Source organism: Perca flavescens, chromosome 19 (assembly GCF_004354835.1).
Source record: "Perca flavescens isolate YP-PL-M2 chromosome 19, PFLA_1.0, whole genome shotgun sequence".
In the NCBI taxonomy this organism is placed as follows: domain Eukaryota; kingdom Metazoa; phylum Chordata; class Actinopteri; order Perciformes; family Percidae; genus Perca; species Perca flavescens.
Genome location: NC_041349.1, coordinates 18,735,734 through 18,806,472, shown reverse-complemented (window position 1 = coordinate 18,806,472; position 70,739 = coordinate 18,735,734). Strand labels below are relative to the sequence as shown.

The window sequence follows — 70,739 nt, the reverse complement described above, 5'->3', positions numbered from 1 at the left end:
AGGTTGAGTGATTGGGATCCATTTGATCTACAACAGACTTTTTGTAGATGCAAACACCAACATACAGTATTCAAATGTAATTTTTTTTTTACTTTTTTTTTAACTGGTATGACTATTATCATACCTGAAGACAGCATTTTACATGTGTAATTCAACTCTGCAGAGTGGAAGTTTCTTTTTTGTGTGTGAGAGAGAGAGAAATGTGTAAAAAGAGAGAAATAGGGTGGCATCGATTTTGCTCTTCAAAACAGCATGTCACTCCATTACTTTCCTCAGTTATTTGGATGAAATGTAAAACAGCAAATATTGCTGGTGTGCATGTTTTAAGTACAGTATATACTGTAAACAGCATGTGTGTGTGTCATGGTGTTGCTGCCCAGAGCTGTGCCATGCTTGATTAGTCCTAATCTAGCTGGGAGTCAGGTTGCTGTGTCGGCGGCGTGTCTGTATGGAAGGCATGCAGGCTGCGGATCATAGAGATTGACCCTCTGCCTCTCAGGTTAACAGAAGCCCTGTATGTATGTGTGTGTGTGTGTGTGTGTGTGTGTGTGTGTGTGTGTGTGTGTGTGTGTGTGTGTGTGTGTGTGTGTGTGTGTGTGTGTGTGTGTGTGTGTGTGTGTGTGTGTGTGTGAGAGAGAGAGAGAGAGAGAGAGAGAGAGGGCAAAACCTGCTGAACTTGGACTTGATGTGAGGAAGAGATGTAAAACTTTGAGAGTAAAGTGAAATTAGAAGTGTGTGTGTTTGAGAAAAAGGAAATGAGAGGATAAAAATAAGCGTGTGTGTGTTTGAAAGAGGTCTAGTTGAACTTTGGCTCTGGCTGCAGTGGAGGAGGAGTCACCTCTCGTAAAATGTAACCTCAGCAGGTTGTAAACATAATACCACACACTCACAAACACACACTGCTGCCTCCCATGCCAGAGAAGAACAAGAAGCTAATCTTATATGCCACCAAAACAGTGGGCCTTCCCTTGTGCACAGCGCCTCCGAAAAGTGTGTGTTGTTGTTTTGAACGTGACGTGCTCCCCCTGCAGCAGAACGAGCCGCAGGCTTAAGTTGTCTGTTAGTGTCTGTGTAAGTGTGTGTGTTTGGGGAGTTTTAGGATCAAACCCTCATGTCGACAGAGGCTGCACCGAGGAGACGACCGCTGACAGGTGCTTCCTGCAGCAACGCAGCAGGTGCTTCGTGTTCACACACACACACACACACACACTCACAAACACACACACACACACACGCGCACACACAGGCCTCCTAGACATGATTGTGCATGAGCTGACATGCACACACACTTTGTCTGGCCCTCGGCCCTCTCATTTACTCAAACACAAGTGTGCGGATGTGAGCCGTAACCCTACTCTACTGTACAAGTTAACTGTTATAGCCGCTGGTTCGCTGCTATTGTCATGAGTTTGGTTGTTTTTTCTTGCACATCTTATCTCTTTGTCTCATCGGTCAGCTCTGTTATTAAAATGAGTCATTTTGAGTCTCAATTGGTTGAACTTTTACGAGTTTTTGTCACTATCATATCAGGTTTCCCAACATGCTTTCTTTATCTACAACTAGTGTTAATGCTAACCTTACCCTAACAATATGCAATGTTAACTGCCACATTCACTCTTGAGAAAGTGAAGGATTCCGAAGCATTTTGTTGCTGATCTTAAACTTAAGACATATTTTCACATTTTAAGTTATGGGGAACTTGTTAACAAACAGTAACGCAGCAATGTTAGCATTCATTTAGAGCTGGTTTCTGGCCAACTAACAAATGTAAATCTGTAAATGTAAATATTTATCTCTTTAGCTGTTAAATGCTCCACTATGATTACCGGCTCGTCGCTAACTGTGTCTGTCTGTTGTTTGGTGCTGGACAGGTACTAGCGTACACTAGCTTTATCAGATCTCTTTTTCCACTGGAAATGGCGATGAGAGCAATCAGAGTGAACCAAAACAATGAGCTGAATCATAATCAAAATCATAATCAAAATCCTGATAAACAGAGTCTTTTCAGTGTAGTTTGTATAGGGACCCGTGTGGATTGTGTGGGCCCCAAGAAGCTGCTGGAAGAAGCTTGTGAAGATATTTGGACCTCATGAGTATAAACCCCCCCACAGACACTCCGTGTACTGTATGTTCAGTTCCACTTCATCAGTCAGCGAGTCTATTTTTCTCTTTTTATTTTCAATCGCAGGCTTCAACAGCCAATCACTGACACGGAAGGCCGTTACCAAAACATGGCTGCTCAACAAATAGGAGCTCTTCCATCTGTCTTAATATCCCCCACCACCACCACCATAATTTCCCCTGGGCTATGACGCCATTTCTCCCAAATGGAAACAGAAGTCATGACGACAGGTCGGACCGATGCTTTTTAGATCCATATCTGGGCTCCTAACAGTCTATCTGAGGATTCCTATATGGTTAGAAAATGAGGCTGAGGTTAGTTTGGTCTCTGTGTCAGCTGTCCAATGAAGGAGCAGATTGTAGATAGTGTCAATTTCCCCAAATAATGTACAGTGTGAATGCAAGGTAGGTGTGTGTGTGTGTGTGTGTGTGTGTGTGTGTGTGTGTGTGTGTGTGTGCGTTTGTGTGTGTGCGTGCATGCATGCATGTTTGAGTCAGTGAACTGGAACTTAATTACTATATTATTATTATATTTTATCCCAACTACTGAAAACATGTGAAGAGGGCAAAAACAGAAATAGGCAAAACTGTATAAGAAAATAATTTGAGTTGTGGACATAATACATATTGTCCCAAATTATTTTTTTTTATTAATTTGACTCCAATATTAGTTCACAAATTACAGGCAAAATATCCAGTGTTTAAATTGATAGGCTACACCGTGACTACACTCAAATTAAATTGTAAATAAATTGGTTCCGTTTTGTCAGTTTTTAAGCTATTTCATTTGGACATTTGTACAATTTAATACATTTAATATTATTTTATTTTATTCTATTGTATTTGTGGCAAAACAGTTATCAACAAAAAAAAAAACAACAACATGGCCACTCTCCTTTATTTTTATTTATTTAAAAAAGAAACAATGTGCGACAATCAATGTCTAAATAAGACTTGGTGCACATTCTGTATCTTATGTTTGTTTTTATTTAGTTTACCCTTGTTTGTAGTGTTTCAAGAATAAATATGATTCAAACTATTTAAAAAAAGTCTTTATAAGACAAAAATACTGCATGGCATTTCATTCAAAGTTTAGTCAGACTTAAATTTTCGAAATTTCTACAACTAATATTTCATAGCACCAATTTTGTTTATTTTTTCATCATCTGTGAGTTTTGCTGCAGAAAGTTGACCTTTACCCTCCGAAGGAAAAAACTATTTAAAAAAAAAGTCTGACAAGAGCACTTTTCTTCTCCTTGGTCTCTTTGTGGTTTCTGTTTCTCAACCAGGACCTTGAGAAGAGCACACCGGTTCGGGTGTAGTTGGTGAGGGGGTCGCCTCTGTGGCTTTAACCTCTGCGTCTGTGTGAGAGTGTGTGTGTGGCACCACTGACGTTGGAGTATCCTCCACTTTCACAGAGTGTGTGTCCACACTGTGAGGCTCGGTGTGTTTCTCAGTTAGCAGGTGAGGGGGGATGTACCCAGACTGGGGCTTTCTCTGAGGGGGCTGCTGATGGTTGTTGGGGGATTTTGGTGGGCAGCGGCCCCTCTTGTCCTGGCCCCGGAAGCCCCTCAGTTTGGGGCTCCAGTGTTCCCGCCACTGGAGGGCCAGAGTGGAGCGGTCCGCCACCAGCCGCCTCTCCTCTGGGCCCCAGCCCCGCTCCCCCTCCTCTGCACCAATCAGGAGGAAGGTCCGGCCCACGTGGAGGGCGGGGCAGCCGCAGCCAAGGTCGCGGTCGGGGACCCAGAGGGACTGGGTGCCTCTGCGGACGTGCGAGTTGGACCCCGTGCGGAAGACAGTTTGGACTAAGATGGAGAACTGCCACCAGGGACCTGAACGCTCCATCCCTCTCACCTGCACCTTCAACACTGAGAAAGACAGAGATGCAATATACATAATATTTTTGAAATTACATTTTTCTATCATTATCATAAAAAAAGTATATTTTAGTGTCACGTATTTGGTTTCATTCATCAGATTTACAGTAGGTTAGATTTTATTTCAATTTTGTTTCAGAGGGGGGAAAAAATGAAAAGTTTAAGAACATTCTTTTTCTTTTTTGACAAGGTAATAAATAAATAAAAAAAACATGACACTAACCGAAATCCTTGAGACAATAAGTCTCCAAGTTCATCCTGACTTTAACCTGAGAAGGCTGGCAGTATGAAACACACTCCTCCGCTATCAAAGGGGAGAGAAAGAGACAGAGGGAGGGGGAATGCATCAAATGAGAGGGTATCATTTCATAGCAAGCATATCAGCACGTCTTTTCCCCTAATTACAATATGGCTGCTTCTATTTGTCATCACAGTATCCTGTGACTAACAGATGACCTCAACTGCAGCAGGTGGGACATTCCTCAAGCCGCCACTAGGAGGGAGTGGTTAGCTTCTCCATGAAGAGTTAGAGCACGAGATGGATGATACGTTGGTATGTTGGACATGATGTGGCATCAACAGGGTTAAAATGATAGTTTAGAGCGTGAATTATTATTATGGCAAAGGCATTATTTCCTTTAAGTGGAATTTGTTGAGTCTCCCAACACATCTGATTTATTACGAATGCACATTTTATTATAGCAACTTTTCAAACTAATTGTTACGAGGTGATTTATAAAACGATCAAAAGAGATACATTGCAGATGAACCCAAAGTTTGACTAAAATGAACAATACAAATCCAGAATAAAATAAAACTGCATTTTCAGTCTGTAGATCTCCTCACCTATGCTGTACTGAGGTTGATACACTGGGGTTGGAGCGACCTCTTGAATTCCTGCAAGCATAAACACAGCTTCAGACAGGTGACAGGAACAGATACACAGAGAAGCTTCAGCATAACCGCATGATCTGTCAGGTTGTTGCAGACCGAGTGTGTGGTTTGTGTGCTATGCTCGGGGCATTGGGGTGTGTGTGGTCCTTTTATGGCCTAGAAACACTCTCTGGTGCTCACGTGAACACACACGCACAGATACTAAACTTTACTTTTGGTAATTTATAAGGTCAAACCATCACTTCTTGTATGGTTTTGTCTCAAACATTAAATAGAGTGTAATAAAGTTGACTGTGTGTCCGTGACTGTGTGTAACTGGCCTGTACATTACATTACATTACCCAGACCTCTTGTAAAAGTGTGTGTGACAGTGCTGCCATATCTTACCAAGTTCGCACTCTGTCCCCCCCGTCCATGTCCTGTCCTCTCTGACACAACTGGGCCAGTGACACCCTACACCCCCACTTTTAAAAGACAAAAAGGTGCTGTGTGTTTGTATGTACAGTATATGTGAGGGGGTCAAAGTTAGGTAAATGCAGTATACCTGAGTGAGCAGTACTGGGTGTCGTTTGACATTTTTTAAATATGTTTTTGGATATCTGGCTGCGAGGATTTTTTCTTTTTAATAAAATAAGGCAAATTCTTCAAACACAAATGGTTGAACACAAACTTTACCTTCACAAATATATTGTATAAAAACGGGAAATTAAACCATTAAATATCTGAGTGAAGAATAAGTATACAAAACAACATGAATACACATGTGACCATCACCTATCTAATACCGTACCTAAAATGCACTCTGACTTTGGAGGATCTAAAACTGCTCATATTATGCTCATTTTCAGGTTCATAATTGTATTTAGAGGTTGTACCAGAATAGGTTTACATGGTTTAATTTTCAAAAAACACCATATGTTTGTTGTACTGCACATTGCTGCAGCTCATCTTATCACCCCACTCTCTGTTTTAGCTACAGAGTGAGACATCTCACTTCTGTTCCATCTTTGTTGGGAGTCGCACATGCGCAGTAGCTAGGTAAGGACTACTAGCCAGTCAGAAGCAGAGTATGAGGGTGTGCCACGCTAGCAGCTAGGTGAGCATTATAACGTGTTACTAATGGCGCTTACCCACTGCTAGGAGCAGCTCTACTCGGCTCGGCTTGACTCGACTCGGCCGTGTTGCCCCGTCCTCCTTTTTCCATTGCAGATTTAGTACTGACTCATGCCTGAAGAACGCTGCAGGAAACTGCCGTGACCTAACGCGACACACACAGAACGTCGAAGGTGTGTTGTTGTTGCCACAGCCAGAAGACAAATTTTGTTTCAAAAGAAGCTGGAGGCAGCAAAAAAAAAACACCGCTGGCTAAACAATTTTTTGCTCAGACGGGGTCTCAGGACACCCCTGTCTGTCGCTAGCAATGATGACGCAGTGATTAGTGACGATTCTCTCCGACCAATCGGTAGCTTGCAGGTTTTCACGTCACCTTTTGGCAGGTACCAGGGACTTTTTTTTCATAATGGAAAACCAAAAAAGGCGAGTAGAGTTGAGGCGAGTTGAGCAAGTAGCATGTAATGGAATAATGCCAAAAGTGACGCACGTTTGTCACGGAAGTAAAGGCTGGACTACAATAGAGCTGTTTGGAGCAGTTTGTGAACAGTGTTTTCTGTTGGAGATGGTAAGTCCCTTTGGGTGGACTTTGGGCTTTTTCACTTTGTAAACCTATTACATGTACAAAAAAAGATATATAACACAATAAAGGAAAGGGAAAAGACAAAAAGTGTAATATGAGCACTTTAAGAGTAAATTCAGTATGCTGTACCAACAAAATGTGTACATTTAGTTTTCTTTTTCTTTGTTTAACAAAACAAACTTAATTTTGATTATTTAATAGGAATTAATTATTTGTCCAACAAATAATGCGTTTTGCCATTGTGAGGGAGGACAGCAGAGACACATACTTAATAGTGTAAGCTTCCTGTGCTGTTCAAGGTGTGGATACAAAGGTTCAGTGGGAGCTAACTTTAAGTTTAGCCTGGCTGCTGCATGCCTTTTGGTCTGTCTGATGAGAGGCGGGGTGTTAGAGTTAGAGGTGGTAGTAGGGGGTATGAGATGCTATACATAGCCTGAGATGGTCTGGCAGTAAAAACAAACAAGGTTTTCTTTCACTCAGTCCTTTCACTGGAAGAGTTACGAGTCTGGGCCCTGTGATGGGGGCGTTTTGAGCTGCACAACAGGTGTGAACCTCGTCGCTGCTGGCTCCCTATGTCACCTGATTGGGGCTTACAGTTCACAGCGTCAGTGCCTGTGTAGTTGTCAGCACTCGTGCGGTTTGCCGGGGAAGTGCACGTGGATTAGCGCTCATGGCTAAGGTTCGGTGCTGGCCAGGCACAGAGATATGAGAAGCAACAATCCAATTGATCTGACGCTGATCCCACATCAGTTGGAGATTAGGTTTCTCTGTAGCGGTCAGCTCATGTTAACGCTGCTATGGAAACCCTCTCTAGGGATGATGAAAAGGGGACACGCTGGGAGATTGGGCCAAATTAGTCTGGACAGCAGCGGCCCCTTTTATATTGAGCTACTACTTGATAAAGGTTTAGCGAGCTTGATAGGAGGTTTAATCTATTAAGGCCGCAAGCAAATGAGGTTGAAGGAGAAAATTCACTTTGTCGTGACTGACAAACTAATAAAAGTCTGTGATTTATTTGAGCAGGGTGGCATGCATCGAATGCAGAGAGAACATTTTGCATTTAATAAGTTAAGACTCACAATCCATACTAAACAATTCATCGGACATCTGATCTGAGATTCCTATGATGATATGTTTTCTGCTCCCTTCAAAACAAAGGTTTGGTTATAAGATTAGGCAACGGCAACTGAAACGACTTCAACAGGGTTAGGGAAAGACCACTAGGGGGGGGGGGGACCTCCTGTCCAAAGGTTTTTTTCGGCACTAAATCATAATGTTACTTCTGCCTTTGGTTCTCAAAGACAACTTCCATTTTTTGCACACCAATAACCTTGTTAATGGGTGGTTTTAAATGTTTGAACAAATAACTAGTCAAAGCTGTAATTTTTCTGACTGTGAAAAGGCTGTATTTCTCCCTTTTCACTAGCCTCTGTTCCCAAAATTAACAATGTTTTGTGTCTGCTTAATCCTTAATTTCAGTATCATTTTGTAGTTCATTTGCTACTTTATTATTTGACATAGGCCTGTTTGGTTTATGGGTTCATAGTATTTTGCTATGGTTCTGCCTGTGATGTGGGGGGTAGATCAGCTGCTCACCAGCTTAATCAAGGAGAGGGTATGCAGGTTTGCCTGATTGGGTCTTGAGGTGCTGGGCACTCCTAAGGTGTAGAACAATAGGTAAGATAGTTCTGCAGTGAATGCCATTTTTATAATACTTGGGGTGCCTATTGTTGTGGGTGCACATATACGTATAAATAGCAACGTCAGCAGTAACTGATCTATCTAATTGTAATGGTATTTTCAGAAACAAAGTGTTAATGTTGCTTTCTCAGGTTAGTTCATCCTATAATCACCTGTGCATGTGGTAGATTCCAGTTAGTGGAGGCTGAGTTAAAAAAGCTTCAGGAGAAGGGGAGAGAGGGGAAAGGACTTGGCAGCTTGCTGTTTTGGTTGTTTTTATTTTGATTTAGTTTAAATTAGTTTTTGTATTTCTTGGGGTTCAGTTTGAGCCCTGTGCTAGTATGTTAAACACCACATTTCTTGCACGTATCCAGCTTCCTGTTGGCTTCTTAAAAATCCCTTTTTAGAAAGTTTCGGGTGCCTCACCACTTCATCGGCCTTGAAGTGATGGTGGGGCTGGGGGTGTTACACTGACATAGAGCTCCATTTAATGGTACATAACTGATTCTGATTATGAATAAACATTAATACCGGACTTACGTATGCAGGGCCGCAGAGGGGACTTGCCCTGTTTGTAACCCGGGGCACAGCGGTTACACCTGAGGCCGGTCACCCCTTCTCGACACAGGCACTGACCTGATGTCTGGTTACACCAGCGACCCACTGCTCCCAAAGGATGGCACTGACACGCTGAAAAAAGAGAAGAAGAAGATTAGAGAAGTGATATGGATTTGTTTTGTGGCCTGGAGGTTAAAGCAGCAAGTTGGGGGCAACTTGGGGGGCATCCAAACAAACTGAAGATCCAACAGAAATATTATCACCTAAGAGCTAATGTGGACGTGTTAGACATGCCAAACAGAGGTATACTTTCACATCAGCAAACATTAGCATTTATTTGAAGTTGTGTCTCTGTCCATCACCTGTATATCCAATATCCACCCTCCTTGGAGCTCTGTTTTGTTCTCCTCCTCTCGCTCTTTAGGGAAATATCTGTCTCTTTAGGTCCACTGTGTTCATTAGCTAATCACTAGTCTTGCTTTGCCAGACATTCCTCCACAACACTGGTCTGGCTAGTCCACACAGCATTCTGGGATGGAAGAAAAATGTGCTCTGGCTAAGCGCTGCACGGAGCCCCGGTGCCACTGGAAAATAGCCTCTGGAAGGAACTTGTTTTGGTGAAACGTGTAGCCTGCTTTCAGAGGTTGTTTTAGTCGTGCAACAGAAAACTCAGATTCAACAGTCTCGCTAGCTGTCTGGAGTTAACCTGCAGAGATCTGAGGAGCAGTTAAACATAGTCCTCATGAATCCACCGGAGTTTAGAATTCCAACACAAAGGAAGCGTTAGGCAACGGAAATCCGGTCAAAAAAAAAGGACATATGGCGGAATTTCCAATGGCAACGGGGCAATCCCGGGAAGTGGAAGGTCATGGATATAGACTAGCTAATCACTAACTTGACCTGTCTGCTGTTTGGTGCTGGGCAGATAGCATACAGTGGTTTATTCTGAAAACAGCAGCCTGCGGAAATTGACACTGATGAGAGTGAACCAACACGTAAAGCTGCGGGCCATATAACCAAAACAATGAGCTTAAAGACACTCCATAGATCTCAGGGGAGTTTGGTGATCATTCTCACTTCGATCGACCCCCTTCACATAACAGTCTTGTGGTTGGTTCAGATGCCCAGTGAAGGTTTTCAGTGGCCAAGACTGGTTGCACTGGGGAGCTTCCTCACGCGAATATGTTTCATTTGTATGAATATGAAATAAGAATGGAAACAAGTAAGCGGATTTGGTTGAGTTGCCCTGGCTTTGTAAATAGACTGCATCAGGTTGTAACAACAAGAAAGCATGTTCTATTACGATATACTGTACAAACTTGTGTCAAAGTCTGTGACTACTACACAAAGAACAACAGGATTAAGAAGCCCATCCATCAGTGACGGTACCCAGGTTTAATCCTGCTTGACAGCATCCGTCCTGAGGGAATGTCCTTGAGCAAAGACCTCTACTAACACCATAAAGGCTATTTTTTGGGTCTTGTTGGGTAAACAAAGACAAATTCCTCCATAGAGCTATCAACATGATGGTGGGGGTGGTTTGGTTATAGTATATTTGTCAAATGTTCTCGGGGATTGAACAATATGATCCTGGAGTTATTTCCATGATTATCGCTAGGTGCTTTTAGCCCACAAAGATGGATACCAATCCTGTATCTAAATTAAATTATTTTCTGATTCAGGTCCCTTAATATTGGCTGATGCGATGCTTTATAATGATTACTGCCGGGATTTGCCACAGTTTATATTGCAAAGCTTTTTATTTCCCACTACTATTACGGGATAAGACCCAGTGAGAGAAGACAGATAGAGAGAGGAAGCCACACTTCAGCAGCTCTGTTCCCCCTCTAGGAATATTTACACAAATCCTTACAATGAGTCCAAACAACCTGACTGGACAAAATGAGTAATTGAGCTCTGAAGGGTAACTCGGTGAAATATAGCATCAATAAATTAAAGCTGAGATGTATGGCTGTGTGGTGGAGGATATGAATTTGCAGTTTGCTATTGTTTCATGCCTGAAAAGTGATAAGATATGGGGATATTTAATCATAGCTCATATTTTTCATCCCTGCAGGTGTGTCAAGCTCAAAGAGAGCCCATTAACTTTGGATATATTAGGCCTGTGGTCAAGCTTTCACATAAGCATGCCAGAGTGTCACAGTCACTTAGGACATGTGACTAGTCAAAGGTCAGGGGTCACGGCAGATGCCAGTCAGTGGTAACGATGGGGGATACAGGTGGCAGCTCTGTGGGGTTTGTAAGTGTTTTTGTGTGCATATCGCTAACACGAATAGCTGTCGCTCTCACAACCCCATAAACACTTCTGTACGCTCGGACAGAGACAGAGTGGGCATGTAAACACACGCAGACACACATGCACTCAGACAGTCAGACATAAACACCGTCTCTCACACTATGACTTGCTTTTCATCGTCCAGGAATGCAGTTAGTTATTTGAGTTATTCACCTATGCATATGCACAAATACACAAACAAGAATACACATCATCCTTCCCCTTAACCCTGTAAACACACACAGACACAGACACACACACACACACACACACACACACACACACACACACACACGGTGACTAACGTTGGCAGGCCTTGCGGTGGTTCTGCGGCTTGCTGTTGTCCCGGGTGTATCCGTTCTGGCAGTACTGGCAGTGGCGTCCGGCCGTGTGGTGGCGACACTTCTGACACACACCTCCACTCCGCCGGCCCGACTGCTGAAACACCTCCATGCTGAAGCGGCACTTGTTTGAGTGGCCGTTACACTCACAGGCTTGACAAGGGACAGAAAAAGTAAATAGCCTACCAATGAAGGAAATCACAAGATATCACATCCAATGTTTTGGATTGGGTTAACGTTCAGGTTCAGGGGTTGGGAAAAAACAAGAGAAATGCTTATGTGGTGGCATCATTGGTTAGTAATGTAGATGCACCAACACTGTCCTATCTTTGGAGCTGATGTCTTTTTATTCTTTTTTTTTTTTTTCATCCTGTATTTTTTGGGCATTTTGTGCTTTCATTAGAGAGTCGACAGCAGTAAAATGACAAGAGGAAATAAAGGGAGAGAGAGATGGGGATTTGACATGCAACAGAAGCCTCTGGCCAGACTTGAACCATGAGGGTCGGGGCAGAAAGCCAGCGTCTTAGAAAGACATTGGTGTTTGCCACTCAGGGCAGGTCTAACGAAATATATGGCAAATATGGGATCTGTTTTTTGATACTATTTGAACACATTTCCCCCATAATTGAATTCAGCAATAGGATGCAGGACTCACCAACACAGGGGTTTGGGTGCGTGGGTGTAGCTCGATGCCACGGTCTGTCACAGTAGAAATCCTCACACACATCACAGTCTGGCCCGGCTGTGTGATGCTCACATATGCACACTGCCTTGCCTGTATCATCACGGCGACACCTGGAAGCGTGTCCGTTACATTTACACCTGCCACCAACTTGTAGGTCCGAGAGGGCCAGAGGAGCTCGGACAGCAGAGGGTGGGGCCACCTGCAGATTCCTGTAGCTTTGTTTTGTATTGAGATTATTGTTTCTCCTCTTCCTCAATTCCCGCCCCTTGTTGTTCCTGCTCCGCCCCTCGACTGTCCAATTACAACCTCCATTGGGGCAAGGAAGCCAATGATTGTTTTCCTTCTTGCGGCCCCGCCCTCTGGCTTTCCCGCCTTTCTTTGGGGAAGCGAGTGTGTCCGTGCTAAAACTATCCCCCCTTTCTTTGCTAGTCACATTGTGTCCATCTTCGTCTTGTCCTGACCCTTTATAATGACCCTTCCTTCTATGTTTGTCCACTTTCTCCCCTTTGTTCTTCCCCCTTATCTCTGAGTTTTTTGTCTCAGTCTCAAAAAAAGCCAGTGTATTATCTGTGTTTAACTTGTCGCCCTGATCTCCAGTGTGCCCCTTGGAGCCTGATCTCCACCTCAGAAGCCCAGTCCCTTCTGCACCATCCCGCCATCGTGCTTCCTCTTTCTTGTCCGAGTTGCCTACCTTGGCCTCTATGGACACCTGGTGGAAGACCACACGGATGTCCGTGGCCGTCACCCAGTCCTGGAGGGTGTGGCTGTGGTCAAAATCAGGAGAGGATGGTCGACCGTCCAGGGTGGAGAAGGCCAACACCATGCCGCCCCTCTGCTTTTGTAGGGGGCGAGGGTCTGAGCACAGGGGCTCTGTCTCTTGGTGCCTTGTCTGGGCCACCGTCTGGGAGGGCAACCCAAAGTTTCCTTGGCAGTCGCTGGAGTAGTGCTGCATCGGCCTCCAGGTGCGCCCAAAGTCCATCGACTTGAGAATGGAGATGGAGATTGGGTCCGACGGCTCCCCCTGTTGGCAAAACTGCAAACTTATGTAGGTGATCTCAAAGCGGCGGCCCAGGGCTAGCGTGAGGACCCATTCTCCGGCGTCAGGACCTTTGTGAGCCATCCAGCATGTGAGGTTGTGAGGGTTGTGCAGGTCCGTCAAGGTGGTGATGTTGCTGTCATAATCAGGCCCTTGTAGGGAGGGGCTAGCATTGGCTGGGATGCCATAGGCCGCGTTAATAAACTCCGACAGGCAGTGTCGCGGGCGGCCGTCCAGGTAGTAGCAGGGGTCATGAGGCGATGTCCAGCTCAACGGGGTGTGGGAAAGGGAAGAGGAGACGAGGGATGGAGGAAGGAAAAAGAGGAGTAGAAGGAAAACAGGGAAAAGAGAGGTGGACGGGGGAAGGGAAAAGCGCAGGAACATCATGTCATCGAGCCTGTGGAAGAAAAAAAGGTTTTTAAGAGAAAACCATTGGAGCTAGATCATAAAATGAAAAAAAAGCACACAAACTGATTGATTTATATGAGTTGCATTTGAAGCCAAAGCAGGAAATATAAGATAGACCACCTGTGCCTTTATTGAAAACACACAATACCAGCTCACTGCATCACTTAAACGGCATCTTATTGGCTTTCGGAAGATACCAGTAAAGATCTCATCCCGTAAAAATGTAATCCCTGATCTTCACAGTAGTGTCAGCCACTGGTTTGAACCCATGGCCTTGACAGCCTTTACGAACATATTTGTCTTAAAACTCCCCTCAACTCCGAGAGGAGTGGATGAGTGCGGGTGAAGAAGGTGCACACCCAGTGGGTCTGTCTGAAATGACAAAAAACATGCCCAACAGCTGGGGCTAAACCCGGAGCTGGACCACATCCATCACGTTTATGGCTCTCCTTTTCAAATCACTTTACCGTCGGTCAGTGCTGCAGGCGAGCCAGGGGCCTGAGCATGAGCGGTGTGAAGTGTTATCGAGCAGAAAAAGAGGGGATGAGAAAAAAGAATAAAATGAGAGGAGGGAAGGAGAGGAGTTAGGAGATTAGTCTTGAGGATGGTAGGAAATGATTTATGTGTGTTCGGCTTGAGCCCCTGCATGGAAACTTCCGTGGTAAAGACAAACACAGACTTGTGTACGTCCACTGCATGAACAAATCCCTTCCCGTCTCTTACAACTGCTGATGAGTGTAATTTATTCCTCTGTCAAGATTTGATACCCGAGAGCGTTAATTTTGGCATGTGGACAAAACGAACAATGCATGAGCTTTGTCTGGAAGCAGTGATTTATGGTTTTTTACCGCTCACATGAAGCCCAGAAGCACAATCCCAACAAGCCCTTTTTTTATTAGTTTCTTGCTAAGAAAGTTCAACACTTGCCACTTTTACTTTTAGGTCATTCTTGTTTCTTCTTAAGAGGACTGTCATTTTCTCATCAATAACCACAATACTTCCACTTTTTCAAACAACTTTCCCTCTACCCTTCTTTGTCCCTGTCCATCTATCACCTGCCCCCTTCATTCTGTTCTGGGAATATTCTTAACTGCTGCAAGATTAATGATGTCCTAACAAGCGTTTGACACTGACAGCAAAGTCAGCAGGGCTGCATAAACCAAACCCGTAGGAGAAGACGGGGCTGAGAGCCTCTCCGGCCTCGTCATCCCGCTCAATTAGCCAACGACCGAAATAAGAGGCCTCCCACAGGGACCACACAGCTCTGAGGGGCCTGCAAGGAGGCCGTGGCACTCCCTCGGCCGCCTCGGACAAACTGCTCTGCTCCCGACCTTCCTAAAGCAGAGACCTGCTAGAAAGTGGATCGACCAAACCTGGTTGTGGACAAATGCCAAGATCAGGCGTAACGGGCGATTCTGTTTTTGTGGTGTTGCTACAGGAAACGCTACAAGCAAACAGCGCAGTGATGAGCGGTCTAACTGTGACCCTGGTGCCACCGAGCTGCATTCCTGGGGTCCAGAATGCCTCGGCTGGTCATTCCTGACGTGTCGAGACATGCCCCACGGGAACCTGAACGCCCTGATAAAAAGCAGGACTTGAGGATAAGTTGATCGGATGATTAATTAGGTCTCTGGTTTCATTCGGTGTCAGTGCTCTGGCTGTATAAGAAGGGAAGACGATGTCAGAGGGATTATGAGCAGGGTAAAGGTTATTAGAGGATTCAGGCAAGTGGTGGAAGAATTCGCTCCCAATGAGGAATGACGAGTGAGCGTAGGCGGGTTGTGACGAGTGAAACATACACGGCTAGAGGAGAAAGGGGGCGGTTGTTTAACATTCCCATGACATGCACTTGCTCTTGTCTTTGTCACATTACATGACTAATTAAACATCGGCCCATTACAACCACTTTGATAAATGGATGCTCATCCGAGAGAGGCCCCTGAGGTTTTTAATGCGCCCCTCTAGGCCAAATCCAGACTCTCTCTTCCGAAACCAGATCGTCTGTCTGGCATCGCCACCGTAACCCACTGGATATGGTTTCAACGGTTTTTCTCTGCTGCTTTTCATAAATTCACACAGCCGGGGTGTCGGAAGAACGTGTTGTAAAGTGCCGTTTGATAAGGAGAAAGTGCAATCGTAACTATTTCCCACCAATTCTTTTTGTCAATGCACTAAAAATAGCACGTGTTTGAAAGAGGCCAGCACCCCCCTTTTACTTCTCCGTAATAAACAGCAAGTTGAGATCTAACTTACAAAAATAACCCTTAAAGAATACAAATATGGTTCCATTTTGAAAACATTAAGTTTTGAAGTAACTTGGCAGCAATCTCTGCCTTTCAAAAAGCTTATACAGCCAAATATTGGTAAGATGAGATCAACATCTCCGGCGGGTGATCTTTAGAAGCAGCTATGCTTGGCCGGCAGTGGGCTGGAAAAATACTTGCTGACAACCTGGGGGCATGTTTACAGCATAGTCGAACAGAGGAGAGTGAGGAAAGTGACGCTCATGTTCGTGCTCTTCAGTCCCTATTTCCTAATGCCATTTTACTTCTATTCTTTATTATGCAGAAATTAGTCTGATGAAATGTCAAGAAGAGAAACAAACATTCATTTATGGATTAGAAGCTGAAATAACGAGGCTTTGTGCATATTTATTGGTTCTTCTTTTCTTTTCTTTTTTTAAATCGCCGCCCTTGATGGAAGTTGGAATGTTTTATTGTCTTATAACTTTGAATCAAATTTGATTTAATGTGGCTTTTTTTGACACTGATAAACACAAAAATGTCAAATTGAAATCAGACCTTAATTAATTTCAAATATAAAATTCAAAATACTTGTTTGCATAAGCATTCACCCTCTCAGAGTCAGTAGGGTTGTCAGAGGGAAATGTGATTCCATTGGGAACAATAATCTGAGATCAGAGAAGACACAAGAGGAAGCATACAGGAGATCTTTAAATGTATGAGTTTGTATAGCTACAGTATATCTCCGTGGTCTCCTACCTCTCAAGTCCATTCGTTTTTTGATAATTGCTTGTCCATGTCTATATTTTATGTATTTATGTAATGCATATCTTCTGTTGTCGTCTTAATGGCTGTTCTAAGATGAAAGGGCAAGGAACATGAGAAAGTGAGAGTAAAATATGATCCTCAGGGAGTAGAAACGTGGGAATTTATCAGTGTTTCAACCAATAAATGTACGCTTTTAGAGCTTGATTCACTTCATTCATTGTGGTTTAGCAGGAAATTTGGACTGTAAGTTCTGAAAATGAAGCGTAGGAACCTCTGCTGTGTGTGGTATTCTCTCTTGCTACCTGTTAACTCTCTTTGGCCTGTTCACACTTTGGAGCTGTGGGCCTGTCTGGGTCTGGAGCTGTCGTGGTGAGCAGATGAGCTGGATTTGGCCTGTCTCACACGTTTTAACATTCCTCGTCATGGGCGAGCAGCACTTGCCAGAAAGACGGAGGGAAATATGTTCAATTTAAAATCGCGTTGCTACTTAGTGATGAGTTTCAAAAGACTAAACAAGGGGTTTATACAGTTGTAATACAGTTTTATATCAGGCCAATAGTCACTGGGAAGGTTTCCCAGGGTTCGACATTCTCTGCTTTAAGACAAAGAGCCTTTAAATAAATATGATCAATTATATAAGCTCTCTCTCTTATAGCTGACATGTTTGAAGCTGAACCAAGGCACCTGTTGGTGCATGTTACCAAACTGACACCTTTGTTAATTTGCAATTGTCCTCAGCCGGTCAGAAATACAACACTGGGCTTTCGGGTGAGAAGAGAGAGGCTACGTATGCGGTCTGTATTCTCAAACTGCATTCCTGCCTGCACAGTTGAAGCCCATCTGTGTGTTATTCCACACGGAGCAGATTCCACAAGTTCTGTTTTAGGTGTAATAATCTAATTTTAGTGGGGCAGCCCAGGAGGTGAAAGAAACAGACAGCACAAAATGGATTATCACTGCTTGTATCTTTAGCTAAAGGCCTCTGTCCTTCACGTTTGCACCTCCAACAAACTGCCAATCTGGTGCATGTTCGGGGGCCCCTAGAGGCCAACTGCACCTTCATATACACACACACACACACACACACACACACACACACACACACACACACACACACACACACACACACTACAAGGGCGTCTCTGCCTCTGCATTGACCCACAAGCCCTTTTTTCTTCATTTTTGAATAAAAAAACAGACGTTACCCACTTGATATTTAAAAGTTTCCTGTCAATCCCCCCCCCCCCCCCTTTACAGCCTTATTCAAGACAGTCTCCAGCAGCTCCAGCTTCACATGTTGATATTGAAAAACAGATGGAAATGAAATCATTGTGATTTCATGTTGCAGTCACGCCAAACACAACCTCGGGCATGATGGAAATAAAAGTACAGTAAGGCCTCTGGCTGTAATTGTGTGTCAATTAAATCCCCAAAATGTCATACAGGGGGTTAATAAAGAGGAAAAGAAACACGAAATACTCCACGGCTGCACCCTTTATGAGCACGAATAACAAATAAAAGCAGCCATGATTTTGTGTTGGCTAATTTGAATGATTATAAAAAGGAAAACGTGTTTTAAAAGAAATCTTAAATAATAAAACCACCGCCCACACCTAAGGCCCCGACTGTAAAACGGCATGACTTTCAAATGTAGGCACATGCCCTCAACTAAAAGGAGCAATTATATGTCTATTAAAGCAAACACGATATATTTTCTCTTGGAATACATGTGCTACAAATGGATTTTAAGGAAACTAATCAACTAGGACCTTAAACAAGAAAAACAGCCCGCAGTCTCACGCAGTTCGCGGGAGTTGCATTTAATAGACCCGAGAATAATGATTCACTTGCCCACGGTTCATTAAACATAAATGTTTATCATATTTAGGCTGATTACTTTGGCAAGAGCTAACAGTGAAGCCCGGAGCCTAATTGCCTCCATTCGGCACAGCTAATTGCACTTGTTAAGCAGAAATTGGCTACAGTCAATTAGCTTTATCTCACAGAAAGGAACAATAATATTTACAGTGTTAGGCTATCACAGTTCGATCTAACGACTTCATTCAGATGTTTTATAAAAAAGAAATCTTGATAATTAGTCTTGTATGTGTTTTGCATTAAGGACTTTTTTTCTAATTTAAGTCCAGTCCAACTAAAACAAAATCGCGATCTTGCCGTGTTTATGTTCATATTTTATGTGGTCATGTTTTATGTTTTATTCAATCCGCAACACAATGGCACAAATCTACCATACATGCTTAAATTGCTTAAAGTTATATCATAATAGTGGTAGGATCGTCCCAGCTGCAACATGCAGTAACAATTTGTGTAAAGAGATTGAATTAAAATAATGGAGTTATAAGGTAATGCAGTCCTAGTTTTTAAACTTTGGATTTATGCTTACATGAGTTGTATGGAAACAGTTTATTAAACATAGCAAATATATCCATTTGGCCTGTAGACTAATATGTGGATGTGCTAAAACCAGTCAAATAAAGTAGAATGCATGTACATATCTAAATATTTATGTTTCAAAAAAATATATGCCTATAGTAAAAAAGGCAGATGCACGCATATCGGCTGAATTTCTATGGGAAAAGTTGAGCAGCGATGCCAGAAAAAATAACGGGCTACTTTGTCCGTTTGGTAATTTATTTAGACAAGAAAACACAACGCAGTGATAAATGTTCCTTTTCAAAGGCACATTTTGCATATAATTATATGTATGTGAATGTCTGCCTTTTCTTTGCCCCCAGTGACAAAAAATACGAGCTCACACTTGCCGTTCATCTCATCTCTTTACGCGCGACTCCACCGTCAGATACAACTCCACAAACCCTCAAGCATCCAGAGTCCGGAGCCAATGCTCTTTTTGAAAGAAGAAGAAATAAATCGGTGCTTACCATGTGCGTCCCAGTGTTCTCCTTCTCCTCACTTCTCCGGTTCATTAAGAGAAGCGCAGCAGCAAGTGTCCGGACATCCAGCTCCGGCGCGTTGGTCGGCAAAGGAGCAGAGCAGGAGGCAACCGCACCGAGAGGGGGCAACACACCGGGCACTGGAGGGGGGGGGGGGGGGGTGGGGAGATACATTAACGGGATCAGCTGGGAGCTGCGTCTCTCTATATAGTAACTGAAGTGAGCCAAGGGCTCCCACCTCCAGGAGTCCCATCCTGCTTCACACAGACAGCTCATCTCTGCCAAACTCACATGGCAAAATATAGCCTATCAAATTCAAACAAGGAGGTTATTGACTTTTAAACTGAGTCTAATAGGCTGAAATACTTAATATATAACTTCATCTTTAAGGTTAAAATGTTTTACATAACGTTTTCTTTGGATCGTCTAAGTGTCTTCTAACTGTAGGCTGTGTCATCCTGACTTGCCCTCATTTTTGACAATCTTATTTTTCCCAAAGTCTAATGCATGAGTCAACGATTTAGATTATATTGTGTAACTCTGTTGACTTTTTACAAAGTACCTAAGTATTTATTCAAGCACCACAACTAAATACACATTTGAATCTTATTTGAGTGTCAACCATTTTATGCTACTTTATACTTAAACTTTTATTTCACTGGAGAAAAATGTTGCACTTTTTACTACTAACTAACTTTGTTATGATTTAACATACAAAACATGATCCACTTGTAAAGACATGTTATAATTATAACAATATTAATAAAGCATTATAATAAGCATTGACTGATTTTATTTTTGATATTATTTTTGCTGCTAATACTTCTGTACTTTTATGTAATATTTTCAATACAGCACTTGAAATAATCAACTACAACATTAAACTGCTGCTTTCGTGTATGCATTATTATTAGTAGTAATAATATTAATAATAATAATAATAATAATATAATTGCCCAATGTATCACTAAGAAAGGGGACTATTTTGCATGCTGAATACATCTGTTTTGATACTAATATAGCACATATATAATATATACATTTTGAGCATTGTTTCTGCTTTTATTTAAAGCCCATGAAAATGTCTTTTTAAATAATAAGTATTTCTCAAATTAAAATATTTGACTAAAAGAGCAACAATAAAAGTTCAAGTTTGGAGAAAAAAAGTCTTTATGTATCATTTAGTAGCCGAACAACTACTTAATCAGGACTGTGGTAACAACTGTAACCACATTCCTATTCAAATGTTGCTGAATCCTGATTGGTGAATTTAGGTATGTGACATCAACTTGTTCCGACAAAGCCCCACCCACGTAAAATCAGTCAAGGTAACTATGAATACAAAAGTAGAAATCTCACAGTTGGAATAAAACTGTTACTCTAACTTTGGCAGAAAATCTTGTGCTCCTATAGGATCCTGTTGCTCATGATAAGACGTTACAGTAATTGAAGAAATTGATTTTTTCAGGGCCTTTAAGTATGATTGAAAACTTATTCCACCACTGGCAACACATATATGTTATGAGTATCAAAATTTATCTGAAAATAAACTATTTTACGGTATTTGAAGTAAAAAAATAATAATCTGAAAATCTTACAAACCAATGTAGTTGTAGTTGTTTTCCGATCAACACTCTTGTCTACCCTCAAGAGTGTTGATCTGATTTTTAAAAGAAAATTTGAATTTTAAGGACGGAATTCCACATTTCATGGCTTGGTAGAGACATTTTTTGTACCTTGTGGAGATCTCCCACCTTCTGGTTTATTACCACTGGCGGGAAAATTGAGGACAAAGAGGAAAGCCAGTTGTAATAGTCTTATCTCTTATCGTCCAGGCAAAGATCTCACTCTCCAGTTTGCTCCAATTATCCCTCAGTGGAATAAGAAAAAATGGTTGAAGTTAATTGGCTGGAGGGGATCGTTCTCAGATGTGAACCAAAACTGATACAGATGGAAATATAAGAAAGAGAATCGAGGAGGAGGGTGGTAGGAGGGAAGACGCTTGATTGGAGGGGAGGAAACTTTCCCATAGAAAGCCATAAAACTGATTGATGACTTCCCTCGAGGAATGTTTCCCCAGGTGTGCTTTGTTCATATGTGTGTGTTTGAGTGTGTGTCTAGTAGTTACAGTGCAGTTTAGAAATGCTATCCTTGGACGCAAGACAAGTGCAATAAAGAAAATTGAGGGGTGAAATAGCACGTTTATGCTTCAGTATTGCACTTTGGCAGCATGAACACAGACACAAGAGATTTCAGACAGCTGAGGTGGAGGTGGAACTAAATTGGTACAATTTAAGGAATGATTTAAATGACTTAAATTGATAACAGAAAACAAAGCTAAAAATGATATAATAAAATGTTTAACTGCTTAATAAAACACCTCAGGTGGTCCTTGACAGGTGCCTTGTGCTGCCAAAGTTTGCACCCTGCAGCTAAGAGTGTGCTAAGAGACTCAAATCATAATAAACAAAATACCAATGGAGGTGTAATTATGAAAGTCAACATTAAGCCACCATGACAAAATGAGAGCAGATTTCACAATACGTGGGCGTTTGATGGATTAGCTGTTCTTTAAATATTTAAAGTGCAACAATACGGTATTGTGCTTTGGTTCAATGATAAAATGTGAACATGAAAATGCAATATATAAAAAAATAGTTATTTGCATCCACACTTTACAGTTATTTCTCAAAATAATGAAGCAAAGACCAACCATAAAAAAACCTTTAATGCATTTTTTGGTAACTAAAGTGATGTTTTGAAATATGTTTGTGGCACATTTACAAGTAGAAAAACTATGAAAGCGAAATATTTATTGTGAAGGTCCGGGAGTTAAAATAATCTACCATGGTCTAATAAAACTGCATTTAGAACTGAGATTAGCTAAATCTGGTTTTTATCTCAACATAATGAATCGCAAAACAGTTAATTAATATGGAAGAATATTAATAATCTAAAGGAAGGTCCTACATTTTCAACTCAGAGCACCAGAAATATTAACTGAAGACAATGGGTGTACCCCAAGGATCAGTATTAGGCCCCATACCATATAGTCTATTACTGATCTCCCACAACAATGGGGATGTATGCCATTGACACTGTTGTACACATGTGCAAAAACCTTCTACAAATACTAAAAGTATGGATAAAAGCCAATACAATATCATCATTACATGATACTGGATAACAGTAATCCTCCGAGCTTTTAGAACTTTACATCATATTCAGATTTGTCTTGTATATACATTTTCCCAGGGACGAGGTCAAGAAATTTGATGTTGTCAAGCTGTTGTATCGTCCAAGCTTTAAGCACAGAAGCATCTTCTGAAAAACTAAATATATTGGTATCATTCACTGCATGTTTTACTTTGGGATATAAAGGTTCAGAGGCTGTAAGAAGATCCTCTATTAACGTGGAGAAGTATCTCACATGTCCTGTCCATTTCAGGGGTTGCCCCCGTCATCTAAGTAGATCCTCAAGGAGATCATGTTCCCTCCCCTCTGACCTTCTCCAATGTATACAGCAGTATGGAGAGGAAGGAAATGATCCATCCTAGATCCAGACTTCTCTTATTGACCAGATGATCACCTCTGGATACTAAAAGTTGGCATTAAAAACACATACAATTGCATTATTATGCGTCAAAAATCTACACAAAGCATTTCCTTGCTTGTAACTATGATGATTTTGTTTTAATGTAACAGGACAGATGTCTTTGAAAACCTTGAAGGCTTTGGCTCTAAAATATTGTTGGCAAAAAGAGCAGATTGGAAAATGATCTTGGTTGCCATGAATCCAAATGCAATGTTTTTGTTTTTCTAAGCTTCCCTCACTTTGTCTTTGACATGTTGACAGGAGCTGGATAGAATGGGGAGCAGACTGATGTTCTGACTCACCAATAAACTGCAAGTTAACCTGCTGCGTTTAAGGATCAGAGGTCAAGAGGAAAAATCCGTAAAGTGTCCAGTTTTACCTTCTGCTTATGATGACATAATAAATAGAAATCCAGATATTCCAACAGGTATGTCTCATTGTGTGGCGTCCTGGTAGCCTATAAGGTTCTAGATGCAGACCTTGGCTAACCACGAGCAACCACCTGTTTGTACACAAATTATGTAAGTTTAAGTTTGTGTCCATTATCCACCTTTACAAATTAAGCAAATACAAAACCTGAGTGCAAACGCGTTCCTAGATCATTTTACAATGAAATTGCAGTGCTTCTTTGGCCAGTGTACAATAAATATAAATAAAAACAAATAAAAACAATAAAAGGAGAGAAACAAGCAATATATACAACATTTACACATCATAGCGCATACACTCTTTATGAATATAGGGACCTGGTGGCCCAGGGAAAGAAACTGTTTTTGAGTCTATTAGTCCTGCAGCTCTTGAGGCACCTGTACCTTCTGCCAGAGGGCAGGAGGTTGAACAGGTGTTGTCCTGGGTGTGAGGGGTCGGCAGTGATTGCCCTAGCTCTCCTGAGAGACCGTACGCAACGCATTTACAATGCATCTTACAAAGATGAAAGCTGTTATGTTGAAAGCAATCAGCAAAATCTGCAAAAATGGATATGGGTGAATGTACTGGTACAGGATTTTTCTTTTTTTAGCCTTTTTACTATTTATTAGGAGCCCAACATACAAATTATTACAAATACATGAACCATTATCTGAGGGAAAAAAGGCTCACAAAGTTACCAAACAACAACAACAACATAGAATTCCCTAAAATATATACGAAAACAGGAGTTTTGTTTTTCAGCGATTATCTGTTATTGTAACACCTGGAAACAATTTATTCAATGTGTATTAGATATAGAGCTAACTGTGCAAATATTCCAACATCCAGCTAAGTTTCATGACACTACTGGATTAAAAAGAAAAGAAAAAGAAAATCAGAAAGTACATTGATATTTTAGATGTATCTGCAGGTTTAGTCTGCAAATAAAAACAGAAAGGGTAACAGCTCCAGCAACACAATTTTAAACAGTTTTTATCTGTATGTTATTGTTCCAGAGGGAACTCTCTTCCCTAAATAACATTAATCATTATCTGTATGTTGTAAATGGTAAAATTGTGCCAGGAACTCCCACTCTAGTTTGCACATAAAGACAATTACATTGTTCTACATGTCACAGTTGCTTAAACATTTTTATTAAACTAAATCACTTTAATACAAATAGCTGTGTGTCATAGTAGTCGTCGTTCAGGGGACAAATATCAATGGACCCAAATTGGTTTCACTGTGCAGCGCTGCAAGGACAGAAAATAATCTGAGTTAATTGAATCAGTTAATCACATATTGTGATTTTATATATATATATATATATATATATATATATATATATATATATATATATATATATATATATATAAATAAATAAATCAGGGCAGCAGTTTTCAGATTACATTATGTGTTTACATAATTGCAAAAGGGTTCTCGAAGTGGCTGATCTTTAATGCAATATCTGCATTGTCCATTATCAGCAACAATTCATCCAATGTTCCAAAGGAACATTCTGTTTACTAATCTGATATCATTTTAAAAGGCTAACTGAGAAAACATTGGAGTACCCTTTTAGAATTATGTAAATACATAATCTGAAAACTTCTGCTGAGTGGAATGGAAATTTCTAAGTGAAGTGATAGATAGATAGATAGATAGATAGATATACACAGTACTGAATACAGCATGACTTGTACAGATATTAAATGCAATACCATTTTGTCTGTGCTTTGTTTTGCTCATCATCGCCCTCTTGTGGTTGGACTTGGCACTATCGCTTTGATTCATCTCTTTAACCCTGCTGCAGCTCTCACAGACACGGTCATCACCATCCACTGACCTCCACCTGACAGATAAAAACATTTCTGATTATATCTTTTGTATGTCATGATTTTGAGGAGGAGTTCAGGATTTATTTTTAATGGTGTACACAAAGAAGATGGATAAAACAGTGAGTTGAAACTGACCTCCCACTCATGAAAGAACAAGCCTTTTTCACCGGGTCCTTGTTTGAAATGGGCTCTGCTTCCAGGTAACATGTTATATACATCTACAGGAAACAGTATGACACACTGAGACATGTTCTTTATACTGTAGATATAGACCTATATAAACATGTAAAACCAGTGCTGACAGTGTGTCTGGGGTCCTGGTGGAAGAAGAAAGGTTCGAGTTGAATATGAAGGAGTTCGTCCTGGACTCTGGGCAGGAAACGGGAGCTAGAGCCATCCAGATGTGAGTCTGTAAAACATCTGCAAAGAGCTGACATATTCTTATCAGATTCAACCATTAATTTGGGTGCATATTATAAGAATGGGATACAGTAACTGGACAGATTTATGCTGGCAGTGTGGGCCACCAAAATGCGTTCAAAGGCAGTAATTTTAATTAGGAAAATGATTTGCAGAAACCATTTTAAACATTAAAAAACACAAGGACTAACCCCTGGTGGTCTATGAAGGGGTATCTGGGGTAAGAATTGACATCAGAGGTCAGAGTAGCCACACAGCTGTTTACATACAGACGAAGAGGAAGGTGACGATGATCTACAGACGCCTCAATGTTGACCATATCACCCAGGAAGTAAATTAATGACTTTCTCTCACTCCTCCAGTCATCTGAGGAATGACAAAACACACCAAAAAAAAGGTTCATTTAGGACAATCTAACTTATTTGCAAAGGAGTATATAAAGAAACTCACTTCTTTGAACACTGATTTATTGTATGAAATTTTGAGCATGGCTATAACTTGGATTTTAAAAGGCATTTGGCTATTATGGATAGCAAATAATTAGAGTTTTTAAAACACACAGTACAATACAGGACATGGCCTCATTGTCCTCAATGGTAGCTGTTGCCCTGTTTGTGGGCCTCTGTCTACTTTTTCCTCTATTCTTTCCCAAATAGTTTTTTTGTTTGTTTTTTGAATAGATACTGTAGGAGATTATTAATCTACCAGACTGACACCCACTCACTTGTCATGAGCCTAAGGTGGAAGTCCAAGTCCAGGAAATGTGTTGACTGGATGGAGAACGGGGGACTCCAGGTTGGTTTCAGGGCCCTGCTGCTCACTGTGTACCTCCTGCAAGGTAGAGGGATTTCAACCCAGCAACCTACATCACTTGCATTTCCATTCCAGGAACTGGAGGGAAAATGATTCATTCATAGTAGAAATTACCCAAATAAGTTGCCCAATTCATAGCTCATGAATGAATTAAAGTAAAATAATACTTTTTAAAGCATAAGTGAAAGTGTTCCACCTTTATGTGGCAAACTATGGTGTGTTGTTAATTGTCAATTGTCTCACTCACAGATTAATATGAAAATATAATACATGTCTTGGTATGGTTTTACTGTTATACAATGCATTACATGGTCAGTTTTTAAGCCCTCTGACCTCAGTCTGTTATGTCCCCCCATGGTTTACATATATTTACAAAAAGAAAAAAAAAAAAAAAAGAGAAGGGATCTTTTCAGGGCCAGTATAGACAAAAGGAATGCACATACTGGCATTTGAGTATTGTTTTACGATAGACTTGAAATGTGAAGATATCCTTTTAAGGCTGAAAACTATAGGTGATCTTGTTTTTGTTGCCCCTCGACTCTAGAAAAGCCTCCCGCAAAGTGTCAGAGAAGCCAAATTAGGGTTTGCTATGGCTTTTTCTTTCTTTCTTTTACTTTGAAGGTTTTACTTACTTCCCTTTCTATTATACAATACATAGGGTTCTCTGTCTTTTATCGCCATGTTTACCTTTAAAGCACTTTGTACCTTTGGTTGTACTATATAAATAATACACAGCATCTGCAACACATACAGCTCTGGAGACCATTTTGTCTGTGTAAATGCACCTTTCATATTCACACTGGACTGGAATGGCAGCTCCTTCTGTTTGAAACATGTGTCCAGGTGATGTTGGAGGAGGAGAGTACAGCAGGAGGTTGTTGTACAGCAAAGCACTCTCGGTAAACTACACACAACAGTTTAAGGACACACAAAGCATTATCAATATTGAACCACTAGATGGTAGCATTAAGCAACTATGATCCAGTTGGGTTTTCTTGCACAGGGAGGATTTATGGCGATAAGAGTGTGGTTTATATCAACATTTGCTTGCTCTACAGTAAAACCAACATTATATTTTGATTATTACGAGGCTCACCAACCATTAGTTTACTCCCACAGTCAGTCAGAGGTGCTCTTATGATGTACTCCCCATTCCCAGACACTTTTGCTGTGCAGTGATCTTGCGCAGCACTGAAAGGTCCAAGGCTCAAATGTGTTGGCTCCACAGGCAGGTCTGGGTCAAACAGATAAGCTTTCATCACAACCTCGATGCCGTCCTCGTGACATTTCAACACAAATGTCTTGACCTTGTGATCTCCGACACGATTGCGAAAGTGAGGTTTGTTCATCTCAGAGAAAGACAGAAAGAGAGGTTTGGTTTGGAAAGTGTGGCACCAAGTTGTCACTAATTTAGACAGAATATATAGCGAAGCTGTAACGTACACGGAAAGAGACATTGTGGTGTTGCACCGAAAACTGCTCCTCTGTTTCGGTTAGCTGGCAACATGAGCAAAGAGGAACACACCTGAAACTCATCATCCTTGATTAGTGAGCTGCAGACATGTTGACGGAGAAATGTGCTTCACTGTTATTTTTAGGACATTTTTCTTTCTTTAATACAGAAAAAAAAACTAAATATCCAAGTGTTATAAAAAGCATTTTATTTACAATGAAAAACTGTACATATTGCATTTAAAGGCTGCAATTTGGGCTAGAAAATACTGATGTGTACCATATAATGTTGGCATAATGAGAGATATAACAGTGTGTACACATAATTTAACACTGAAAATGTCTCAAATATTGATAGGAAAGGCTTTAAACCTTAATTCCAATAGATGTTTGTTGCGTGTTGCGACAGTACTTAAAATGCTGACACATTCTTAAAAAAATAATAACAGTAATGTAGTGTTAAAGTCATAACTCCCAATGGATTCTCTAGAACCAGGATTTGGCACCAAATAAAAAATGTTGGTTGACCGTGTGTCACATCCAGCCAAAAGCTAAAATGATTTCAGAATGCATAGATCCTCTGCTGTTTATAGCCAAAAGCTAAAATTGAGGTTATTGTGTTGTCTTCTGCATTTCCCTTTTTGACAATGTTTTCCTCACAGCTCGCCAGCATCATGTCTTGTTCCCTCCTCTTCTGTGCTGTCACCTTCTGCCTCCTTGGCCCCTCCTTTGGTCCCCATGTCTCCTTTTAACGCCTCCTTTATACATTCTGAGGGAGGGAGAGAAAAACAAGACTAGGTTGAAGCCTTTGGTGCATCTCATTTATCATATTTGATAGCTCCTCGCTCCTCAGTTGAACCGGAAGTTGTTCTGGCCCTCCTGCGTGAAGGCCGTCTCAAAGCTCGCTCGCTCGCTTGCTCACTCACTCACTCGTGCACCCAAGCTGAAGTGAAAACATTTAAAGTAGAACTGGAGAGCAGAACCGGAGTGTAACTCTGTTGTGCTACTCCTCTTTGGGTCATCTACCTTGCTCCGATGTCTTGAGGACGTGGTTCTCACAGAGGAAGTTCTCCAGCCTCTTGTCCTGATGATGGAAGTACCAGTCTTCCACAACCTCCTCATACTGCTCCAGCATTGTCTCACACTAAACACACACACACACACACACACACACACACACACACACACACACACACACAGGTATATTACTATATATATATTATGTATTTTTAACAAGGGGTGTTTTGTTTCAACTTTTACAGCAAGCAGAAACATAGCCCTACCTGTTTTTTCATGTGTGACACCTCTACAGAGGGTTCGTCCCACAGCTCATACGGCAGACCCAAATCCACTTTAACTCCTTTGTGGACCAGGTTCTTTAGGGTCGTCATGGTCTGACTGGCACCCTGCAGTACACACAAAGCAGCATAGATGTCAGTGTGATATACAAATTATTATAAATGTTTGCAAATGACAAGAACAGGAATCATTAGCAAGGCTTTGGGGTATATTAGTCTTTTAATATGGAGCATACAACATGTACTGTGTGGGAAACATGTCACCTTTCAGCATTAAGTGCTCGGTTTTACTCCAAGATGGACCTTTAAACATATGCTAAAAACAAAGCCATTATAAACCTTGGTAATTCAAGTGAGACCTAAACTTCACCTTGGCGTATCGGAGGCTGCCAGGCCTCTCTGCATGAACATTATACTGCAGGATGCGTTCACATATGTTGTCCACCGCTTCAGTCAGCCGAGTTTCCCTGTAATCAGAACACCGGTTTAAATGCGCACACACACACACACACACACACACACACACACACACACACACACACACACACACACACACATATAATTTCTCGACTCCAGTGTCCAGAGTCCACTTACGAGGTGTTGTATTTAATCTTTCTTTTTCTCTTGCCTGTGTCCAGCACTTCTCCGACCTCCAGGACTTCTTTGGAGCGACCAGTTTTCTCCAGAGCATCCTGCAGCTCTACTGACAAAAACTTACACACTGACAGACAGGAGAAACACAGAAGGGCCAACTTAATTCAAACTATTTTTATATTTATGTACATGTCAAAGAGTTTAGGTAGACACTCGAGGACACAACTGACGTGACCAATACCATAACGCTGTTATTAACGTCAAGTCGAATAAATAGCATCATAATAACTAGTTAGCTAACTTCTTCGTCCTACCTTCGCATTTATTCGGCAGTCTCTCGTCTTCTTCTGCTGTTACAGAGCAGCAGAAACAAAAGAGAACCAGTATGATAAGTTTCATTGCAACAGTTTGTTTGTCTTTCAGGCTAAACAAAAGTATCTCAGCAGCCACATAAGCATTTTACGTTGTATGACGGCAACTTTAAACTACGCATGCGTAGTGTATCCCAGCAGACATGACTAGTAGATGCATAGTGGATGGATTTCAGGGAAGGTTGTCAATAGAAGAAAACGCCATTTGCACTTTATAAGAAAAGTAATCTCCGAAAGGCGTGTGCCGTTGAATAGCAATTTATTTATTTTAGGTAAGCACCAGAGTGGTTTGTGTTCATGTCAGGATCCGGAGACAGTGCAACATGTTTTGATTTCTTGTGGAAATTATGACCGTCAAAGACAAGATCTACTCAGAAATTTGCAAGGACTTGGCTTGGAAGAAGTGTCAATGAAAAGTATTTTAGAATTAGGATCAAGCGGGAGGGGAAAACGTTGTTTTTTCAAATTTTTAATAGACACTGGACTGTATCATCGGATATAGTGCATTAAGGTGCTAGTTCCGTAGATGGCAGCAATGCAACGTATTGGCTGCCGGCTGTCGTAAAATTTCAAAGAAGAAGAAGAAGAAGGCGTGTGCCGTGCGCGTGTGTTTGGTGTGTGTATGTAGGCTATGTGTGTGTCTGTCCACAGCTAAGCTTGCATAGCCTGGACTAGTAAATATTGGATTTGTTTTTATGCATAGGCCTATTTAAATACGCCTATGCATAAAGCATATGTGCATAAAGGATGCTCATGGTTGCGGTAAGTAAGGCTATACTTCACAATTTCTGACAAACTTTGAATGACTCCTCAACATGAATATTGATGAAGCAATATTACACGAGAGGCTGTGCTTTAAAAATGCGGGCATGAAGCAGCTTTCTGTGCTATGTTTATATGTTGTTTTAAAAAAAAAGAGGAGATCATAGATGGGCTCATGCAAATGCACTATGAGGTTGTCAGTGGTTAGCTTTCATCAGTGGGTCATAGGCTCAATCACCCTGGTGTTACGTTATAAGTGAATGAAGATGTTTATTAAAATGAAAATATTTGAGATTACTTTTTAGGATCTGAGTAGGCTACACAGTAAGTAAATTAGCAGACCATTTAATGGCTTCTTATGGCGTAGCACACAGTAATCCCGGCTGAGAACCACTCGGAAGCGTTTCCCAACAAGAGGAGAAAACCGGACATGGGACAAACTTCTCAAAGTTATTATTTTTGAAACTGTGACTTCAGACACAAGGAGCCAAAAGCAGGTGTCTTATTTTAGTTGACTTTTGCGGCTGAAATAAACAACAACAACCCCTGGAATAGTTTATTAGCTGCAGCGAGCTGGTTTAAAAACTCCGCACTAGTGTTGCCAGTTGAGAAACCGAATGCAGCTTAGCAACCGTTGCCTAGCAACCGTTGCCAAAGCAGCAGTCATTGGTTGGGTGGATGGGGCTTTTATCTCTGATGTCAGATTCTAAAAAGCTTCTGATACAGAGTGATATGATGTCAGATTCTAATAAAGCTTTTTGATCCTTTGTGACATGTCTTTATATATAGTGGAACCATAGAAATTAAATTTCATTCTGTTTCTATCCATAGAGCTGAAAGTCATTTATACTTTGGTACAATACAAATATAAAGAAATCGATAGGCTATTAAATACCTCTTCTGAAACCACAGCAAAACGAAGAAAAAGTCCTTGGAGCACAAAATAGGAAAGATTTTACAGAGAAAGTCACTGAACTCAAACCTACATGGTTGACAATTATGTCTACATCAGAAATGTCCCAGACAGAAGAGATGCTGGAGATTACTGAAGAAACTTTACTCCGACTGGTCAAACCCTTTTTTAAAAGGATGACAGTGGGACAGTTGGAATTGTTACAAACATGCGCACCTGACGATGCCACTAAAATTATGATGGTTGACCTGCTTTTGGAAATAATTTCCACCTTGTCAGAAGTCTGGTTGATGGCTCTTGGGAGCAAAAATGAAGTGGTGTCTGAGGATCAGATTATGTCCGGTCTGGGCAACAAACTTTCTAAGTGTTTTGCCGCTGCTTTCAACGCTGAGGACCAAGTGGAGTGTCCCACCTCAGACTCTTTGATACGCTTGCTCGTTATAGAGGTTACAGAAAATGTCAACTCTTCCCTCTCAACTACTGTGCGCACAGCGGATCTTGCATTAACTCAGCGCATCACTCCCCCACGCAGAATTAAAGATATGGTTGACCATGCCTGCGAAATGTTAAAAGTTTTAACTTCTAAGATGAAAATGATGTGCCCAACTCAAAAACGAAGGCAGAGATCGAGGCAGACCCCCTCCCAGGATGATCTATCGATAGAAGATCTGGAGCAGGCAGAGACTGGTAATCAGGAAGAACTAGGGAGAGAAGATATGGAGCCAGCAGACACTGATGATGAGGAAGAACTAGAGAAAGATTATATGGAGCCAGCAGACATTGATAATGAGGAAGAACTAGATATGGAGCCGGATGACACTGTGGAGCCAAAATCCATGGAGAAGGTCACATTAGAGGACAATGTGATTCCAACAATGAAAGCTGTCGGTCATGTCAGACAAATGGTAAAAGCTTTCACAGATAAAATGAAAATTCTGTGCCCAATTAAAAAACAAAGGCAGAGAACAAGGCAGACCCCCTCCCAAGAGCTCGCACACACTGATGATCTAGAGCCAGACGATGTGGAGCCAGAAACCCAGGGATGGGTCTCGTCAGAGGACACTGTGTTTGCGATTCCAACAATGAAAGCTGTCGAAAAAATTATTACAAAGGAGGTGATTCAGATGATCGAGCCTCTTTGGGATGAAGTGCCAGTCTGTAAGTATGAGCTGCTGAAACGTGAATGTTCAGAGGAGATTGATATTGTTGCAGCAGACATTGCTAAGACAATTGCTGAAATGGACAGGACAGATGATGAAAGTCGAATATCCAAACAGAAGCGCAAACTGTCATTCAAAGAAATAGGGATTCGGATCAAGACCTTTTTTACCACTTGCTTGGCCAAAGCTTGGTTCCATCGTATGTTGGAGAATCTGAGGATCAAATTCCACAAGGACTCCAACAATGCAAGCAGGCACTTGGTTCAAGCACAACAAGGAGTTGACTCTCTGCCTCAGGGTGATATAAACCCTCAGGTTAGCAATATCGTTGGTAAAATTACAAACATTTCCGCCGGTAAACACCTGGAATTCGCACAGCAAGCTATTGATCTCATCTTCAGGGACATCACAGGTGGGATCGAGATATTGCCAAAACTAATGACAAAGAATTCACTTTGCAGTAAAGCGAATGTCCCTGAGTCATTTTCTGCCATATATGCTGAAATACAGAAGAAAGTGTGGAAATACATGGGAATGATGGGGTGGTGGATGAACATTCAGGCCAGCAGCCACAGTAAAAGGGTGAAAGATGCTATAATAGATGGTGAGTCACTGGCACCAAAACAGGTAGCAGAAAGCATTGCCATGGAGGAGCCTGTCACAACTGCTGCAGCGTCTGGCTCAGTATGTAAGGAGACACGTGCTGAGCCTGCACAGGATAGGACAGCACAGGAAATAAGGAAACAAATTTCAGTCAAGATAATACTGGACAAGCTGGTTTCACGGATATTCAAGAAAGCGAAAGTGAACTGGGCCATTGGAAACCCAGACGACATGGTGGATCGTCTGTTTGAAAAAACATGGGCCATGGTCGAGGATGTAGGAAGTGATAGCACCCAAAGAGATTTTCAAAACATTGACAAGGCCATTTTCCAGGACCTGTGTAAGAGGTGGGGGTGTGCAGAAACAATGCTAATCGGCTTGCATTTAGAGGAACAAGTACTGGAAAACTGTATTGTGTCCTCTGTCAAAGATCACCTGATGACACCATCAACAAAGTGTTGCACCATCCGCAGGTTCTTTTCATCTGTGGGTAAAGCCATCTCCAATATCTGCAGCAAGAGAAATAGGGTTGGTGTTATGTAAGTGAAATGTGATATTTCTAGCAAATAGCTCCATTCTGCCTCACATCCAGGTTTACCATCTCCTCCACTGTTGTCTGCCCTTTGTGATAGAGGGACAGAGACCAATGGGGTAGGAGGTTATCTAGATGCGGGGTCAGGACTTGAGCTCTCAGGGCCACCTCAGTGATCAACGGTGAGTTGTCTACTGTGGTGGTATGTACGGGTTTACTCCGGGTGCTCCGGTTTCTTCCCACAAATAATATCTAATAATTGATTCAATAAAACTAAAAAATAAATAAAAATAAAATCTGCTTATTTCTCTTCATTTGATGTAAGACACATTTACCTCAGACTGAAATTCTGCTGATTCGGTTACATTTGAGTTTTACATTTGTATAAAGTACAAAGAAAACACAGCGTTCTTATGCAACAGTGTTTTTTGTGTAAAAACCACTTGTATTGAAGTTAAGGTCAAGACCTAATAATTCCAATAATGAAGACAAATGTCTCACCAACAAATTCATGAAAATTAGGAGGTATTGTAGAAATGTTCTTGCACAAAAAAATCTGAGCAGGAATATTTCACTAAACGAATCGAAAGACTCAACTGTTATTGATGTTTCCAAAGTCATAACATAGTATAACATAGTAATAGTATAATTCCAGTGAAATGTTATTCCATCAGCTCTATCAACTTGAAACTAAATCAGTAATAATCGTTTGCCGGAATAAACACATTAAAAGGTAGATCAGGTTATTATCATTTTTTAATTCATACAACAATTTATAAGAAGTGTAACCCATTATTTGCAGTGACTTATACATCAGTGGTTTATTATGAGGAAATAATTAACAAACTAGAAATAAACCAGAAAACAGCACTCAGAAGAGTGAACAGGTTCTGGAGGTGAATTTCCCATTCATTCACTTCATTGATGTTTTAGAAAATGCCACAGTTTAAGCCTGGAACCAAGCCAACCAACTACAAGATCAATCATGATTATATAACATTTCGTATGAGTCGGCTCACAGAAAAATTTGAAAACAGAAAAGAAAGGTAAAGGTACAAGACTGTGTGGTAGCAGCTCACTAGCACTAAGGTTTGCTAAACATTGCTGGCGAGCTTCACCAATCAGTTGTTGCTCTTACATTTAGGATTGTGGGTAGGGTAGTTCTTCTCCATAATATTGCGAATAAATAATGTTTTTTTTTAAACAAGGTTGATATCATAGGAACTTGTGGCTTTTACAGGAGCACATACCATCGTTTCACAATTGCATAGCTCATGGTACAGTATGTCTACCTCGGATGGTTACTGTAATATTTTCACGTTTACAGGGAATATAATAAAAGCAGAGTTACTGAACAATAAGACGGATGTATTATATGGTTTTGATACTCATTGTGCTATTTAATTTTATAAACATATATACATATATTGCTTTGTCAACATTTTTCCAATTATGTTGAACTCAATCATTGGCCTCTTTGTCCCTCAAAAAGGTGTTTTTAGCCGAAACAAGCTTTCTATTTCTTCAGCCCTGAGTTGCTGCTTTAGGTTGATAGAAAATTAGCTTGATATTTGGCAGTGAAGTAGTTAAAATAGAAGGCGCTTGCCTCTTGGTTTCTCAGGTGTCAGGGGCAACACACTCGACAGCAACAGATATCCCAGGACTCTGTGCAGGAGAAGATAGAGCTGAGCGGAGAGGTGGGAAGAGGAGAAGAGACCGAAAAGATATGACCAAAAAAACAAGAAGAGAGGGAACCGTGGACCATGTTAATATGAGGACAGAAAAGAAAAGCGGTGGGATACGAGGGACAAGAAGACGCGCTCAGTTACCAACCAGAAGTGAGTGACACACATACATAACTCTCCTAGAAAACACATTTGTTTATGTTCTCCAGCTGCAGAACAGTTAGCACACACAGGATAAAGTATTCATCCTAAGTGTCTGAAAGTCAAAAGTAACTGCAGTAACTATAGTATTTTACCAGTGTGAAGCTATAATTGTGTGTAATGGTGTCTGTTTGTTGTCTGTGTCAAGGGAGATACAGTTACACAGACACTGTCACCCTGCGCTGTATTTCACGGCTGTATGCAAACACACACACACACACACACACACACACACACACACACACAACACAAACACACTCATAAGAGATGGTGTCAAGGAACTTGCAGCGCCCATATCAAGCTGTACTTTTACCTTGCAGAATTTGCAGATTTCTTTTTGCATTTTATTCACTTACATTTTTCAGATTTTTTTCCCATCCTGTTCCAGTGAAACAAATCTCTAAGATGACACTGAGTTAGAGGCACCTGGAGGAGTTGAGTCAAACACAGAACAGAAGAAGAAAGTCAGCATTTAACAGCTGACTCTGGGACAGAGAATGCCAAGAGGAAAGAGATGACAAATGCTGGCTAATTGTTGCAGCAGAGCACATGTGATTGCCTCTAAAATATTTCCTAAATGACCAAAGGAGGACATGTGGTCCAGGATCCTCTGCCTGAGCTCAAGGAATAGTTTCATTGCAGGAAAGCAAGTGGATAAACTTCTAGTTTACTTTCAGGTAAACTAATTTACCTGCAGTTTATATTATAAAAAGGAGTACACAGCTCACTAATGGATCACCAGTGCCATATCACAATCTAATGCACGTCATAATGACTGATATTTAAAATGACTATAGAATAAGGTCACTTATAATCAAAATACAAACTCAAGGGCACCATTCAAACCACAGGACTGGAATGGGCTATCACTCAAAGTGATGATAGCTCTAATACACTAGACAATAATATATCTGTCTATAATAATGTGCATTCTGATGCTGTCCGAGGATGTTTAGATCAGTAATGTGGGAGTAAACTTGTATAGCTGCCTATAAGGATGTTCTTTGCTTTTACAGTTCAGTTCAGTCTACATTGTCTTGTATGGGAAATTTGCCGTTCTGCATAGCAAAAACAGACACATCAAAACGTCACACAGCAAATGAAATAAAACACATACGTTATTAAAAATGAATACAGAGCAGCAGTAACAATAAACAAAAGAAATGCAAATTCAGTGATTTTTATTAAACTTCCTGAAAAGAAATGTTTTAGTCTATTGTACCCAGCCATGCATGGCGAGTCTAAAGCAGAATATACTGTACAAGAGTATTGGCATGCAACATCATGAATGTTTGCTGAAATTGAACCAAACTAAACCAAATACAAAAACATCCAATAAAATACATCTGGACAATTGCAGCTAGATGTGTTCAAAATACTCAAAAAATAGCAAATTTAAATGACATAATTGATATTTGACTTAACTGTGACTTACGTTCAGTATTTATGGTCTATTAATAATATTAATTATTGAGCCAAAGGAATCCATGATGTATATCTACACTTGGTTGCTGCATTCATTAAAACATGATGAGCCATTCATTTGTTATGCGTTCATTAATCATGGATCGTGAAGGAGCGTTACCTTCATATGTTTTTCTTTTTATGTCTATGCATAAATCTGATACGAGAAAAACAAAACCTCACTGATAATTGATAACATTGACCAGTAAGGTATCTGCAAACAGCACCTGCAAGTTTTCATCTCAGTTTTACCTCTTTGAGTTGAAACACACACACACACACACACACACACACACACACACACACACACACACACACACACACACACACACACACAAACACCTGGCATACTCTTGCTGACGCACACACGCGCTGCTGACTCAGGGACCCAAGCAGTTCATATCACTGATGACTAAAACGGTACCATTACCTTACCGCTGTCCTCACTATATCCCCCAACACACACACACACACACTCAATGACCCCACAGGACCCCCAACTACCTACCTCTGCCAGGAGCTATGCAACTCTTTAGATGTCCACAATGTTGTTTAACAAATGTAGGCTAATTTAATATAACATTGTGTATTTGTGTGGAGGATGTCACATCATAGATGTATTACTTTTGTGTTTAATATTAATCAACGTAGCCTATATATTTACCTTTATGGTACTGATTATTATTAGTCGGCCTTAAAACATATTACACACTAGCATATTGTAAGCACGCTTGCTGTATGTCTTGTGATTAACTATGTAAACGAAGATATTCAGTGTTTACATTTTGACCCAGGGCACTTGAATTATGTATACATAAAAAGATAGATAGAAGATACTTTATTCATCCCATGGGGACATTTGAGTGTCCAGCAGCTCACACATAAACACACATTCCTATACACCATATATAATTAATAAATAAATAAATACAATGCAAATGCATACACAAGAGAGTTAAAAACAGAATAAGAGCAGCATAATTACATTCTCACAGGTTATGTATTTAAACAAAGGGAGTTTTGCCATAGTACAAGAGTTGCCCTTGTATCTAACTGCACAACTGTCTTTGACTTTGGGACATTGATGTTTTTGATATAAATGTATAGTTAAGGCTTTGACCATTAGGGAAGTTTTATAATTACAGTTCTCTAAATATGCTAACAGTGTAACCCTACACTGCTTCATGGCCATTTCCATATGAACTATTTATCTGTTCCATTTCTCTTCTTCTTTCCACCTTTCCTAAAGCCTCTACTCTCTAGCCACAATGCCGGAGCGAGTAAACAATTTCCAGGGTCAAAGCTTTCACAAGCTGAGGCGGGCCTGCTTGCGCCGAGGTGCACTCTTTAAGGATTCGCTGTTCCCCGCCACCGCCCAGTCCCTCTTCTACAAGAGGAAGCCCCCGCCGGGGCTGACCTGGAAGAGGCCAGGGGTGAGTGTGACGTGCAGGGAGAAGCAATCAAGCTGTCATTTTCCGGAAAGTTTATCAAATGCAGATGTGTAAAAACAATCATAAATTGTTTTTACACATCTCCACATTTTCCTCAATCAAACCAGTTCAGACAACAACAAAGAGTTATTTTACAAATGTATCTCCTCTCCTCCCACATCTAAATCGAGTGGCTGGGTCAGCATGTTACATTTCTATCAGATTAGGGTTAATTAAAGCACTTTCTATTATAGGAGAGGCGTCAGGCAGTGAAACTCCATCCCTCAGGGAGCGAGTGATGCGTGCTGCCGATGGACTGCGTTATTGGTGTATGTTTATACAGTTGAGTTTAGAAAAAGCAGGCAATTTAAATAGCCCAGGTGTTTTTAGAAGGGTGTAGCTGTGTATAAGTATAGGGGTTTATTGTGCAAGCCAGCCGGCCTTTAATAGTGGCAATGACATGGGCCGGTAATGTCAAGGTTAAATTATTTATTGTCTAGTGTCAGTGGCCAAAAAATATATTTATTAGTGCAATTTCTTGTTATGAGATGGATCATTTCATTATACAGCCAAGAATAAAAGTTTAATTTAAGTAGAAATGCATTTCCCAAAAACTAAATAAATCTTAGTTTCTGCATTGTTCACCAAGTTAAAGACGACTTTTTAAGACCTTTTTAATGCATTTCAAAAATAAAATTGAATACCTTTCTACGGTCAAAGAACAGGGGGACAACAAAGCCTACAATTAGCAATTAAGTACATGACATTATTGACATTCAAATCATATTTTTGTATTCCCGGCTGTTCCTAGTAAATGAATCAATAAACTTGAAGTGGACCCAGATAAGTGGCGGAAAATTGATGGATGGATTAACCATTTATATAAAAAAAAAGTTATAAATAATGTTACTTTCTTTGCAGGTAGGAAAAACGTGCATTTACACTCAAGACATTTATAAATTAATTGATTATAAATTAATTTTAAATACTTTTTTGAGAAATGCAATGCTATTTAAGACTTTTCAAGACCTGCAGATGCCCTTAATTCACATATTAATTACACTGCACTTAATACAATCTGTCCTATTTTAACTGCAAATTCAGATTAATGTAAATTAATGTATGTGGGCCAAACCTTCAGTGCTCTTAATGTGAAACCCTGCTGGCCATTAATTTGCTGATTCAGAGCAGAAGAGAAAGAGTTAATGGTATTGTGTTCCTAATGCTCCACTCAGGTATTTTAAGCGTGGATCAACAGGGAGTCGGATGATAGGGTGACATCTGTCGCCTCCCTCTGCTGACTGACACACACACACACACACACACACACACACACACACACACACACACACACACACACACACACACACACAGAAACTCATCGACTCACTCTATAACTTCCCATTTACTTGTCTGGAGTTCCATTTAAAGAGGTTATGACCACTGAGTGTGTATTTGTCTGCATGTGTGTCCAGCAGCACCTCTACTGTTACCTGACCCAGTCCAAACTGAGATCAACAGATCCACACAGACAGGATCTGTCTCCTCAGCAGTGCTCTGACACTCACAGGCCTGTGACGCTACTAACTGCTGCAATCATTAACCAGAGTTTGTTTAAAGCTGCTATATAATCAATTATTTTATATTAACGATGGATCAAATGAATGTGTGTAATGTGAAAGGGGTTTCCTCGTAGTGACAAATCCACAGAGAATTATGTCTGTATGACTCTGCAGTTTCCCCTCTCATCTACGGAGCACTTTAACATCTTTTAGCTCTTTGTTTTGGTTTTCCGACCATTAACTTTGCCCCATTTTAGTTAACTCTCAATGCTCTCATTAGCGTTGTTTTAAGCAGCGACAGGCATCCGTTTCAAAAGGATTTAAAAACCCACTGGCAAGCACCAAATAACAGAAAAACAAAGTCAGCAACTAGCTAGCAAACATTCTGTAACAGATAACAGCTAAAGAGTCCGATATATCCCTCAGACATTGGTGGAGAGCAAAATAGAGCTAAAAGGAGAGTGGATATTGGACTCACATTCATCAAGTGGGCAGAAGCATGACTCAAATGCCCCTTGTGAGTTGGATGTGTAAATAAGCAAATGTCGTTGCCCCAAATTGGCCAAAGAATGAACTAATACAGGTTTAATTTGTATTTTTAAAGTAACTTTTCTTTTTTCGAATCACAGGAGATATGCAAGGACCCCCGTCTGTTTGTTGACGGCATCAGCACTCGTGACTTGCACCAAGGCAGTCTGGGTAACTGCTGGATGGTGGCTGCCATTTCCTGCTTAGCATCTGAGCCTTCTCTGTGGAAGAAGGTTGTATATTTGTGTTCCTCTGTCGTCCTTTCTATATTCTTCCTGCTTTCCCTCCTCTTTTCCTTCCTTCACAGCTTATTTTATCTCCCTTCTCCGCTCCTACCAGGTGATCCCAGACCATGTGGACCAGGAATGGAATCCAAAGCATCCTGGCCTGTACGCAGGCATCTTTCATTTCCGGTTCTGGAGACTCGGCCGTTGGATGGATGTTGTTGTGGACGACCGTCTACCGGTCAGCCGGGACGGAGTGCTGCTCTTCTGCCGCTCGGCCACACCACGAGAGTTTTGGAGCGCCCTGTTGGAGAAGGCCTATGCCAAGTAAGGGCTCCAGGACTCTGTAGATTTCTCCCCTCCTCAGTCACCTACTAAAGTCCTACCAGCCCTAAAAGCCATAGCAACCTCATGGAAGTTTACCCGTACCCACCATAGCAACACCAAAGCACACCCTGTCTATCTAGTCAACACCTAGCATCGCTAACATCTGAGAAACTGCCGGTAACAAAATCTTCATAACCACATTATGCAACCACTTTCAAAATAGATGCACACTTATGGAAAATGCACCGATTTTATTTTAACAATGTTCTAATAAAAACAAACACCTGGGGAAGAAGGACATTGAGAAGGGAGAAGAGGGGCACAACCATTAATCATTCAGTGAATCTATCTGGTTACTCTCCAGGCTAAACGGCTGCTACGAGGCCCTGGAGGGAGGAAACACTACAGAGGCACTGATCGACTTCACTGGCGGAGTTTCGGAGCCACTAAGCCTGGATCGTGAGGCCCTAAGCCAGCACGGCGACCAGAGGAGGGCGTTCTTCCAGACATTAGCTTATGCTCATGAACGCAAAGCCCTCATCACCTGCTCCATACGGGTAGGGCCTCTGAGTATCTCCAAACATAAGAGATTCATGATATGAGAAGATATAATATATAAGACAGATAAGTATATTTTTATGTATCTCAGCCAGCAGAAGGGGAGACAGTGGAGTCTGTGTTGGACTGTGGCCTGGTGCGAGGACATGCCTACGGGATCACAGCAGTGAGGAAGGTGAGGCTGGGGGAGAAGCTGCCCAAGACAGGATGGATGTCCCGACTCTTGATGGTGCGCATGAGGAACCCATGGGGGACCACAGACTGGACGGGTTCCTGGAGTCAGGGGTGAGGTAGTCTATATCCACGACGATTGCTCCGGTGCCCCTCGAAATTCCGCCGGATTCACCTCTTTTCGGCCGGATGTCTGTTTCATTCCACTTTCTTTGTGTTGGAATTTATACTCCAATGGATTTATGGGGACTATGTTTAACTGCTCCTCAGATCTCTGCAGGGTAAATCCAGACAGCTAGCTAGACTATCTGTCCAATCTGAGTTTTCTGTGATACGACTAAAAGAACTTTTGAACGCACACATTTTCCCAAAACAAGTTCCTTTGCATGACGATTGTAATTGGTTTAAAGAAATGCCAATAAACCAGAGCAGGTTTTTCTCCCATCTCGGAATGCTGTGTGGACTAGCCAGACCCTCCTTCGCAGCGCTGTGGAGGAAGGTCTGGCAATGCGAGACTAGGAGTGTAGGGTACTTTGAACTCTGTAATGGCTTCATCTGCCACATGTTTGACTGCTGAGTACATCAGACATTTTTACTGGAGCTGTGGGACTAACATTTAATAGTGTCAGTCTGTTTTACAACATTTTATAATTACAATTTCTGAGATTTTACAACAGTGTTGGAATTGTTTTACAAGAGGACATCTGCCATTTACATTACGAAAGTCTGAGAAACTCTGAAAGTGGCCAAAATGGAACTATAAAGGTTTCCAGAAGTTGAAACGCTACTTGTACTTTTCACATGTCATTTCCAGTGTGTTGGACCTTGCAGCTCTGCATTAATTTTCCTGCTGCCTTTGACATTATTGTCCTTACACGCCCCCTGCAGGTCGCAGCAGTGGCAACAGATGAGTCGTGCAGAGAGGGAGAAGATGGGCCTCATTGTTCGAGACGTCGGGGAGTTCTGGTAGATTTTCATTCCTAATAATTTGCTTGGATCCCAATTACATTACCTTAGCTGCTAGTTTGTTTAGTTTATGTGCACATAAAATAAAACTGTAAAATAAATTGAAAAAATGGGCATGTGGCATAATTTATGCTCCTATATCGTGTTGATGCTTGATTCACATTCATTCTCATGCTAGTTTTCCTCTCCTATTTCTCAGGATGGATTTCGAGGATTTCTGTCACTACTTCACTGACGTGGTGGTGTGCTGGCTGGTAGAGAGGGCTCTGCTGTGGCCGAGCTCTCACTGGAGAGAAGTGCGGCGCTATGGGGAGTGGGCTTTAGCTCCCACTTCCCCGGGAACACCTCCATCCACCGTCCTCCACAGCAACCACGCACTGAGCTTGCGAAAGAACAGCGCCAAACCTGAAGGGACCAAGCAGCAAGGGAACCGGAAGGAGGCCAGACTTGGGGAGAGTCAGCAGAAGGAAGGGAAAGGAGGAAGGTGTGAGCGAGATAAGACTGTAAAAAAAGAGACAAAGGAAGATGATAGCGGAGAGGTGGGAGGATGGGAGGCCCAGATGGATAAGAGGAGTCGATGTGGAGGATGCATCAACCACAGAGACACTTTCTTGCACAATCCACAGGTAAAACCGAACTGGAAACTCTTAAGTGTTTTGATGAGTTCATGTGTTTTTAAACATTTTTCTTTCTAGTTCATGTTTGAGGTGAGAGGCAAAGAGGAGGAGGTGCTGATCTGTCTGCAGCAGGAGGACAGGAGGGCACAGAGGAAAGACGGAGGTGGAGAAAACCTGCCTATAGGGTTTGAGGTGCTTAAGGTGAGCAGACCAAAATGTGAACAAACACCTTTTCAATACCTAAAAAAAAAAAAAAAAAAAAAAACTTTCCCCGCTGCCTTGTCGTGGCCCAGGTGGAGGTGAACCGCTGCAGCCGGGTGCAGTGTGTGGTGGAGCAGGCGGCCAGCTCGGTCTACATGGACTCCCGCAGTGTGACGCTGAGGGGGACTCTGACTCCGGGGCGCTACGTCATACTGCCCACCACCTTCCTGCCAGGCGCCACCGGACGCTTCCTCCTACGCCTCTTCTCCCATTCCCACATGCAACTCAGGTGTGTCACAGGAGTTTGGTGCATGTTTGATTAAAAAAATATGCTCTTCAAATTATTTTCATAAAACATATTATGTCAACAAAACATTACATTCTTGTTTTCGTTTGTTTTCATTTATTTCAAACACAACTGCTTTCCCACTGTGTGTCGCGGAAACTGTGTTGAAAATAGAAATAGTACAGTACACGTATTTAAATATGTATATACTCTTTTGCAAGGGTGCATAATGTAGATTTTACACCTGCTTACATAAGATGATATTCATAATTCTAGCATTCTTACAACATTTTTCACTGTGGAAATGCTAGGACAGAAACAAAAGAAAAATCAAAACAAGAATCCCCACACACAGAAACTCCCAAAAAAGAAATGTTATATTTATATGAAAATATTGCGGACAATTTCTTTCACTTTAACAGGAACAGTATGTTTCTTGCCCTCAGATTTAACTAAATCTGTTTTGCTTCAACCCTCATGCCAATCTTTGATTGTTGATTTATTTTGTTTCTTTTTTTGTGTGTGTAGGGAATTGAGGGAGGATTATCCATCTCCCTGTGTCTTCCAGTGTTTCCTACCTCAACCCACTGTGGTGACCACAGTCTACCTCCACAGGGCGTCAGGACTCAGCCATCCCAAACAGACAGGTGGCTTATAGCACAACATTACAGCTCCTCCACTCCTAAAGATAGAAGAGGGCAAATGAAAAAAGCAAGAAAAACATGTTTGTGGTTGCAGGCCTACTTCTTCTCTTGTTTCTTCTTTGCTCACTGTTGTATTGTGTGTGATGATCCACAGCTCCAGATGTTTATGCCATAGTGCGTTGTGAGAACAACATCATAAGGACACAAGTTTTCAAAGTGGAGGGAAATCCTGAGTTCAACCTCAGAGCCATCTTCTACAGGAGATACCCCAGCACACACATCTCCATTGAGGTTTGACACACTATTTCCCCTCTCTCTCTCTCTCTCTCTCTCTTTCTCTCTCACTCACACACACACACACACACACACACACACACACACACACACACACACACATTTTAACCACTTATTTATGTCCACATGAAGAAAAATGGTACAGGGACACACATATTACAGATGCAGTACCATACATACGCAAACTCATGGACCAGTGGCATGCAGCAATATCACTTAATAAGCACAATACTCAGTTCTTAAGGGTATAAGTAGCAATGTCTCCGCCATATGTGGCGGCTGCCAATAATAGCAGATATGGCACAGTACTTTGCAAGCTGTTTAGCCCTCTTTTTGGCCATCCCAAGTTGTTGCAGCCCTCTTACTACTAACCTGTGTGTGTGTGTCCTAGGCTACTAAATATGAAAACGAGTCTGCACCTATAGCCTAGCTCTGAGATGGTGTTTAAGAGTGGTTGGTATTTAACTACCTTGGTGTAGAAAGCTAGCCTCGTGAGACCGTCCTGATCTCGCGAGCTCCAGTTTTCCACTCGCAGATCAGTCTGGCATCTTGAGGCAGAGAAAATTTGGAGCCGTTGGCCAAACGTCCGGGCCAATCAGCGTTGGTTTTGAGGTAGGTTAGGTGGTGATAGACCGATGGTTTATCCAATCAGCTAACCAGTATTATCAGCCAGCGGTAGCCATAATTCTGTTAGCCGCTCGCTAATGCTTTTTTTCTCTTAGATCCTTCTTTTGGAATATGGTCCGGGAACCTGAAATGGTGTCTTTTATTCCTAAATTCTCGTTACACAAACGGCAAATATCCTTTACCGACATGTTGCTTGCATGCTGAGCTTACGAGCTATGCTTTGCCTGCAGCAGCAGGGGCGGGCTTGTGGTTGTATTTTCATACGCTTCGTGGATCTGATTGGTTGATTTGGCCCGTCTATCACCAACATAGGTGATAGACAGATGGTTCATCCAATCAAATAACCAGTATTTCCGCCCCTTCCCAAAAGTTCTCCAACGGAAAGTTCCCAGATGGATATGCCGAGCAAATGCGAAGCAATCCATCTGGCGGAGTCAGGTTAGTAGAAAGCCTCCTCCATGCTGGAATCAAAGGTGCAGCCTACCTCCAAAATGTACACCTCACTGGACTCCTCATTGATAATAACATCTGGTGTATTGGCAATCAGATGTAAGAAAGTACTAGGGTTACTATTGCAGTGCTGAAACATGGATGGTTTTACCTGAGAATGTTTGTACATTCTTACTGAGGGTGGAAAATGGTTTGATATGTATTTCACTATGAGGTCTACTATTCTGTCATGACCTGCTATGTACATTCCTTTATAGGCATGGCAGCCATTTAGGATGTGTGACATATCATATCTGCACATATTACAATAACAATGGCAATTACAATGGGTGTGGTTGTTTAGACACACACACACATCCACACAATATGCACACCCACACACACACACACACACACAATATGCACAAACACAATATGCACACAATCATCCCTGTCTTGTTGTGTGCAGTTATGGAGTAGAGGTTGGCTGTGGGACTCCATTCTGGGCGGGGCTCGACTCCAGACAGCAGAGTCTGAAAAGAGTCGGAGCCATGTAATCGATCTACGAGGCGGCCAATCCCGTTCAGGATACGGAGGGTGCGTCTACGTTGAGACGTCCTCCAGCGTCTGCCTCACAGACTTGTGACAGCATCCTCTGGTTGCCCCGTTAATTACATCAACCATTAATCCTCTCGGGTGGAGGTTGATGGACAAACAGAAGTTTTTATGAACTATTGAAAAAAACTTCACAAATAAAGACTGAGTTAACTAGCTATGGTGCTGGTATGTATTGACAAAGTGTATGCTCTGCAGTGATCTGCTGGTCAGACATGCAGGTGCATCCTTCATGACTTCAGCAGTCCATCAAAAAATATGTTGAACTGCTGCCAAAATAAGTGTTTTTGTGTTATTATATTTAATATATTGCCAGTACTGTTGTCATGTGTGAGTTTTGCTGTCATATTTTTATTTTATTTTACAATTATTTATGTTGTTAATATACTTTAATGTAACTGTACAAAATCACATTTGCAAAACATTTTCTTATTATTAAAGGTCCCATATTATGCTCATTTTCAGGTTCATGGATTTTGGGTTTGTACTAAAACATGTTTACGTGCTTTAATGTTCAAAAAACTGTCTGACTGTCATTCAATATTGCTGACTTCAGATGGTCTCATGTCTTTACATGATTAAACGAGACTAAAACCAGTAGTCAGACAATGTGCACTATTGAAGTGCACTCTAGTAAGAGTGAAGGATTAAACATAGATGAAAATGCAAGTTTTAGGTTTGAACTTGAGATATTGTGTTAGTCTGACCTTAAAATAACTTGTACAAAGAGAATAAGACAATAAAATAGCATGAATATTTACAAAATGTTTTTCATAGTTCTACCTTTTTGATTATGGAGATTATTGAGACTGCAACATTACTGCGGCTGACAGCACTCTGGAAAACCATACCTACTGTGCAGCCACTACAGTATGTGGCCACACCTCTGTTCCAATGCAAACTAAGTTAAGATAAAAGGCGAAGTCTTGGTCAACCGTTATCTCTTCTCATTTGACAGTATTTGTTTATCCTGAAGCTGTTACTATACTTGAGTGCTGCTTTTGAAAGTGAAGGTGTGTTCATATTTCAGCACACTTTGGTACTTAACTCCATTTTATCCATCTATTTTCTCTTCATTTTATCTTTACACTTTAATAACCTTTACAGCTTAGATTTTAATTTACTCTTTGGCCAACCCTCTTTGATTGTTTTTTGCCAATTCTTAATTCCTTTTAAGTTCTCTGTGTAATCTTAAAGAAGTCCAACAGGGGCCCAGTCCGAAATGCACCTTGACAACGCTGTGCCTGTATACATTTTAATTGTGGGGGTCAAGCAGGTGTACAGACTCAAAACTTCCTTTACATTAATTCTACAAAAATGTACATGGTCATATTAATTTGCTTTTCAAAGTGCAGTACCATACATCTATTTTAGATTATTTTATTTGAAACCTGATTGAAATGTAATGAGTGAGTTTATATGCATTCACTAGAACTTAAAATGTATTGGTCTCATTTGTTGGTTTAATATTGTTTAAAAAATCCCTCTCAGATTGCTTCATTTATCAAGCTTTTAGATGACCCAAAAGGGGAAAATGTGCAGTTTTTCACAAGAAAGTAAAAGTAAAAAAATAAATACAAATAGTTTGGTTTCACAGACATGTATTGTTGTTTCTCCTTTAATTATTTAAGATCCTTTTTTTAAACATAAAAACATCTGCGAAATTGGGTTCGCTAAAGCCACCAGACTCCATGTAAATAAACAGTAATTTTAGCATCGTAAAATACACTCCATTCAAAGTCGACAGAAACAAACTAAAACTATGAAAAGCCGTTTTGGGTCCTTTTCCCACTTTTCCAACCATCACAACTCTAGTTTTGGTTGAAATAAACACATAGTTTACCGATTTACATGTGAACATTTGCTGGCTCTATACACGCTACAAGTATTGTTTTTTTAAAATGGAGTCTGGTGGGCTTGGAGCTGGCGACCTCAGGGCTGTTTCTGGTTAAAAAGAAGGGTCTCAAAGAGGTTATAAAAAGGTCTGTCAATCCTTTCCACAATGTTATCAGACACTTAGAATAATAATCTGAGCCTTTTAGTGGCAAAAACAGCCCTTTTAGTGGACCAAACTGACGCAGAACATTTGCCCCATAGGATTACATTGCAGCCCGGTCTGTGGCTGCCGGTTACAGCGTTCACTCTTAATACTGGACCAATTTTAAAGAGTGTTGTTCTTATCAGTCACTTACACACAAAAACATAGGAATATAGGGTCCATGTTGGAGAAAGAAATCGGTAGTTATCCTTTAAGTAAAAGTATGCAGGCTAAGTATCGAAAAATCCTTACATTTTAGAAACTGGAAATGATCAAAAGAGTTCTGTTAATGAACTAGTGTTTAATCAGCTAATCATTTCAGCTGTACCTGTAGGTCATTATATTGTTGGGTAGTTTCAGTCATAATACAATTTTTTAGTTTAATCTTAATATAAAGATGTCAGATTAATGTAGTGGAGTAAAACGTAGAAAGTAGCATGAACAAAAAGACAAGTAAAGTAAAGTACAAGTACCTTAAAGTTGTACTCAAGTACAGTACTTGAGTAAATGTACTACTAGTTACATTCCACCACTGATTAATAAAGGGGCCATTCTGCTGCCTATAATGAGTAGCCTACTTTTACTTTTAATATTTTAAGTAGCCTGCTTTTTTTGCTGCTAATACTTTTATACCTTTACCAAAAGTAACATTTTGAACTTTTGCTTGAAACAGGGCATTTTTACAGTGTGATATTCATACTTCGACTTAAGAAAAGTACAACCGAATCAGCTGATCGCGTGAACGCCGCTCTGGGCATGCGCGCTTTCAAGAGGCGGTGGTCATCGAGGCGCGGCTGTCAGAGTCAGAGCAGAAGCAGACAGCAGGAAGGTATTATAGCTCAGACACATTCTCAGGTAAGTGGAAAGAATAAAACAACAAACAGGGACATTTTCATTTGCAGTACTACTACTACTTCCACACGTTGTGCTGTTATTTGTTAGTTTAAATCAGACACCAAAAGTTGACTTTATGTCGGTGCCTAACTTACCGGGGCGGGGCAGAAAGTATTCAACCTAAAATAAAATGCGAAGCCAATGTTTAAGGGCATCGTTTCTGGTTTTACAGCGTTTGTTTAGCACTTTTTGCTATAGTTTCATACATGTGAGTGTTGCTTTTGAAACTGAAGTGGAAAGTGCTTAGAGTCGATTTTTTTTTATATTTAGGCTGCCTGTTAGATGTAATGTTGACATTGCATACTAAATCTACAATTTAGGCTAACTATTAGTTAATAATTTAAAATTGGACTAAAACAATCTTCCGATTCACATATTTTGTCCTAAATTTCCTTCATGTCTGTTTTTAAGTTGTACTTAAGTACACAGGTTGTCGTTGCTGATGTTATCAAACTGGCTCTGTTGGGAATGCAGTCAATCTTGGCGTAGTTCATTCTTTCTTCACACAAGTACTGTACGTGTGTCAACGTAAACTATGTCTTGCATTCAGGTTCCCCCATTCAATGTAATTAAATGTTAAGTCTATGCTGGACACTCATAATTAGGAATTGCATGAAAACTTAATTGAATTTAGGCTGGGATGAATTGTGGCTATACTCTCCTGAACCATGATTACATCACTCTAATGAGCAGCCACATGCATCATTCCTGCTGGTCCTTAAAACCCCATATGTCTTCAACTTATGTTTAACACAAATACAATTCAAATCTAGTACAAGGCGTCATTTTCCCAAATGCTTAGAAGAGAAACCCCCCAACTGTACTCTTTTAATTCAGTTTTGTCATCAGGAGTACTACTCTACCTTGAAACCAGTCGTATAAGGTCTGTGACTCTGAAGAGAGCTGTCAAACATTTGAAAACAAAAAAAAACAACCCTGAAGATGTTGTAGTGATGTTATCAGGGTTGTCCCATCTTGGGCTTGAGTCTTTTTTAGCGCAAAGCATTTATTACGAATGGGAAGTGTGGAGTTTGAAAGTGGAAATGATGTGTAATCCAAAAAGGGGTCTTTGACTGTTACAAATGGATGAAGCCAACTTAGATTAATTCATTAAAAGAGTACCTCACAGATTTAGCATTGTACTCTACAACATCGTTTAACTCATGGAATTTTTTCTTCTTTTAAAAATCAATGTAGCAGAACGAGAAATATCACCTTTTGTATTCCATGCATTCTTCTTCTTTGTCAAAACCTGGTGTTGCCTAGGGCCTACATTACTCACAAAAGAACCCCTGAAACCATTACAGTAAATCTTTTTGCAATTTGTCAAGTAAGAATGCCAAATATTCACTTGGTTTCATCAACTTAAATGTAAGGATTTGCTGGTTGATCCTGTTTTGGCTAAACCAGCAAACAAAGTAAGCTAAATTTTTGCTTGAAAAATGACTCAAACAATTAAATAGATTATCAAAATAGTTGCTGATAAATTTGTGTCAATTGAGTTTATGATTAATCAACTACTACTAAAAATAACATCTAAAAGCCATCCTCCCTGTAGAAGTTGTAGATGTTACCTCCTGTGTATCCTTTGAAGGACAAGGTGGCAAAAGAAGAATGGGATCAACATTTGTCATCTAATGTTTAAGTTCTTAAAACCTTTGTTTCCTTCTTGCCTTCGGCTGATAAAGTAAAAGTAAAGTAAAAATAAAAATGTTTTTCAGCATGCAGACTTCTACTTGTTAATAACATTGTAACTACACTACACTTCTGTCTGTTCTTAACCTCCCTCTGTAGGTCAGAGTCCTAATTACTGATAATGTCAAACACCGGGCTTATTCAACACATCCGCAGCCCTCCTCAACCCCCAACACCGATACTAGGTGAGACCAACTGAATCATCATATTTTCATTTTGCTTAGATTTTGTACAGAAAAGTGGCTGTCATTGTGCTTTCAGTGTTTCCGCTATATACATTTCTTCGCCGCTGCTTCAGCGTTTTGTGAACTGTCATGAAGTCGTAATTACACGACTCTGCAGAAGCTGTCTGCTCATTGAACTCATCAGAGTCATCCAGTCTCTCTTCCCTTTGAGGGTGAGCAACTGGAACAGTGACAGGACGTTATCACCGCCCACTGTCTCTCTCTCTCTCTCTCACGCTTTCTCTCTCTCTCACTCTTTCTCTCTCTCTCTCTCTCTTTCTCTCTCTCTCTGTCTCGCCCCATGTCCGCTCTTCATCCGTATAGGCCTACTCTGGCTCAAATGAATATGGACGGCCATCAAATTATAATCACCTTATCCATATTCTCGAAATCATTTAAATATTGAGCCATGGCACTGAAAATCTTTGAGATAATACAAAGCTATAATTTCTGTAGCCTACTCCAAAACAACAGACTCCCAGAATGCCTTTCTCCCAACTCGCGTTCCACTCTCCACACCGCTGCTATACGGACAAGAAGTCACCTCTTGAGATCGATAATGTTGTGAGACACTTAATAACAATCTGAGCCTGTTAGAGGCAAAACCAATCACTTTTAGTGGACAAAAATCGAGGGTGCACAATTGCCCCATTAGGTAACATTGCAGCCCCGTTCGCAAGGGCCGGTCACTGCGTTCTCACTCAATAGTGGACCAATTTCAAAGATTTTGGTTCGCATCAATCTATTAGACACAAATACTTGGGGAGATGGTTACCCTGTAAATCACCTGTTTCACGTATCCTAAAGTGGCATCTATTTGCTGGATTTTTCCATAGCGGATGTTAGCTAGCAAATAAGCCCACTGATGGCAATGTTATTGTTAATATTTTGGCACAATATATATCCTAATATAATTCTTTCTTCTTGCAGCATGTTCAAAGTTGTTTTTATGTGTCTTGCCCATTGTGCAGATTGCAATTGGTGAGTGATTCATATTTACAGACATTTTATCTGTTCGTTTCACTGAAATGTCATATTTTAAATGTTGGAAAGACAGATTACTTTTCCTGCACTCATGAATAAATTAAATGCAACTAATCTGATGTAGTCCCCCATGTGTCCAAAAGGTGCGATACATCTGGATGACTGTCCGCGGCAGCACTACATCCCCATCTATTTAATTGTGGTGGGAGTCTTTGGCCTGATGCTGGCGTTGCTCTCCTGCCTACCCTGCGCTCAAAAGCCCGAAGACAGCGCCTCCAACCCGCTCAGTCAAGTCTGCACGGCCTGGAACTCGTTGACATCTTCCTTTCTCTTTGGCTGGTTTATTGCTGGTGAGTTTAAACAGGCTGAACAATGAGCTCACAGTAGGAAGCACTACCAAAAATAGTGCAAGTGACATAATACCATGCTCAAGGGAAGTACTTGTTCTGGCCAACAGTCAAACCACTATTCTAAATTTATATTCAACAATTTGACAGCAACACAAACTACAGCCTCTTAAATGATCACAAGACTAAAACTGTTTTAACAAAAATTGCAGAGCTGTTGTATTAGACTGCATTAGCCAGGTGTACCTAATAAATACTAATTTGCAGGTTCTCCCGGGTGCAATATGCCTCCTGAAGGTGCCCCAGTTGGAGAATCGACACACTTTAGTTACATGTATCGGCCACTAGATGTCCATATATGTGTGCTAGAGATCCCACTCCCTTTTTCGAAATTGACACAGCTGCACACAAACCCATAAGGTATACATGAAAAATGGCACAAGCCATTGTAAACAATGGGTTTCAGAGCGTAGCGGTGCTGTTGCAGCCTTTTGTAACAAAGTCTAACAATCGAGGAGTCATATGCACAGAAGATGAAACATGAAAAGAACAGGTTTTTTTAACACTAGACCAAATTGTACAAAGTTAGATTAGAATAAATATTTATATTGTAATGTCTGTGAATAAAATTAGATAGATACACAATGTATTTATTTTCTGGAGTTTCTCTATTGTCTAGGTAATGTGTGGATATACTCTATTTATGAGCCTAACTACAACAAGAATACAACCAATGTGGATCCCTACTGCGACCGGACACTCTACCTGTTTGCCTTCTGGACCACCACCTTGGTCTACATCCTCTTGGGTCTGTTCCTGGTGGGCGGCTGCTGTGTCCTCTGCTGCTTCTGCGTGTGTGGCCGAGCCAACCCCGTCAACAATGTCTAGGGACAAACAAACCAATGAGGAGACAGGATGCATCTCAAGGGGCTGCACACAATGGCTTGGCTGCTAAAGGTTCATACATTGCAACACAAGACTAATATGTCTTATCTGAACACCTATCATGTTTCATAATGGCACTTCTAGTCATACAGCCTTTGTTTTGGCAGCCCCAGTAGATACATGCCTAACTCCAAGATGCTGTACATTTTACACTGATTATAAATAACGTCTGAGTTTTTTTAATGCTGAGCCTTTTCTACCTCCTGCCGAAGCTGCAATATATTCTGTTTGTAGTAATCTTCTCTCACTTCCTGTCCAAAAGATGTATGAGATGCATTGTTTACATGTTGAGCCAGGGATTGGGTTTAAACTTGATGCAGAGTAAAGAATAATATGATAAAATGTCTGTTTTTAGTGAGTTCATTTAGACTTTTTTGTACTTTAATGCTCATAATTGTTGACAATTTGTCAAGTTTTGTAAAGATTGTTGACCAGCACTTTACTGTAATAGACAGTGGTTTCTTATACATCATAATCCTATATTTAATACTTTATGATGCCTAATGCATTGGTTTTTTCCTTATTTAATCACAACACTAAAATTAGTCTACAGATCAAACTGTATCCGATGAGATTTTAATGCTATAAGTTATATACTAACTATTAAGATCACATACAGTATATTAACCATGATACAATCAAAGATATGCTGTATTTTCTTACCTGAGGAATTAATTAAAAGAGAAAGAAATGTGTTATATGGGAACTCTGCAAAAGAGGGAATACTTTGAACACTTGTGCAGACTACTTTGGCACTCTAAACTGTCTCCTTCTGCTTGCAAGAGAATAATAAAATAACAGACAACTCCAGTGTTTCAGACTATCTTTATTTCCAGCTTCATCACCAAACACCAGAGAGATTTTCCACAACAGAACACTCAGGTAAGTTACTAAGATGGAGAGAAATAGCTATTTTATTTGAACTCCCGCCAAAAAATCAAATGGGGAAATCGTGATGTAGTCGTAATTCTCTGTCTACGATTAGCTTGCAAATATGAAAAACATGATGAAGGAAATGCAACATCCATGTAAGACTTAAAAGCTGCTCATGGGGAAACCTGGAAACTTTAGAGCAGGTGTTTCCACTCAGCAGATGATGGGTGCTAAAGGCAGCTGAAAACACTGGGGGACTTCTACAACCATTGTTTCTGATGTACATGACCACACCAGGCCAGGAAATACACCCAAACAATGCCTCATATGTATCAGTTACATAGCAACAGATCTAACACATGAACAATTGCTATTTCTCTTTTCCTTTCCCCAGCTTGAAATTCTGACTTACTTAAACACAAAATAATGCATTTCCTGCAGGAAATGCTTGTGAATGCTGAAAAGCTAAATTGCTAAAGCTAAACTGGATTGCTGGCATAATTGCATAAGAAGAAGGTGACGTAGTGAGAAAAAGTGGAAATGGTTTCAATTAGTATGAATTCCATTGAAATGTTGAATAGTACCAATAATGTATTGTTGGATGAAATTACACAGTATATTAAGTCGAAAAAAGTCATAGTATAGCATGTTGAAAAAAGTCAAAATGTAGTATGGTAAAAATAGTGATAAAAAAGTCATTGTATAGTATGTCCACCAAAGTCACAGTATATTATGTCAAAAAAAGAGAAAAAAAAAGTCATAGTATAATATGTCGAAAAAAGTGGAAAAAAAGTAATTGTATAGTATTTCGAAAAGTGCATTATCTCTTCAAAACAAAGGCTTGGGATAGAGACTGAAAGGAACACAATGTTTAGACTTCCAGTCTCTTCTCTTCATCTATTTAAATTCTTCAGTCCTGTAAAGCAGGTCTTGAAATCCTATAAGATTGGAACAGTCAACCTTCCATCTTCTAATCATTTTCTTATCACTCTAAGCTACCTGTACCTGACCTGACACATAAGTTCATGTTTTTGTCATATTTGTCTCTTTCACTTAGTAATTTGACCCCAAAACTCATTGAAACATATAACATTCAAACTTCTGTCTTCTAATCATTCTCTTACCACTCTAAGCTATCTGACCTGACAATAAAGTTGTTTTGGGCATATTTGTCTCTTTTGCTTGGTATATTAGACTTCAAAACCTACTGAAATATACAGGATTTGAACATTCAACCTTGTGTCTTCCAATCATTCCCTTATCACTCTAAGCTATCTGACCTGACTTGAGTAAGCTTTTTGTCAAAAAGGTCCTAGTACAGCATGTCAAAAAAAATGATAAAAAAGTCATAGTATAGTCTGTCAAAAACAGTAATAAAAAAGTCACAGTACAGTATATCGAAAAAAAATGTGAAAAATCCATAGTATAGTATGTTGAAAAAAGTGATAAAAAGTCCTAGTATAGTATGTCCAAAAAGGGATAAAAAAAAAAGTCATAGGCAGGTTGAAAAAAGTCATAGTATATCGAAAAAAAGTCATAGAAAAGTCATAGTATAGAATGTGGGAAAAGTCATAGTATAGTATATAGAAAAAAGCAGAATAAAGTCATAGTATAGTATGTCGAAAAAAGTGACAAAAAAGTCATAGTATATTATGTCAAAAAAAGTTACAATACAGTATGTCCAAAAAAGTGATACAAATTGTCATAGTATAGAATGTCAAAAAAGTGATAAAAATTGTCATACTATAGTATGTCGAAACAAGTAATAAAAAAGTCATAGTGTAGTATGTCAAAAAAACTGATAAAAGAGTCACATTATTCACTCACCTAAAGGATTATTAGGAACACCTGTAAGATTTCTCGTTAATGTAATTATCTAATCAACCAATCACACGGCAGCTGCTTCAATGCATTTAGGGGTGTGGTCCAGGTCTAGACAATCTCCTGAACTCCAAACTGAATGTCAGAATGGGAAAGAAAGGTGATCTAAGCAACTTTGAGCGTGGCATGGTTGTTGGTGCCAGACGGGCTGGTCTGAGTATTTCACAATCTGCTGTGTTACTGGGATTTTCACGCACGATCATTTCTAGGGTTTACAAAGAATGGTCTGAAAAAGTAAAAACATCCAGTATGCGGCAGTCCTCTGGGTGAAAATGCCTTGTTGATGCTAGAGGTCAGAGGAGAATGGGCCGACTGATTCCAGCTGATAGAAGATCAACTTTGACTCAAATAACCACTCGTTACAACCGAGGTATGCAGCAAAGCATTTGTGAAGCCACAACACGCACAACCTTGAGGCGGATGAGCTACACCAGCAGAAGACCCCACCAGGTACCACTAATCTCCACTAAAAATAGGGAAATGAGGCTACAATTTGCACAAGCTCACCAAAATTGGACAGTTAAAGACTGAAAAAAATGTTGCCTGGTCTGATGAGTCTCGATTTCTGTTGCAACATTCAGATGGTAGAGTCAGAATTTGGCACAAACAGAATGAGAACATGAATCCGTCATGCCTTGTTACCACTGGGTGTGGGGGATGTGTTCTTGGCACACTTTAGGCCCCTTAGTACCAATTGGGCATTGTTTAAATGCCACAGCCTATCTGAGCATTGTTTCTGACCATGTCCATCCCTTTATGACCACCATGTACCCATCCTCTGATGGCTGCTTCCAGCAGGATAATGCACCATGTCACAAAGCCCGAATCATTTCGAATTGGTTTCATGAACATGACAATGATTTCACTCTACTAAAATGGCCCCCACAGTCACCAGATCTCAACCCAATAGAACATCTTTGGGATGTGGTGGAACGGGAGCTTCGTGCCCTGGATGTGCATCCCACAACTGCAAGATGCTATCCTATCAATATGGGCCAACATTTCTAAAGAATGCTTCCAGCACCTTGTTGAATCAATGCAACAAAGAATTAGTTCTAAAGGCGAAAGGGGGTCAAACACGGTATTAGTAGGGTGTTCCTAATAATCCTTTTGGTGAGTGTAGTACCTCGAAAAAAAGTAATAAAGTCACACTATAGTATATCAAAAAAAGTCATTATTTAATGTCGAAAAAAGTAAAAAAATAAAATCACAGTATAGTATTTCGAAAAAAGTTACAATAAAGTCTTAGTATAGTATGTTGAAAAAATGTATAGTATATTATGTCAAAGTGATTTTAAAAAGTCATAATGTAGTTTTTTGTGAAAAAGTTTTAGTATGTCAAAAGTGATTAAAAAGTATAGTGTGGCGAAAAAAGTGATAAAAAGTCATAATATAGTATATAGTAAAAAGTGATAAAAAGCCATATTATAGTATATAGTAAAAAGTGATAAAAAGTCATATTATAGTATATAGTAAAAAGTGATAAAAAGCCATATTATAGTATATAGTAAAAAGTGATAAAAAGTCATAATATAGTATATAGTAAAAAGTGATTAAAAAGTCATAATATAGTAAAAAGTGATAAAAAGCCATATTATAGCCTGTCATAAAACGTGATAAAAGAGTCATAGTATAGAAGTTTAGTCTTCTTGGTCCATGATAGGTCCCTCGGACCCTTGCCCAAAACTGTCTATTGGTGGCTTAGGTTGTCAGGTCATGTCCTTCTGTAATTGTCCTTCTGCACTATGGCAGAAACTCACAAAAAACGATTACGCAAACCAAAACAATCCCAAAAGAAACTATGGTAAACATGCAAACAGAAATTGAATCAATAATAAAAGCACAGCAAATAAATTAATAAACATGCAAAACACACAACAAATCAGGAATAAATAAAGCACAGCAAACCAAAATATACTTGCAAAACAAACTATAACTAAACACAAATTCTCTACCGCGTGACATCTTGAGTCCTGCAGTTGAGCTATCAGATCTGGATTCAGAGACCGTACAAAGACAAGACTATATATTTTGATAATTTCCTGTAGACATAGAGGAAGACCATTGAGGGGCTCTGATTCCATTCATTTTAGTGTGATGCATTTCCTTGTAAGCAACAAACAAATTAGATGAAAAGCTAAGCTTGTTTATGTTCAACATCCTTTTATGTATATACTTTTATGGATAAATGAGTGACTCAAAGAAAGTGGAGAGTTGAATTCTGTTTCTGGACATGATATACAAGCTATAGAAAATTACTGACAACATTTCCAAGATGACTTTGTGCCTGGTCAACACTTATGACAGAACTAGCTAATTTTAAATAAACTATTTTTTGTGTCTTTACAGTAAGATTCAAGTCCTTCAATGATTCTAATGCTTAGCTACACAACATGTTCTATACGTGTTCTGACCACAGTTGTTGAACAAATTCAAATAAAACACATTGGGTAACGTTAACTATCATTGTGACATGGCTAACGTTATTGAGCTGTAGCAATTCCATGTGTTGCTCTACAATTGCTAATTGTCTCAGAAATAGTTACAATTAACAAAATTCTCTCTTTCAGTCCGATTTAAAAAAAAAAAAAAAAATATATATTTATTTATTTATTACATTTTTAAACAAATTAAGTTTTGAATGAATACCAGCTACATCTTGGTTATATATCACTTATATAATTACAATTTGGCATATCTTTTTTTTGAACATATATTTTATTGATTTTGTGCAATATCAAAAAATCACAACAAATATATAGGGAATCAACATAGCATATACAAACCAGAAACTTAGTTATGAATAATAATAATAATAATAATATAATAATAATAAGAGGAAGAGGAAGAAAATAATATTAAAAGCAAACACATGAAAATAATAGTATAAAAAATTAAATCAGAAATGTAAATGTATGACAAAATCTGCATCTATATACATATTCTATATGTCGAAAAAAGCCATGGTTGTATCTTTATACAATACAAAGATTATATAACTATGTATAGTCCTATTACACGTGAGTACGTCCATATATAATAATCAAATATAAGCTATATGATGTTTAAACTGGGTGAAACCCAAGACGCTGTGATGTTTATGGCTGTGCCACTCCATTAAATACTTCTCTCCAAAAGTCTTAAAGCATCATTTTATACACGTGGGACACATTGTACCAAAATGACAGTCTAAAAAAGCACTACATCCCCCTCACATCTACTTGAAGCCTACAACCTGCTGTGCATTTCATTCTCCTATCGTCCTGCATCAACAACCTCATACCATCTAGCGTGGCTTTGAGCTGCTTGAGCCTTCTCTTCTTGTGCTGAAGCAGTCGACTGACCAATCAGTAAAAGGAGGAGTACATCTATAGATGAAAACACTGTGAGCTGACACATCAATGTTGCACACAACTGACAGCTGTGAATGAATGACAATGATAATTGTTGTTTAGGGAGAACATATATCAAAGCTTTCTCTTTATGCAGTGAAATAATATTAACCAGCCACTAGATGTCCCACTGATGCAGAGTAAAGAATAATTTGATGAAGAAATCTTCACAACATTCTGGGACACACACATTTATGCTTTTATTAACTCAGTGGTTCACAACCTTTATTAGTGAGTGACTCTATAAAAAAGACTTCATTTAAATTATTTTAAGGTGCATCATTTTTCGAAAGAAAAATGCAAAGGTTAGAATAAAGAGCATGAAAAAGTACTTAAAGGTGCTCTAAGTGAAGTGACGTGTTTTTTAGGCTACAACATTTTTTGTCACATACAGCAAACATCTCCTCACTCGTTTTTTTACAGTATGTTCAGGGGACAGGCAGCTAGCGGATAGTGAGGAGATGTTTGCTTTATGTGACGAAAAATGTTGTAGCCTAAAAAACGCGTCACATCGCTTAGAGCACCTTTTTAATTGTCAGTTTGACCTAGGTGTGTGTCTTTCCTAATCATGTCCAATCAACTGAATTTACCACAGGTGGACATACATTTCAAGTGTCCTAAAGGGTCTGCATGTTAATGTGATATTTTAGGTTTTTTCTTTTTAATACATTTGAAAAATACTACCACACTATGAAATTCCTGTTATTGCTTTGTCATTATGAGGTATTGACAAGGGGGTAATTGATAAGGGAGGGAAGTTTTGTTTAAATAATCTACGTAGTAGTTAGTAAATCTACGAACCCAATTACAATAAGACAATAACAGATTACTGCAACAAGACACTACCTGTTTGCCTTTTATTTTTTATTTACTAAGAAATTGAAAAACACATTCTTATTTACAATGGCAGCCTGGCAAAAGACAAAGCCTCTTGAGGGAGAGGGATAAAGGCTAAAAAAGAAATGTCAAAAATTAAAAAGACACATCCAAACATTTCCAACACATCCGCTACTTACATAGGCTACATGACATACTAGCACACACATAATCGGGCAATACAACAACAGCAGTAATACAAACAGACAAAGCAAAACAGCTGCAGCAAAAGAACAAAAACATGCATGCAACAAAAAAAACAGGCAAAGCAAAACAGCAGAGATATGATATCCATGGGAATTTGCAAAAGAGAAATAAATGTTAACTCTTGAAACGAAAATGGAAATGTATTTATATGTTAAATAGAAACTATATTTCTGCGGAGTATAAAAATAATAGTGTGACGAGAGTGTGGTTAAGAAAAAAGCTTACCACATGACATGCAATGCCTCATAAAGAAAACCTAGTTAAGTTGGAGGAAAATGATTCTGAATTAAACTCAATAGCACTAAAATAGCTCATGTTAAACTGTCCACAACTCATAATGGAAAAAATAATGATGTAACCATTAAACTACCAAACCAGAAAAATGGTAACCACAATGACAAGACATCAAATATAACCTCCAAGTGCCACCACAAAGCAAGATAGGTCGCTATTACATGAACTAATAGCTGCTGATAGAGATCGGGAAATTTGGTGGGGATTCTATACGAAGCTGACGAGAGCAATGCCTGGCACAAACTGACTGAACAAACACTCAGATACCAGACAGACACATGAGATATTGGTCAACAAACCACATGGTCTCTTTTTTACAATGTGAAATTTGCCAATTTGTTATATTGCCAAGAGTTCGATGAGAAGAATGACACCATTCTATATTCATGTCTGTTCTGTTAAAATGAAGCTATAGCTAGCAGCTGATTAACTTAGCACAAAGACTGGAAACGGGGGGAAGGGGAACCTATATCTGCAAGATGCATTTATTTTCCAGAAGAAAAAGATGATAAAAAAAAAAACCTCATTCATAAGTCGGGTTTGTCTTTCTTAATATTTAGGATACGATTCAAAGCAAGGCTGATGATGATGATGATTATGCATGTCCTTGTGGGGGATAAATAAAGATGGAACTAAAAGACAACAAACCTACACAGTAGATCCCAATTCAGGGTGGTTGGTGGATTTAATGACCATAAACTTCATCTGTGTTTTGATCTGTGTCTGATATACATTTGTTTTTCATGTTATACTTAATGGAAAATACCAGGAAGGAAATATTAAAATCATGGTTTATTGATGCGCATGTTTTATCGTAGAAATATTACAATTTACATACAAAATACAAAATATTATACTTAATGATGTATGTTTATTCTTTTAAATAATTTTCACAACAGTATTGCATTGTGTAAAAAATTAGGTTTGGATAATATTTTCACTCTTCATGTTAAGTTTCATTGACAGACAGCTAGTTAGGGCTGTCCATCTTTGGTGGGCTGAAATGTAATGTTAGCACGATTTGCGTGAGAGGTTGGCCAGTGCTTTGGCGTGGATGGGCTTATAGAGGAGAGTGAAGCTGGAGGGGCTGAGAAGGCCGTTGCCCTGTGCGTCAACATTTCCCATCAACACGTAGTTTCGGCCTGAACAAGACAAAAAAAAATGTCAAAATATATTAAATACCAGCTCACCAATCTGAGAGGAGCTGGGTGGGTTAAATTAAGGACAAATATAATTTAAAAATGTATAAACTGTAGCAATTCAATCAGCGAGTAATACTGAAATACTCTTTTCTTTGTTATACTCTCTATAATAGTAATTTTTTATTACAATAATTACTTCCAAAAAGAACCAAACAAAGACCCAATTGCATCCCATATTCCATTTGTAATCAGACAGTTTTATTTCCTACATTGACTGACTTTTATGATAGGGATATATTGGTTAAATAAAGAATCATATCAGTTGCATACAATGAATGTTTGTGCTCTTTGTAGTAATACATTAGAAATAGAAGGGAAACTAACTGATCTGAGTTTATATTTTTTGTGTATTTGCAAGAACTGATGCAAGTATTATTTTTAATATATTGCATGGTATGAAGCACAGTATTTACCTTATTTATGCATCAGAGGGTAAACTGCAGGATCAATGCAAAGTAGTTGCGTACTGTCTATAGCAAAGTTTCCTGATTTAGCATTTGATTTCAACTTTCACTACCTGACAGTTGATGCTATGGGTAAAATTTACAAATGTTACGTGTGTGATATGCAGAGAGAGGCTGTAAATACAGCTAGTTCCACTGTACCTTTGAGTAGCCCAGGGCATCTCTTGCAGGTGGAGGTCAATGTGACCGACATGATCGGCCCTGATTTGGTGATGTTCAGTTGTCCTGCCTTATAGGCCTTGATTATGTATACCTCAACTGTCGCTGAGCCCCTCGGACCAGTGGTCACAGATGTAACCTTACCCGTAATCACTGAAAGACAGATAAGTATAAAAGAGAAAAATAAGAAAGAATGCCAAGCAAGAGAAAGTAATTGAATGGTATTTCTTTTACAAATTATACACCAATACACCAAACCAGCCAAACTAAATAATTTTAATTTAAATATTCAAGTTATGCTTATGTTTTCTGCAGACTCGAGGGGCAGCTGATGTCGCTTACCAAAGTCATGAGGGCAGAAGCTGGAATGGAGAGTTCCTGTCCTCTTACAGGCTTGTATACACAGTGGGTTCAGTGGTAAAGCTGAAGAAAACACACACACACACACACACACGACAACAAACACAAACATGATAAGCACATTAACTTGCTTCTTGATACGGGTGTACATGAAAGCAAAGTGCAGATTGTTAACTTAGAAATCAATTACTTCCACTTACGTTTCTTGCTCACAAAAGGCTTCTTCGTAACTGTTTTGCTAACTCCAGGTTTAGGTGTCACCTTAGGCTTAATCTTGGGTTTGGCTGTTGGTTTAACTCCACTCTTGGAGGTTGGCTTTACTGGTTTGACACCAGGTTTTAAGGTGGGCTTGGTCTTCGGTGCAGGCTTACGTGTGGGTTTAGGCTTGAAGAATGGTTTGAGTGTTGGCTTAATAATCTTAGGTTTGGGTGTAGATTTAGTTCCAGGTTTAGGAGTAGGCTTTTTCACAGGTGCTTTAGGTGTGGGTTTAGCTGGTTTGGCTTTAGCCGTGGGCTTGACTGCAGGCTTGACGATAGGTTTGCGTGGTGGAGGTTTCTTCACTAGTGGCTGTTTTGTTGGTTTTGGGGTGGGTTTAGGCTGGAGGCCAGGCCTAGGTTTGGGGGTTGGTTTGGTGGGTTTGCTTGGCTTCACGACTTTTCGTTGTGGCATTGAGGAGGTCGTCTCAGGTCGAAAGATGAAGTCTCCCCCGACGGTGGGCGTCCGAGACCCGCGGGGCACACTGGAGTAGTGGGCCATGAAGCCATCTGACGTTACGCTTAGGTCAGAGATGAACTGGACAAGGAGCTCGTTCCCGTTTGTCACTATTGTTCTATTTAAAGGAAAGGGAAAATAGACAGAAAAAAAAGTGTGAAGGAGGAGGATTAGCAAAGGGAAAAGACACGTGGAAATGCAAAGAACCGTTAGTGTTTGGTCTCTTTTGCCACCCATTTCTGATCAGTAATCTCACCCTGGTGACCTATCTCCGCAGAATTTACCGATCCGCCGCGAGTTATCCCTCTCTCCCCCGTTGAACAATGCCACGTAGTCGTAGCGACAGTACAGGTCAGCCTCCAAGTCCAGCTTCACAAACTTCACCTCGATCACCTGGGGAAGAGGTGGCAATGAACACACAAAACATGCCAGCACAAACTATGAAATTTATGATGGGGAATGAATGATGTGAGCTGGTACATGTTTATTCCTGACTGGTTTTCATGAATCCAGCACAGTGCAGTACAGTATGTAATAGTGGTGGAGGAGGAAGAGAAGGGCCAGACATCTGAAATACAGAAGGGCATTTACTCTCTCCCTCGCTCACGCTTCCTTCCCTCTTTCCTTACGTTCAATCTCTTGGTACACATGAACACACCTTCAGGCACTCAATGAAGTCTTTCATTTGAACTTCGTCATAAGGCCGCTGTCACACACTCGCACACACACACACGTACACTAGATCAGGTACCTGAGGTTGAACATTTCCTTGTGACGGGCCCCTTCACTTCTATTTCAGTTTCTCCTCCTGCATCAACTAACCTTATTCAACACACCTAGAAATTCTAAAATCTATAATGATATTTTTCTACCTGAGGATAAAACCATTTTACTATACATTTCTTACCCTTTTCCAACGAGTCTGTACAGTGCTTTCTATTAACCAGATTTAAGCCTTCTGTCCCTTCACAACAGTCAACATTTCTTTTCTATTTCAAGCTAGCAAGCTAGAAAAAACTAGCTAGCTAACCTAGCAACATATTCATTTTAGACAGCTTTTGTGTCGACCTGTTGTTAAGTTTGTATTTCATTCCAAGTGGACTAGTAACTAGCCTAGCTACTTAGCCTAGCTTAATATCATTAGCGCTGATTCCCGCTATTACTTTTCACCAAAATTTCACGCCAATTTCAGAATTTCATGCCAATTTCAGAATTTCATGCCAATTTCAGAAACATGAATACGATTCAAATGCCTTCTTTCTGGTGAGTAACATTTTAACTAAGTACACAATAAAAAACAAACAATTTTGCATAGACTGCAAAAATGAATTGAAATTTTAGACTTCAACACGTCTGTTGATGACTAACGTAAAATCCTTAAGTTTATAATGATATTCTGAGAAGTCACTGAGTCTTTAAAAGGGGACATTTTAGGTACACAACTAGTAAGAAATACAAATTGCAATAGCTCACATTGCTTGGTTCTACAGAGATGTGCCAGGAGCAGCTGATGCCTGCTGGGTAATTAGAGTTGGGCCAGTTGGGCGTCTTGACAGATCCCTGCGATTTGGTCAGACGTCCTCCACAGAACTGATTCTCTATGGGAATAGAAAAAAAAAAAGAGGAAATGCTAATGCACCTCTTTCAAATAAGAGAAGGATGTTTTTTGACTGTGGTACTGTATTCGAGGCAAAAAGAAACATATATGCTTTTTAAGGGGATGCTGATAAGCTTTCATATATCTGACAGATAGTAGTAATTTGTTTATTCCAGAGATGATTGTGTTACCCTTTTTCAAAGACAATAAAAATATGCAAGAACATCAGCCAATACGGCCACAGTGCTGCTATCTATTACTAGAAAATTGCTACACAAAACTGCGTAGCTTCATCTTCAGTAGTTCATCATGGCCTGTGTGTCTCTGTGGGATTACATGTCCATACCTTCCACATGTGGCTTCCCTGCGCTAAAGGAAGCGAGAAAGCCTCTTCCTCCAGTAGCATCGTCTGACACCATGTCTAACATCATGGTGTTGGAGGTGGAGATGAGGGCTCCAGGCCGGAACGTCCCACAGAAACGACCCAGCTTCTGCACCAAGCGGGTGTGACCATTGTAGACGTCCAGGTAGTCATACCGACAGGTGGGGTCAGCCTCCATGTCGAAGAGGCGGAAAGACAGCATAACCACGTGGCCCTCTGGGACCTGGAGGGGGCGACAGGTGATGCTTTGAGGAAAGATTGTTCGAAAAAGCCTCGTGTGACCACAGATTATGGAAAATGTCAAATGTTTTCATCAAAACAAACTGATATACCCTCCTAGATTGCTTTGAAGTGTTAGATTTTTGTAAAGGTAGTTTTAAGATGTACTATACTGATGAAGCAGCAGAACTTAAATTCTAGTCAATATCTCAAAGTTTTCCAAATATAACCGATTTTTTTGGGGGGGAAATGTGTATAAAGTGATACACAAAACATTTTTTAGATTAATAAATGTGGTGTAATGTCACAGTCTTAAAATACATGGATGGAGTCATGAGTTTAAAAAAGGCTGCCTTACTAGGCCATTTTTCCCAACATTAACAGTTTTTGTTTGTGTGTTAAATAATTAATTTTAGATCCAATGTTTGAATTAATCTGTTCATTTATCAGTTAGATTATAAAGAAACCAAATAAAGCTTGTAAAAAGCATTAAAAGTTGGTGTTCTGCTTGTCATGTTGTTGATGATCATCGGCTTAATTAGTTAAAGTAACAACAGGTGCTTATCATTAGGTCCTCTACGCAGGCAGTGAGAGGGCTCTGCCAAGTTGTGAGAGAAGCAGTAAAACTGTTCTGCAGTGAATTACTTTCTTTTCAAGTTGAGCACTCATAAGTGTATGTGTGGCCAAAGATAAAATGTGATTGTCTGCAGTTAACAAAGGAATCTTAAATTAAGGTTTTGTTTGTTATTTAGTACTCTTTATGAGCTTTGTATTAGTCTAGCTCACACTGTGTTTACCTGAGCAGATGGTATGTTCCAGATCAAGCTGAGAAGGTATAAAGACAGCCACTTTAATCTATAGTGAAAGAATTGTATGCATTCTGCTTTGAGGCTGTAGGCTTTATCTCTTTAAGCTCTGTTTGTTTTAAGCTTGTTTGTCCAAATCTAAAACTCCTCAAGGGGAAAATTGGTTTTAAGTCAAATAGAATTCAACACCAGTTCACTTTTTAGTCCACATTTCTGTACGTTCAAAAGTTGGCATTAAATGAGAATTAAAACTGGAACTCAACACAACCCACAAAAGTCTTACAAGATCTTATCAACTAACACATAAATGGAAAAAGAGCACCTTGAAGCAACACTATAATTTCTGAAAGACAAAATAGGACATTTATTTTTTTACATTTTGAGAAGTTCAACTCATTCACAATTTTTTTTTTTAAATACAACCTTGCTCAATTCAATAAACTCTGAGCTTTTGTCACTATAGCCTCACTTGGCCTGATATGACCAGTTGCTAATGGTGGCTAATGTTAGCATGAGTAACTTAGCTGCTGCTTGTGTAACTAATGTTATTTAATTAGTTTGCTGACTTTATGAATGTTCTCTTCTTGCTACTGTTACAGCATGTTTACCATTATCCTTAATTGTACACTGATGCAGGTGTTTTCACTTATTTTGGCTGATTGGTTGAAGGTGACCAAAGCTATTATTAATTATAATAACAAACACCACACTAATAGGATGCTAAAGGTGTAATTTGTTTGCCCTAGCTGATGTAACAAAGCTAACGGGAGAGTCAGGGAGATGCCAATCAAGCACTGTCTGTTCACACCTGAGAGGAGGTCTAATCAGCCAATTATGGTCACCTGTGTAGTTTCACCATGTGTTGGAAATTAAAAAAATTATTTCAAGGGCAACTTTTATCAAACTGTGACATTCACAACATTTTGGCGGGCACTTCATAAAGTTGCTTTTTTTAATTTTGTTTATTAAAGATTATTTCTTGGACATTTTCAGACTTTATTTTTGGGGGAGGGATGAAGACATGAAAGGGGAGAGAGAGGGGGAATGACATGTAGCAAAGGGCCGCAGGTCAGAGCCGAACACGGGCACGCTGGGTCGAGGAGTAAACCTCTACATATGGGCGCCTGCTCTGCCAACTGAGCTATCTGGGCACCCAAAGTTGTTTTTCTTTATGTAAAATGAGCCCAGATTAAAATGCATACAGTATTCAGCACTTGTGCCAACATGAGTAAATAGAAAGCATGCTTTTATCAGTGCATTTATATGTAACCACACTGTTTGTTTCTATCTTAAATACAGAAATGGAAATGAAATGAGTTAATTTAGGATTAGGATATTGGCCTAAACTGGTAAATGAATGAATTGGATTTTCTTTTTGATGCACACCCTGGTCAGATGACAATATCAGCCACTCTGTTGAGTTTATGTCCAATGTAATGGTGTAGTGATTTAAAAAATGACTCACAGTGATGTACCAGGTGCATTTACTGTTGGGTTTGTAGTAACTGGGGAATCCTTCACTGGCCACGATGCCTGTGTCTGTGACTAGGTGGCCTCCACAGTGGAAGATGGGCCTGAAAAGAGTAATACACAACCACCATCGACTGCTTTCAACTTGCTGCACTGGAAGAAAACACAGCTTTACTGAAAGTAGTAAGGCAGAGCGCATGCACACACTTTGACATCCACACTGAAAACCACAGTGGCACAGTCTGTCTCTGTTCCCCGAGTCTGGGGAGGTTCCCAATGAACTCTCGATCCTGGTTTGTTTTTTTCTTTAAAAGTTGGTCAAACCAAGCCAGGAAGACTGTCAATATACAGTATATGTGCTGTGAGATTTCTCCACACACTGGCTGTGCCACAAGAAAGTTGCCAGTAACACATATTTACTTTTAGCAGGCAGGTACTTTAAACAGCCCACTTACATGGAGTTTGGTGACACAAACTCAGATAAACAGATCAAAGCAGGGCAAGCCTTAACTTCTAATTTAGCAGCAGACATGTTAATTTAGATGTTGGCTGCTCTGGCATTTTGTCAGTTAGTTTAAGTCTTTAAAATGGGCTGCGTTTTATCATCAAACTTGACTTTGTGGCTAAATTTGTGTTGCTTTGTGCTTGTTTCTTGGAGAAACAAAAGGTCAAAATTTGTCATCTTTTATATTTTTGTGATCATCAACCCATTTAGTGGCCCTTTTTCTTTTCTGTCATGCTCTTCAAGCATGCGTTGTTTGTGCTGCAGTACTATAAGGCCGCATTTGGTCAGAAAAACCCAGTGGCAGTGGAGTCCCTCCCTTCTGACCCTCTGGAGCTGAAAAGCCCACAGGCATTTTGTTTGTGTTCAGTTTACACCCTGTATATATGTGTGTGTGTGTGTGTGTGTGTGTGTGTGTGTGTGTGTGTGTGGAAGTAGCTATAGCAGTGCACAAGGCAGGTTTAACAAGCATCTCTAAAAATGAAATTCAACATTTACAGAGTCAAAACTATGGCTTTAGAGGCTAAAATTCAGAATTTATTTCCAGCTTTGACAAAAATATCAGACGTGAGGGCAAGCTACTGTACATCTTCCCAGTTAAATCACTACATCAATTACAGCATGCTATCATTTTGTGTGTTTACGGGATGCCAACCACATCTTCCACTGCAACCTTCTATTTCTACTGCGCTTTCTGTAATCATAATACTGCAACCAGAGGAAAACACACACACACACACAGTAGTAAATCTAGACAGATGTGGGCTTGAAAACGGCATGCCACATGTGCACACGCAGGATGTAGGCAAGAAAACAGATGCACAAGAGAGACATTGATAGCCATGGAGTTGCCACACACACTGGGATATATCTCAAATATCTCATCTTACCTGGTGAAGTTGTTGTGACTCTGAGCGTCAGTCCATCCCAGTGTCAAAATGACAAGAAAGCACACAGTCCACACCCTGTCCTCCATCCTGCTGTCCTCAGAGGTTAGGAAAAGATGGGAGAGGAGAAGAAGAGGAAGGAGGGAGAATCAAGAGTAGAGGCGTGGAGAGACGCAAGGTTCAAAAAGGGGAGTGGGGAGAGGATGAGGAGGGAAGTGGAAGTGACG

The 70,739-nt window shown here is 40.1% G+C and overlaps 5 protein-coding genes across 9 annotated transcripts; 1 reads left to right on the top strand and 4 right to left on the bottom strand.

The window, feature by feature from the left end:
- Nucleotides 1-3,012: 3,012 nt before the first annotated feature.
- On the bottom strand, nt 3,013-19,655 carry ntn5 (netrin 5). The gene is made up of 7 exons (XM_028564921.1): nt 19,504-19,655; nt 12,116-13,578; nt 11,425-11,613; nt 8,806-8,955; nt 4,845-4,895; nt 4,222-4,302; nt 3,013-3,989 (listed from the first exon to the last, which is right to left on the bottom strand). Exons 2-7 carry the CDS (start codon nt 13,566-13,568, stop codon nt 3,403-3,405), a joined length of 2,511 nt encoding a protein of 836 aa, XP_028420722.1. The 5' UTR covers nt 13,569-13,578; nt 19,504-19,655; the 3' UTR covers nt 3,013-3,402.
- Nucleotides 19,656-24,644: 4,989 nt separating this feature from the next.
- Nucleotides 24,645-28,115, bottom strand: LOC114545837 (zona pellucida sperm-binding protein 3). 4 transcript variants are annotated; one of them, XM_028564387.1, is made up of 9 exons: nt 28,033-28,115; nt 27,690-27,823; nt 27,375-27,493; nt 26,501-26,667; nt 25,968-26,142; nt 25,659-25,776; nt 25,492-25,574; nt 25,240-25,370; nt 24,645-24,771 (listed from the first exon to the last, which is right to left on the bottom strand). In XM_028564387.1, exons 1-9 carry the CDS (start codon nt 28,094-28,096, stop codon nt 24,725-24,727), a joined length of 1,038 nt encoding a protein of 345 aa, XP_028420188.1. In that variant the 5' UTR covers nt 28,097-28,115; the 3' UTR covers nt 24,645-24,724. The 4 variants fall into 4 exon arrangements, with proteins under 4 accessions (XP_028420188.1, XP_028420185.1, XP_028420187.1 ...); XM_028564384.1 differs by having other exon boundaries at nt 27,690-28,108; XM_028564386.1 differs by having other exon boundaries at nt 26,046-26,142; nt 27,690-28,108.
- Nucleotides 28,116-28,227: 112 nt separating this feature from the next.
- On the bottom strand, nt 28,228-30,475 carry cnpy4 (canopy FGF signaling regulator 4). The gene is made up of 6 exons (XM_028564076.1): nt 30,248-30,475; nt 29,934-30,060; nt 29,710-29,806; nt 29,325-29,447; nt 29,068-29,185; nt 28,228-28,810 (listed from the first exon to the last, which is right to left on the bottom strand). The coding sequence occupies exons 1-6, from the start codon at nt 30,330-30,332 to the stop codon at nt 28,698-28,700; spliced, it is 663 nt and encodes a 220-aa protein (XP_028419877.1). The 5' UTR covers nt 30,333-30,475; the 3' UTR covers nt 28,228-28,697.
- Nucleotides 30,469-47,915, top strand: LOC114545654 (calpain-5). 2 transcript variants are annotated; one of them, XM_028564075.1, is made up of 14 exons: nt 30,469-30,576; nt 35,896-36,112; nt 38,874-39,057; nt 41,246-41,377; nt 41,484-41,695; nt 42,060-42,252; nt 42,345-42,538; nt 43,313-43,390; nt 43,590-44,016; nt 44,086-44,208; nt 44,301-44,497; nt 45,023-45,141; nt 45,293-45,429; nt 46,958-47,915. In XM_028564075.1, exons 3-14 carry the CDS (start codon nt 38,893-38,895, stop codon nt 47,132-47,134), a joined length of 2,154 nt encoding a protein of 717 aa, XP_028419876.1. In that variant the 5' UTR covers nt 30,469-30,576; nt 35,896-36,112; nt 38,874-38,892; the 3' UTR covers nt 47,135-47,915. The 2 variants fall into 2 exon arrangements, with proteins under 2 accessions (XP_028419876.1, XP_028419875.1); XM_028564074.1 differs by lacking the exon at nt 30,469-30,576 and adding an exon at nt 30,896-31,066.
- A 14,777-nt stretch (nt 47,916-62,692) lies between these two features.
- pcolceb (procollagen C-endopeptidase enhancer b) lies at nt 62,693-70,601 on the bottom strand. The gene is made up of 9 exons (XM_028563669.1): nt 70,516-70,601; nt 69,119-69,227; nt 66,593-66,851; nt 66,123-66,247; nt 64,906-65,042; nt 64,139-64,767; nt 63,921-64,001; nt 63,561-63,731; nt 62,693-62,895 (listed from the first exon to the last, which is right to left on the bottom strand). Exons 1-9 carry the CDS (start codon nt 70,599-70,601, stop codon nt 62,765-62,767), a joined length of 1,728 nt encoding a protein of 575 aa, XP_028419470.1. The 3' UTR covers nt 62,693-62,764.
- Between the last annotated feature and the right edge of the window lie 138 nt (nt 70,602-70,739).

Bases quoted from the DNA above. Each gene is read 5' to 3' on its own strand.
- ntn5 (XM_028564921.1), bottom strand. From the start codon at position 13,568: ATGATGTTCCTGCGCTTTTCCCTTCCCCCGTCCACCTCTCTTTTCCCT. The intron at 11,614-12,115 runs GTGAGTCCTGCA...TCCCTTGTCAAG, and splicing joins GCACCCAAACCCCTGTGTTG to CCTGTGAGTGTAACGGCCAC. The intron at 4,303-4,844 runs GTGAGGAGATCT...CCCCTTTGATAG, and splicing joins TCAACCTCAGTACAGCATAG to CGGAGGAGTGTGTTTCATAC.
- LOC114545837 (XM_028564384.1), bottom strand. From the start codon at position 28,046: ATGTCTCTTTCCGTGTACGTTACAGCTTCGCTATATATTCTGTCTAAA. The intron at 25,575-25,658 runs GTCAGCACTGGT...TGTTTCCTGTAG, and splicing joins ACCAGGACCCCAGACACACT to ATGTATATAACATGTTACCT. The intron at 25,371-25,491 runs GTCAGTTTCAAC...TTTATCTGTCAG, and splicing joins TGTTCTTTCATGAGTGGGAG to GTGGAGGTCAGTGGATGGTG.
- cnpy4 (XM_028564076.1), bottom strand. From the start codon at position 30,332: ATGAAACTTATCATACTGGTTCTCTTTTGTTTCTGCTGCTCTGTAACA. The intron at 30,061-30,247 runs GTAGGACGAAGA...CCTGTCTGTCAG, and splicing joins ACTGCCGAATAAATGCGAAG to TGTGTAAGTTTTTGTCAGTA. The intron at 29,807-29,933 runs GTAAGTGGACTC...TTCTGATTACAG, and splicing joins AAGATTAAATACAACACCTC to GGAAACTCGGCTGACTGAAG.
- LOC114545654 (XM_028564075.1), top strand. From the start codon at position 38,893: ATGCCGGAGCGAGTAAACAATTTCCAGGGTCAAAGCTTTCACAAGCTG. The intron at 39,058-41,245 runs GTGAGTGTGACG...TTCGAATCACAG, and splicing joins TGACCTGGAAGAGGCCAGGG to GAGATATGCAAGGACCCCCG. The intron at 43,391-43,589 runs GTAGATTTTCAT...CCTATTTCTCAG, and splicing joins CGAGACGTCGGGGAGTTCTG to GATGGATTTCGAGGATTTCT.
- pcolceb (XM_028563669.1), bottom strand. From the start codon at position 70,601: ATGGAGGACAGGGTGTGGACTGTGTGCTTTCTTGTCATTTTGACACTG. The intron at 65,043-66,122 runs GTGAGCTATTGC...CCTCTTCCCCAG, and splicing joins TCTCTGTAGAACCAAGCAAT to GTGATCGAGGTGAAGTTTGT. The intron at 64,768-64,905 runs GTGAGATTACTG...TCCTTTAAATAG, and splicing joins TGCGGAGATAGGTCACCAGG to AACAATAGTGACAAACGGGA.